Below are 60948 nucleotides of genomic sequence, written 5' to 3' on the forward strand. Positions count from 1 at the left end.
TTCTAAACTCAACAGGGAATAGGCCAAACAGTTTAATTAGATAATGGGTAAATATATTTTAAAAAAACATTTCACTGAAGAAGATACTGGGATGGCAAATGAACACATGAGAAGATATTCAATATCATTTGCTATTAGAGGAATGCAAATTAAGACTCCATAAGATATCACTGAACACTTATTAAAACAGCTAAAGTAAAAGTAATGACAATACCAAAGATGTGGAGAACCTGAAATTCTAATATGTAGATGATGGAAAGTTTAAATGTACAACCATTCTATAAAGTAGTTTGACAATTTCTTGTTGTTGCTCAGTCACTTAGTTGTGTCCCACTTGGCAACCAGCAAGTGAAGGCTTGTACTTTGCAGCACACCAGGCTTCCCTGTCCATCACCAACTTCCAGAGCTTGCTCAAACTCATGTCCATCAAGTCAGTGATGCCATCCAACCATCTCATCCTCTGTCATCCCCTTCTCCTCCTGCCTTCAATCTTTCCCAGCATCAAAGTTTTTCCAATGAGTCAGTTCTTCACATCAGGTGGCCAAAGTATTGGAGCTTCAGCTTTAGCATCAGTCCTTCCAATGAATATTCAGGACTGATTTCCTTTAGGATTGACTGGTTTGATCTCCTTACTGTCCCAAGGGACTCTCAAGAGTCTTCTCCAGCACCACAGTTTGAAAGCATCAATTCTTTGGGCACTCAGCCTTTTTTATTGTCCAGCTTTCACATCCATACATGACTACTGGAAAAATCATAGCTTTGACTAGATGGACCTTTGTCAGCAAAGTAATGTCTCTGACTTTTAATATGCTGTCTAGGTTAGTCATAATTTTTCTTCCAAGGAACAAGCATCTTAATTTCACAGCTGCAGGCACCATCCACAGTGATTATGGAGCACAAGAATATAAAGTCAGCCACTGTTTCCATCATTTCCCCATCTATTTGCCATGAAGTGATGGGACCAGATGCCATGGTCTTAGTTTTCTGAATGTTGAGTTTTAAGCCAACTTTTTCACTCTCCTCTTTCACTTTTATCAAGAGGCTCTTTAGTTCTTCTTCATTTTCTGCCATAAGGGTGGTGTCATCTGCATATCTGAGGTTATTGATATTTCTCCCGGCAATCTTGATTCCAGCTTGTGTATTCATCCAGCCTGGCATTTCATATGATGTACTCTGCATATAAGTTAAATAAACAGGGTGACAATATACAGCCTTGATGTACTCCTTGGCAATTTCTTAAAAACCTAAATATACAAATCATAGACTGGATAAGCAAAGTGAAGAGAAGTATTAGTCATTCAGTTGTGTGTGACTCTTTGCAACCCCATGGAGTGTAGCCTGCCAGGCTCCTCTGTCCATGGAATTCTCTAGGCCAGAATACTGGAGTGGGTTGCCATTCTCTTCTCCAGGTGATCTTCCTGACCCAGGGATCGAACCTGGGTCTCCTGCATTGCATGCTAATTCTTTATCATTTGAACCACCAGGAAAGCCCAGACTGGACAAGCAAACTTTTTGTCATTTATTCACACAAAAATCTGCACCTGGCTCATCCTAGCAGCTTTATTCGTAATAGCCCCAAACTAGAAACAACCAAAATATCTTATTATGGGTGACTGGTTAAACTGTGATATATCCTCAGCAGTAAAAATGCAACTACCCATACACCTAACAACTTGGATGAATCTTAACAACATTATGCTGAGTGGGGGGAAAAATCAGTATCAAAAGATTACATACTGCATGATCCTGTTTATACAACCTGCCAAAACACAGAGCCGGAGAATAATTAGTGATCAGCAGGGGCTAGAGGTAGGGGGAGTACTGGGTGTGGCTATAACGGAATAGCTTTATGGGAATCTTTGTGGTGAGAGAAGAGTTTTCTATCTTGGTTTTGGTGGTGGTTACAGGCATCTACACTTGGTATAAAATGACACAGGCCTACACACACAATATATCACACACATATCAAATTCCTGGTTTTGTATTGTACTATAGTTAAACAAGATGTAATCAATTGGAGAAACCAGGTGCAGGTTACAGGAGACCTCTCTGGACTATCTGTGTGATTTCTTAGGAGCTGTAATTATTTTTTAACACAGGAGAATAATTAAAAATAAACCTCATTTTGTCTTGGCTGGCTGTAACCCTATTATCTCATAAGAGGAGAAACCGTGAGACTGTGGAAAACCACGGTACTCAATTTTACACAGACGCAGGACCTGGGGCACCAAACAGGGTCTGTGCGCCAGCGACTGGGAAGCCCTTAGGAGTTTCCCACACCCGTCGGGAGGGTGCGGAGGCGGGGTCCCGGAGCTGAAGCCGCGAGTGAGGGGCGCGCAGCCGAACTCCCGCCCCGCCCTCCGCCGCTCCCGGGAGCCGGTGCCGCGTCCTCACCGCGGGGACTGTCGCCCCAGCATTCCGGACAGCCACAGCGCCTGGCCTCAGAGAAGAGCAAACGAACTTTGAACTAGGAACGTTTTTGGTCAATGGGCTAATCTGCCTTGCTTTGGCTCTTGATTATGAGTTAAAGCCCTGCACTGTTTTCCCTCCCCCCGAACCTCCCGAGGTGCCTGAGCGCGGAGCGGAGGCTGCCGAGGCCTCCAGGGGCGGGAGGCGGCCGCCGGGCCGGTCCTCCGGGAGCCCGCGCCCCGCCGCGCGGGAGTCCGTGCCCCCGGAGGTGGAGGGCGCTCGGGGCGCACGCAGCATGCAATCGCTCAACATCACTCCGGAGCAGTTCTCCCGGCTGCTGCGGGACCACAACCTAACGCGGCAGCAGTTCATCTCGCTCTACGGGCTGCGGCCGCTCGTCTACACCCCAGAGCTGCCCGCGCGCGCCAAGCTGGCCTTCGTGCTCACCGGCGTGCTCATCTTCGCCCTGGCACTCTTTGGCAACGCGCTGGTGGTCTACGTGGTGACCCGCAGCAAGGCCATGCGCACCGTCACCAACATCTTCATCTGCTCCTTGGCGCTCAGCGACCTGCTCATCGCCTTCTTCTGCATCCCGGTCACTATGCTCCAGAACATCTCCGACAACTGGCTGGGGGGTGAGTTCGCGCCCTTTCCTTCGCCCCTAATCCCCAGCCTTCCCCCCACCGCAACACACACTCTGCGCTTTTGACTTTACTTTTTTTTTCTCTCTACCAAATGAATCCAGCGCCCTTTCTCAGAACTTCCTTACCTGCTCTCACTTGGAAATAAGTTTTTGCTGCTTTTGTTTCCGTTCCACCGTTTTTCTTCCTGTCGCTTAGAAACTCAAGTTAGGAAGCACTTAGGAGAGGCTCAGGGCAGTGGGGTGGAAAGTCACATCAGTTATTTCAGCTTCCTTTTCCATAGTTCCCTGGGTGGGGAAGAGCCCCTGGAGAAGGGAATGGCAGGCAACCCACTTCAATATTCTTGCCTGGAGAATTCCATGGGAGGGGAGCCACGAGGTCTTAAAGAGTCGGACACAACTGATCGCCAAACACACACTTTCCATAATTATCAGAACTTTTTCCCATTTTTTGAATAAAAGTGAGATAAAATTTCAAATAATAAAAGCCCCAACAACTCATTCCTCTTATCTCCAGCCTCACTCCCCAGGTTGCCTATACAGGTGTTTGTAGTGCACGTATATTTATGGACTTAAAACTTTAAAACAAACCTAATGTGTTAGCAGGAAAAAAAAAAAAATCTAGTCCATCTTAAAAACAAACAAAAATACATAAACCGACTCATACTTGGAGAAGGAATACAGAAAACATAGTGCCCCTGGAAGAGAAGAGATTAATTTCTCTTCCTTAGAAGGAGAGCAGAAATGGAAGAGAACCATTTGGAACCATTGTTGAGTGGGGAAAATAGACACCAAACTCTTCCCAAATGATCCAGTCTTTCCAAAGACACACGGCTAGAGCATGTGTTTTGTAATCCTAAATAGTAGTGGGTTGTATTCTTACCAATGCTTATGGAGTGCCCTGAGGAGGAAGCATTGGTTGTACCTGTATTTTCATGGGTGAATGTACTCTTGTGACCACATAAAAATTCTTAGAAAGTAGTTGGAAATATAGGGAGAACAGGGAGAAGCCTTGCTATTTCCACCCATTCCTGAGCTAATCCCTTTTATTCTTATGGTGGGTGTTTATTTCATCCTACTAGTACCAACTTGAGATCCTCAATTTAAGTCTCTGGTGTTGTTTTCTTTTTTTTTTCCATTAATTTGTACTGAATTTATTGTAGTGGATCAGGATGCTAAAATCTTTGATTCCCATCTCATCTACGATGTATGTATTTCCCCAAATGCATCGAACATGAGTACACAGCATTGGCTTAAAAGTAACACATAATGCAGTGTCATAAATTGATTTATGGATTACTGACTTTTTTTTGCACTCTGATTTAAATCATTATACTTGCATATTTTAAAGTTGCCCATTGTAACTAACTCCACAGAATTAATGGAAAAACTTTTGACCATCACATATAGCTTTTTTTTTTTTTTTTTTGAGAAAAAGGCACAGGAGTTTTCATTTCTAAATGTTTGTGAAGACAGATCTGTGAAGCATGTTTGTATTTCTGGATGATGATAGCAGCATTTATAAAGTTAAATGAAATTAAGCAAAGTGGGTTCTTACACTGAGAATCAAAAGACTTGGATTAGTACTTTGGCAATAACACAGGTTAATTCAACATATCTGGACTTCAGTTTTTCAGTTAAGTATTAGGGATTCTAGAAGCTTGGAAGTGGAATGGGGCAAATCTTAAGCCCCTATCATTGGAGAGTGATGCCTAGGGAAGAGTACCTGGTGGACCTTCCTTCCTGAGGATTTAGGTGGGCATTGCAAAGATTTTTTTTGAACTTTCTGTTTTCCTAGTTCATGGTGAACATTTCACTTTAACTTCAAATGCTGAAAGAGCATACTACATTGCTTACATATATTTCAGAGTTAGTATGAAGGTAAAGTGTATTATAAAAAGTGCTTTGAAAAAATTTATCATTCCATGAATATGTAAGGAATTAATTCTATGAAGAAGTGTTTAGAGATGGTCTATGTTCATCTGGAACCAGATTTATAGGATAAAGGTTCTTATAAATTGAATAAGCAACACCAAAATTGAAGTTCAAGGGAAAAGAAAGCTTGTAGGCCAACTGGAGATAGTGGTACAAGGAGAATTAACTTGTACTTCACAGGATAGGATAATAATGGCAAAACTCCCCTGATGAATTACAAAAAGAGAGTTAAAGGGAATGTAACTTAAGAGTTGAAATCAGTTCCCAGTTTTTTAATTTATAAAGCTATTGAGGATCCCCTTTATTGGCAAAGCATTTTACTATGAGAATACAAAAATGACTAAAGCCCACATATGGCTCTATGGGCCTCAGAGAATAGGAAATAACCTAAGCTGGGCAAAAGGTAGGTATGGTAAGAGAGAATTTATTTAGCCCTGCAGCATGGAAAAGTCAGGAAGGTTTCATCAAGGCAGGGATCTTGAAGGGTAATTCAGACTGTTTCCAGAAGAAAAAGAAGAATGGAGTGCATTTTAGGAACAGGGCTTCAAAGTGTGCAGAAAAGAAAGTGATGTAGTCCAAGAATACTATTTAAGGAAGGCATTTCAGAGAATCCAGAAATACAGATTTTTATGCTGTTGGCATTAATTCAGATTTGAAAAATAAAATGCAGTTGGGTGAAAGCAAACCTCCCTGTGGGTTTGGCCACATATCACCTGATGTGAAGAGCCGACTCACTGGAAAAGATCCTGATGCTGGGAAAGATTGAGGGCAGGAGAAGGGGGTGACAGAGGATGAGATGATTGGATGGCATCATTGACTCAATGGGCATGAGTTTGAACAAACTCCAGACAATAGTGAAGAAAAGTGAAGCCTGGCATGATGAAGTCCATGGGATTGCAAAAAGCCTGACACGACTGAGTGACTGAGCGACAACAACATGGACCTCCAGTTTGTGTCTTCTCTACAAAGCCTCTCGGACATTTCTGAGAACAGTAGCGTGGGAATGACTTGTGTTTCTTCTTTTAGTGTACTCTTTCCCTAGCTCAGGACCAAGAGCACCTCCTGAATTAAAGCCTCTGCTTTGATAAGATCAAGTGATTCATGCACATGTGAAAGTTTGAGAGGTACTGCTTTAGGTAATGGTTCTCGGACCTGGCTGCACAAAGAATCTCCTGAGGGAGTTTTAAAACTGCGCTGTGCCAGCCCCAGTGCAGACTGGTTGCATCTGCTGCTCTGGAGTAGTGACTTAGAGCCACTGTATGCCTCTCTCCCCAGCTCCCTGCAGGACATGAGATTGTTGCCTTGAAACTAGTCATAGCAGGAGTATTTGAACCATGGAAATTGTTAGTTATATATTTGTCCTTTAAAAAAACCCAGACACTTGTTTTCCAGCATACCCCTGAGCAGAGGTATTAAGTTTCCTTTTGTCCAGTAATGGCACATCCATGACAGTAAGACAAAGTGTATCCATAAACATTTAGTTTATTTATGAGATACAACTGATCCTCAGCATCTAGGTGTTGCCCAGCATTGTGGCAAGCTGATGTACAATCCTGTTTATATACTGTGTCTTACCATCCTGATATCAACTGTCTTTGACCTGTCAATTGACTTGTTCCCACACTACTCCCCAAAACTTCGTCCCATATGGAGTGAGGATTCTCTTCCCCCCAAAATAATAAATAACATTTGCTCCTAACTTTTCTTTGATCACTGATACAAGGATGGGGTTGTGTTATTACCATAGCAATTAACAGTAAGGCCTTGAAAGTTCTGTCTCCGATCTAGTCTGATTTATTTGGTCAGACTCCAGCAGTGAGCTTGCCCACTGTGTTCTTGGGACCAGGGAATTTACCTCTCCTTATCTGTAGCTTACTCTTCTTCATTTTGTCTCTTTCCTCCTCCTCCTCCTTTTATCTTTCTTTACAATATCTACATGTTGCTCCACATTCACTGACTGAGCATGTTCAAATTTTTTTTCCAGCTAAATTCAGTGTAATAAATTGAGCTTCTGAGTAATGCTATCAGACACTTTGCTCTCTTCTCTAGCTTTCCTGTAAACTTCTCTTTTCCTTCTATCTTTGTTTCCTTTATGTCTCTGTCTCTTTCTTTATGCTTTCCCTTTGAATGATTCTCACTTACCCTTATTTTTTTGCATGTGTATCAACAGAAGCCTAGTATGCAGTCTTTCTTTCCTCATTCATTTCTGCATTGAGGGTACAGCCAGGACTGTTCCTTACTTTCCTGATGACTCTGAAATAAGTATCTAATCATCTTAAGCCATAGTTCCTCACTCAATTTGAAGGCACTCTCAACCTCTAACATTCTCTCACCCTCCTTTGTCCCTCTGCCCAGGGTCTAAGTTATTATTAATAGTACTATGAGTCATTCTTGTATTCTGCATTTCCTAGGTATCCGCTCTGTTTATCAGGATATTGTAAATGGTGAGAAAGCTGTGCCCTGGTGGAATAGCCAGGTTTCAGTTAGAGCAAGAAGGGGAAGGAAGCATTCAAAGAAAAGATGGAGAATGCAGAGGATTTTGTTGATGTCAGGGTTCCAGAGTGCATAGTGGAAAAAGCACAGTGGAAGTGTTGGGCAGCAGAGGCTTGAGTCAAGTTGGGATGAGCCTGGATTGGGACCAGGAGCGAGGGATGGTCAAAGAGAACAGGCTTCACAGTGACTGAGGTACATGTGAACTTGAGGCCCGAGGGGTTATTTTATTTATTTATTTGGCTGCACCATGCCTTAGTTGAGGCAGGCAGGATCTTTGGTCTTTACTGGAGGCAGAAAATCAGTTCTAATTTTAGGCTTCTTTATGGCTCTCAGCATTAATAAGGTGAGGTGGGGAGTGTTTGGGGAGAGGGTGGAGTGGTCCCTTGCTGGCAGGGCTCTGTGCCCACTTTAATCCTGCTGTAGGTGTAGTCACAGCCAGGGGCAAGGATGGTCTCCCCGGGTATACAGAGTGCTCTGTGGCTCTCCCTGCAATCCTGCTTAGGGCAATGGAAAGGATTTTCTAATGGTTGTTGGCAAATTGAGTAAAAGCTCTTCTAAAAAAAGGAATTCCAAAAATATCCTAGGTGATGGCTGCATCAGTGAGGGAAGCATATATCCTTGTCTACACTTGAGGACTTCCAGCTTGGGTGATAAAATGTAAAACATCAGAATTCCTCTTAGTGCAGTGGCTCTCAGTCTTGGAAAAACATAGGAATCACCTGGGAAGTTTTGAAAATGATGCCGGATTCTTTTCCCCTAGAGATTCTGATTTAATCAGTCCCTGAGTATCAGTGTGATCCCTGGGTATATGATTTTCAAGTGTCCTGATAGAAAATATTGTAATTTATAACCAAGGTTGAGAACCAATGATGTAGGATAAATGCACCAACACTTGGGCTGTTATAAAGGTGAAAAGAAAGAATGTATGTGAAGTGCTTAAATAGCACGATACCAGTCACATGTACCAGTGTAATATACTGTAGCTATTATATTTTTTTAAATAGCAGTTGGAGTCAGAATGTTCAGAAAATACAGAAGTAGGTTGCATAAAATTTACTCCAACATGGAACTCTGAGGCACTTCTTTTATTGTACACAGCCAATTTCATCTATACTGATGCCCTTTTTTTGGAGTCTTTCCCAATGGATTTGAAAAGAAGTAAAAAATGATTAAAAAAAAAATGTTGGGATCTAAGCTATGCAAAGAAAGGTTAGAAGAAGTTTTCTCTCATCTGGAGAATAGAACTCTAATGCTAAACTAGCACACCAGGTTTTCAGTCTGTTTTACCCCGAGCTGGCTGGTGCAGGTGGGTGACTTGTGACAGATGAGGTAAAGCTCTCAAGCTACATCAGAACAACTCCCTTCTTTCTTTTTAATAGATAGGGTTTTGCATAAGATTTCATATGAAAAAGAACAGTTTTACTGCAAGGAGGACCAGAGGGAGGAAGGGAGCAAAAGAAAGAGCCCTCACTGAACACAGCATGCCAAATTTAGGTGGATTTTTAGAGATTTTGAGCTGATGAATTGTGAAGTGGGTTATTAAAAGAAGTTGTGAAAATTTTATTTGATGATAAGATCTTAATTCTTTGGGCCAGTTCAGAACAGAGAGATTAGACTGAACTTCTTCAGGTCTATATTATTGTTTTATTATTGATTGACTAATGGTTAGAAAATATCACTTGTATTTATTATAATAATTTGTTCTAGAACAGCTCAGAAACTTCAGAGTCCCAGGGGAAATTTAAATACGGTGAAATTGATGTAAAATCAGCGGTATTATGGGCCTTTAAAAAATCTTTTCAGAGGGATGATCAAAGCTATTGATGAAGAATAGTCTCATTAAACTATAAAAGAAATAAATCAAAGGGAGGCCCAATAGCAACAGCAGTTTGGAAATAAAATAAAAAAAAATTGTGCCATGGGGCTGGCCTCTGGGTGATCTTCCCTGGAATCAATTATGTGCACTCTTTAAGAAGGAAAGATGCCAGGGGTCAGAAAATCACTAAATTTTCTCAGACGGTGAGATTGGCAGTAACAGCAATGGGATTTGTATAAAATATTCTCTCTACTTAAGACAAAAACATTTTACAGTTAAAATAAGGAAAGGATTTTAAAATGAGAAAGTTTGAAAAACTTTATTGTTCACATAGAATAAAAAGAATCTTCTTTTAATTTGCTTTTCTGGAATATAACTCAGCATGTTCTTTGACAAGTGGTTGGTTTACTAGGATTCCTGTTTGCAAGTAGAGAAACCCAATTTAAACCAAGAAAAGTGGGGAGTATCTCCACAGAACTGAAAAGCTCAGGATTAGGATTAGCTTCAGGCACAGTTGGCCCTAGGTCCTCCGACAATGGCTCCAGGGCATTGGCAATCTCCCTCTGTGCCCAGCTTCACTTTCTTCTATATTGTGGTCTCATTCTTGGGATGTTTTTCGTCAAGTATGTGTAAGATGGTCCCTGGAGCTATAGGCTTTCATTTTTTTTTAATACGCCCTATCTCAAGATAAATGAACAAAGTATAGTACATACATATAATGAGCCAAGTAGCCAAGTTCTGATAATAAGCATTATGCTAAGTGAAATAGGCCATACACAAAAGATAAATCATATGGTTTCATTTATATTTGCCTGGGCTTTCCAGGTGGCCTTAGTGGTAAAGAATCCCACCTGCCAATGCAGGAGACCCGAGACATGGGTTCGATCCCTGGGTCTGGAAGATCCCCTGGAGAAAGAAATGGCAATCCACTCCAGTATCCTTGCCTGGAAAATTCCATGGACAGAGGAGGCTGGTGGGCTACAGTCCGAAGGGTTGCAAAATGTCAGACACTACTGAGTGGCTGAAGCACTATATTCACCTATCTAGAATATGCAAGTTCAAAGAGATAGAAAATACATTAGACATTATTAGGAGCTGAAAGGAAAGGGAAAGAGTTATTGCTTAATAGGTACAGGTTTCTGTTTGAGAGGATGAAAACATTTTGGCAACAGTAGTGACAGTCGCACAACATTGTGAAGTAATTAATGCCACTGAACTGCATACTTTAAAACTGTTAAAACTGCAAATTTTATGTTACAGATATTTTACCACAATAAAAAATTTTCAAAAAAAAAAAAAAAAAAACCTGAGAAAAAAATCCTATCTATATCAGAAGATGAGAGAGAATCCTTCCTGGTAGCTGTAAAATACTCTGAGGTCTTGAGGCAGCTTAGCATCATTCTCTTACCGATAGAATCAATTATCGTGGCCCATTCTTCAAAATCCTCTGCTCAAAGATCAGTCATATACACATGCCAGTGGGGAGACGGAAGGGCGGGGCCTGCCCTACCTGAATGACTTGGCTTGAGTACAACCACTGTGGGGAGATGCAGAGACAGTTACACCCTGGCATCCTGGCGACCTTGCACATAGGTCTTCACAGAGGACACAAAGGCAAGGCTTAACCTCCCCATCTGGGGCTTCCCCGATGGCTCAGCGGTAAAGAATTCGCCTGCACTGCAGGAGACGCAGAAGATATGGGTTTGATCCCTAGATTGGGAAGATCCTGTGGAGGAGGAAATAGCCACCCACTCCAGTATTCTTGGCTTCCCTGATAGCTCAGCTGGTAAAGAATTCGCCTGTAATTCAGGAGACCCTGGTTCGATTCCTGGGTTGGGAAGATCTGCCAGGAGAAGGGAAAGGCCACCCACTCCAGTATTCTGGCCTGGAGAATTCCATGGACTGCATAAGCGTATGGACAGAGGAGCCAGGCGGCTACAGTCCATGGGGTCACAAAGAGTTGGACGTGCCTGAGCAACTGAGCACAGCACAGCAACCCCTGTCTGACTGAGTCTTGGCAGAACGCTGGTGACGGCTCTTGGAGCAGAGAGAAAAGCCCAGTGAGTAGCCACTGTGAGGTGGTTTCATTCGTCCCATGGGAGACTGTCATCTATCCCTCTAGTTTGGTTTTAGTTAAACGCGGGACTTCCTTCCATGTTCCCACTTAAGGTCCAGCTACGGGCTTTTGTGTAAGTCTGTAAAAACTGTTTGGCGGTACTTTAAGTTGTGGCGGGGGGATCCTTCCCTGCAGAGCGCCCGCTGTCTGTGCCGTTGGTCAGTGGCCCTTCGGGTCTGAGGTATTCCTGTGGGGCTAGAGACATAGGGGGCTGACGCCATGTTGATCTCGTGCTGTCGCTTGTTTCTGTGAATTGTCTGACAGAATCTTACTGACGGAATCTGTGAAAGTGTGACAAGCCAACCTAACAACTGTGGTGGGAATACGGGCGGATTCTTAGCCACCACACTGCTGCTTGGGAACACCCAAATCTTGACAGGATGTTGTCCTGAAGGAAGACGTGCGAGGCAGATAAACGCACTTGACAGGGTTGCCTACCTGTGTCTACTGGACTGAGTCCAGCTAATGGGAACTATGAGCTCCCAAACGTAAGGCCTCTGTCTTTGGTTTCTTTGATGCCCTCCCACAGGCATAAACTCTGGACTAGGTACTGTGGGAGCAAGCTCAACCAGAGTTTTGAAGAGCCTCGTTTGCTTACCTCTCACATCCCTGTCCGCTTCCGCCCGCTCACCTCGCACGTCTCTGTCCGCTTCCACCCGCTCGCCTCGCACGTCTCTCTCCACTTCCGCCCGCTCGCCTCGCACGTCTCTCTCCGCTTCCGCCCGCTCGCCTCGCACGTCTCTGTCCGCTTCCGCCCGCTCGCCTCGCACGTCTCTCTCCGCTTCCGCCCGCTCGCCTCGCACGTCTCTGTCCGCTTCCGCCCGCTCGCCTCGCCCGTCTCTCTTCCTGCTGCCATCACATTCACATGCTCACTGATGGACCAGCCTCCACGCAGCTGCTCGCCCCACCCCCAGCCCAGTACTTGAGAGATGCCTTCTCCTGCTAAGGAGTTTCTTACAAGACTCATTTGTTTAATTTTGGCTGCACTGGGTCTTCTTGGCGGCACGTGGGCTTGCTTTTGTTGTGGAGCATGGGCTCTAGAGCACACAGGCTCAGTAGTCCTGGCGCACAGGCTTAGTTGCTCCAGAGCACGTGGGATCTTAGTTCCTTGACGAGGGAGCAAACCCACATCCCCTGCAGTGGAAGGCAGATTCCCAATCACTGGACCACCAGGGAAGTCCTGCTAAGGAATTACTGAAAGGTCAGTGAACAGGTCTTCATCTTGGCCATTCCCCTTCAAACAGTGTCTCAAAAGGATTCCGCAGAAGCTAAACTTATTTCCTTTCCTGTCTTAAAGCTAAAGACTTGTAATGACTGATTCTGAAGTACTTGAGTAAGTGTTTATTATATTTATCTATCTATGCAAAACTAAATTTGTTCTTCTTATGGCTGGGTTTCTGAGAAATACATTACTTTTCATTCTAGAAAGGTTTAACTTTATTAAGGACTAATAGAAGTCTCCTTAAAAGATAACATGTTCTCATATCCTGGGAGAAATAGATGAGGTAGTTTGGTGCAGTGAAAATGAGCGTGTAGTTTAGAGCCACACTACCTTGTTTCTAATTCTGTTCCACTGTTTATCCTGTATTAACTAGGTTATAAGTTGCATTTCTTTGCATTCTATCTGGTCCTGTTAGTAGACCAAGTGAATAAGTTAAAAATGGATGATGCTGCGCCACAGTGATCAATGTGGCCTCCAAAACTACAACAAAGGTAAAGTTTTTACATCATGCTATATTTTAACAAAAATATTAATGTATATCCAGTTCTTGTGATTTCCCATTGGATTTCAGTATGAAGCAGCTAGTATTTACATGTTTCCACCTATAAAACTTCAAAATGCCTTCTAATACATTTATTAGTGTGTTTATTTTAAAGTGTTTATTTTAAAAAAAAAAATTTTCTTTATGAAATTGAGCTATTTGAAAACATTATAGGTTGGCAAACACAGTATTTAATGTTAGAAGATTTCTTTAATTTCTCTTTGCTGTAGTTTCCTCGTCTATAGGCTTGGGAAAACCTAGGCCCACCTTACAGGGCTGCTGCGAGAATAAATGACCTCACGTTAAAGAACCTGACACTTCCTGGCTACCTGATGAAAGGAAGCAGACTATTATTCACAGCTGCAAACAAAAAACAAACACATAGATATATAGGAGAGATAGTGGTTACCAGAGCAGAAGGGAGGAGGGTGAAGTGGGTCAACTACATGGTGATGGGTGGCAACTAAGCTTTTGGTGGTGAGCACACTGCTGTGTGGGCTTCCCAGGTGGCTCAGTGGGAAGGAGTCCAGCTGCCAGTGCAGAAGATGCAAGAGACATGGTTTCCATCCCTGGGTCAGGAACACCCCTGGAGAAGGAAATGGCAACCCACTCCAGTATTCTTGCCTGGAAAATTCCATGAACAGAGGAGTCTGGCAGGCTACAGTCCATGGGGCCGCAAAGAGTCAGACACGACTGAGTGACTGAGTGCAACACCAACAGACACTGTAATGTACACAGAGGTCAAAATATAGTGTACACATGAAATTTATATAATGATATAAACCAGTGTCCTCAATAAATTCTTTAAAATGTTAGGTGCATTCTACATTGTGTGTAGGATGGTTTTATAACCAATAAGGATGATAGAATTAAAAGGCTGTGTGTACCATGTTTGTTACTAATATCTCAGATACATATGATAATGTATTTATACAAAACAGGATACAAATAATCTGGCCCATTGATGTTTTTTGTTATTAAAATCTTGAAGATATTCACTTCTACATGCAGACTATTATAAAAATTCAAACTAATCATTTGTATTCAGAAAATAAAAGAGTGCTTGATTTCTTTTGTCTCAGAAGCAATAATATTTAATATATCCCTAGAGGAGAATTAAGTGGTAAAAAATTTGTTGGGGCTGATACAGATTTTTGTAATTCCATGCAAGACTCATGCGTCTTTCCAGGCCACTCCAGGCTGCAGGCACAGTGTTGCCATGCCCGTGTCAGTGCCAAGCTGTCCCACTGAATCGTGCCCCCTCTTATAATACAGAGTCTTAAGGTCCCTCAGCTCCTCTGTGCCACCCTCCCCATCCCACCCCAACTGAACCTCCCTTGATTATAATCTGTGCTGCTGATTACCTTGTGAACATCCCTGCTGCCCAGCTGATGGCATGACAAGGCACATCAGGCACCTCAACTTGATAGGAACATGACCAGAGTCATGGTCATGGTGAAGCAATGACATCAGTTTCATGACTGCTGTCCTTTACTCTCTCTTGCTGGCATGTGAGATTTGCTGGGATCTGGGCAGTTCTGGGGCTTCCCAGGTAACACTAGTGGTAAAGAACCCACCTGCCAATGCAGGAGATGTAAGAGACGCAGGTTTGATCCCTGGGTCAGGAAGATCCTCTGGAGGAGGGCATGGCAGCCCACTCCAATATTCTTTTTTTTTTTTTTTTCGCTTTCCAACTGCTTTTATTTTCACAAGTGCTACAAGCTCAAAGCAAACCTTCCCCTCTACCACCCCTGAAGTCCAGTATTCTTGCCTAGAGCATCCCATGGTCAGAGAAGCCTGGCGGGCTACAGTCCCCAGGGTCGCAAAGTGTCAGGCACGAGTGAAGCAACTTAGCACGGGGAATTCTGGATGCTAGAATCTCATCGGCTCTGTAGAGAAGAGAGAATATTCCTGAAATGAATACCAAACTCTTAATATAGAGCTTTCTATGTGGCAGGTCTATTATTATCCCCATTTTACGTGGGAGAAAATGAAGGGACAAAGAGATGGTGCTATGTATCAGTTATCTGTTCTGCATAACTACTCACACTGGTGGATTAACAAACACTCTGATTGTTTGCTCATGATTCAGTGGGTTGGTAGTTTTAGCTTGGCTCAGCTGGGCAGTTGTTTGCTAGTCTCACCTGGGCTTTCCAGGTAGCATTAGTGGTAAATAATCCTCCTGCCAATGCAGGAGATACAAGAGACTTGGGTTTGATCCCTGGGTGGGGAAGATCCCCTGGACTAGGAAATGGCAACCCACTCCAGTATTCTTGCCTGGGAAATCCCATGGACAGAGGACCCTGGTGGGCTGCAGTCCACGGGGTCATAGTGTCAGATGTGACTGAGTGAGCACACAGCTCACACCTGGGGTCACTCATGAGACCCCAGTCCTCTAGGAGCCTAATGGAGGCTCACTGTTGAGATGACCTCAGTGGAGACAGGTCATCTCTGGTCATGAAGTTTCCTTATCCAGTAGGATAACCCAGAATTCCTTGTGTGGAAGCATCACGTTCTAGGACAGTGAGAGCAGAAGCTTGAAGACTCCTTGAGACCAGGACTGGAAGTTGTGAAGATGTCACTTCTATGATAAAGCGTGTCACAGCACCAGCCCAGATTCAAAGAATGGAGAAATAGAGATCTCGTGACTTGATGAGAGAAGTGGCATAGTCACGTTGCTACGGGTGGGTGCAGGGAGTTGCAGACTCATGGAAGAAATGTGTAGCTTTTTTTTTTTTTTTTACAGTTTATCATCATCACATTAAATAAATTGCCCAAACTCATACAGGTAGGAACTGATGGTTCCAGGATCTGAAGGTATCTGTTTCAGTGTTGGGGTTTTAGCATAGTGGCTCTGCTGGAAAGAGGCACTGTTTCTACAATGCATTATGCTTCATCATCTACTTCTGCTACATTTACCTATGGTACCTGCCACACAGTTTGACCCCTAGATGTCAGATACTGTTTTGTTGTTGTTGTTGTTCAGTTGCTCAGTCATGTCCAACTCTTTGCGACCCCATGGACTGCAGCATGCCAGGCTTCCCTGTCCTTCACCATCTCCTGGAGCTTGCTCAAACTCTGGTTCATGAAAACTCATGTTCAGACTCCTGCAAAATGACTCTCAGTAGCTCTTCCCCCCAGTCCACTAACAATTGGACTACTAATACACACACAGAGCCCATCCTGATTGAGATACGGAAGGACCTGTCAGGTTAATCTACAGATGAAATCCCATGCTTGGCTTTTTAAAACTTTTGCTTTCCTGTAATATCCACAGATAATAAAGGACTTCTTTTTTTTTTTTTTTAATTTTTATTAGTTGGAGGCTAATTACTTTACATCATTACAGTAGTTTTTGTTATACATTGATATGAATCAGCCATGGATTTACATGTATTCCCCATCCCAGTCCCCCCTCCCACCTCCCTCTCCACCCGATCCCTCTGGGTCTTCCCAGTGCACCAGGTCAGAGCACTTGTCTCATGTACCCAACCTGAGCTGGTTATCCGTTTCACCCTAGATAATATACATGTTTCAATGCTGAACAGACTTGTGGACTCTGGGAAAAGGAGAGGGTGGGATGTTTCAGGAGGACTTCTTTTTAAGAGGAGGAATTTTATTGGATCAAACTGTAGTCTTAGTATCAATATGAAGCTGGTCCAAGCAAGGATTGTCTTAAGTGGACTCTGTGAAAGAAATAGTAGTAAATTCATTTTAAGAGAACAGTTTTACTTTCTTTGCAAGAACAGTGATGGAGGCTTAGAAATTAGCCCTGATGTAGCACTTAAAGCAAAATAAGTGACACTTAATGAAATAAAATAACACTTTGAGTAAGACGTAGATTCTGTTGAAAATTTCACATTACCTATAGATAGAATCATTAGGTTTAAAATGTATATCTTCACACTGTGTCTGCAGGATGCTAAAACAGTTCATAGATTCAGCCAGTACATTATTCAAGTTAGATTTTCAGTGTTGGAGAAATAACATATCTAAACTTTATGACTTTGAAGACACAATTTATTTACGTATATATATACTCACATATATGGGCTTCCCAGGTGGTGCTAGTGGTAAAGAACCCACCCACCAATGCAGGAGACATAAGAGACACAGGTTCAATCCCTGGCATCAGGAAGATCCCCTGGAGGAGGGCATGGCAACCCACTCCAGTATTCTTGCCTGGAATCCCATGGACAGAGGAGCCTGGTGGGCTACAGTCCATAGGGTTGTAAAGAGCCAGACACGACTGAAGCGACTTAGCAGGCAAGCATACATACGTGTGTGTGTGTGTGTGTGTGTGTGTGTATTTGGTGTCTTTCACTAGAATGGGCTCCCCTGGTGACTCAGACAGTGAGGAATCCACCTGCAATACAGGAGACCTGAGTTCTATCCCTGGATCCAGAAGATCCCCTGGAGAAGGGCATGACAACCCACTCCAGTATTCTTTCCTAGAGAATTCTGTGCACAGTGGAACCTGGAAGGCTACAGTCCATGGGGTCTCAAAGAGTCAGACACTACTGAGCGACTAATGCTTTCACTAGAATGTAAGTTCCATAAGATCAAAGATTTCATCTGTCTTGTTTATCCAGCACTTAGTTAGTTGCCCAGCAATAGAAAGTTCTTAATATCATGTAAGAGGTTATCAATAAATATTTTTAATGAATTAATGTATATCATCTATCTATCATTGCACTGATGTTTGAGGCTTTTAAGGAATAAGTTGTATTTATTTTTGTGATGTGCAGAAGAATGAGATTGCATTGACTTTTGCTTTTTTGGTCGCAATGAGCAAAGATTCAGTTTACCTCGAATAATTGGAGTCTTGGTGAGGCTGTTTTGCAGCAATAAAGGAAAAGGGCTTCTGTGTTGAATTTAAGGATGGTGACAGATAGATTTCATGGAAACTGAAGTGGGTCCTAAAGAGGCAGCCATGTGGAACGCACCATGAGAAGTCATGAATCTCCAGAGCTTAGCCACAAATGTGACTTTGCTTCCCTTCAGCAATTGAAAGGCCTGCTGTTTAAATCTGATTGCTTTTTACTATCACAGTGTTTAATCTTTTGGTTTATTAAGTCTTTCTACTGTCTTGTATCTTCTGCCTTCTGCTTTACTCTTGGTAGCCTGAATAAATCCTAGTGTTCTAGGTAGCCCAGGCTAGGTACAGCATCAAATTCTAAGAAACTTAGTCCAGTAACCCAACACTCATGTAAAATAATTTAAAATTTTACTTGCATACTTCAAAAAACTTTGAAGGTTTTAACTCACTTTTCGCAAGGTTATTTACCCCTTTCTTCTCTGCCACTCAGGTGTTTTCTGTCACAATTTGTCATGTCCCACAAGACTCTCCTCAGCTTGCAAGTCTCAGTTGTCTTTTTCAGGCCATTTGTACTGCAGACACAGCGTTGCTGTCTTGTATTAATGCAACGTCCTCCCACAGACTCTTGCCCTCCCCCTTGGTAATCCTGGACCTCTTGACTCCTCAACTCTTTTGTGCTACACTCCCCATCCTTCCCCAAGAGACGCTCCCTTGATTACGTTCCAGTTACCTTGAGTATGTTCCACTTATATCGTGGACGTTCCTGCTGTTTAGGTCCTTTCCTTTCTCCAGCCTGGCCAGTCTTTTCCCTTTTTGTCTTTCTTCACTGTTCTCCTGTTCCTGTTTGTTTTTTCTTTTCTTCTCTCTCTCCACCTGTTCCCTTTCCTCTGTCCCTTTCCTTCTCCCATTTCCTCTCTCTCTCCTTTAAATCTCAGTCTTATTCATGCAAATACCCCATCTTAATATCTACCCCCCCCCCGCACTTATCCCACACAATCTGGTTAATAAAATGGCCCCTAGAGGGAAATATCTAGCAAATATTTTCCTTAGTTAAGGAGTGAAGTGTTGAAGAGAGAACCAAGCTAGGAAAACTCATCCTATTCTATTTATTCATCTTTAGGTTTTCTGTTTTCTCAAAATCCTGTGGTCTCCATTGTTGCTTATGTCTTTTCTGTGTATCCTCTGGCTTCATTTGATACTGTATCTTCATTTAATTTACTAGGTCTTAGCCCAAAGAGAAGCTTTGATTTTGGGCACAGTATGCTTTGACTTTGACCTTGACTTTGACTTTGGGCCCAATATCCAGTCAGCAAAGGGCTGTGGGGGAAGGGGCAGGGTCGCGAGACCCAGGCAGGGCCTCTCCTTCTGCAGACTCGGAGAGAAGGGCAGGGCCATGCTGTGGCCAGATTGACATGTGAAGCAGGATGTAGTGTGGGCTCCTTCCTTGGAAAATTCCTGGATGCTGCAAAATACACCAGGCTTGTGTGGACTTCAAAGAGGTTAATTGACTAATTTGTTTCCTTTAAATTTATCTATGAAATTCTCAAGTCTTTGGAAGAACTCTTCTCTGTGATAATTTGCAGAGTTAATTCAATAATTATGATGGGAATTTCATGTCAGATAAGTATAAACCTTGGTGAGTTATCTAAATTGGATTTGCTTTTTATCCTTGACAGACTTCACTTTAAATAGTCTTTATTGTAGTAAACGTTCCAGAGAAAGACTTTCTCTTTAGTTAAAACATCTGTATATATATTCCCCATTTTTTCTCTCCTTGGAAAAAGGTATATAGCAAAAACAAAACAAAACAAAAAAAACCTTAATCAAGGAAAGGAACTGGGGGAAAACTACACCCGCTTTTTTCTATTATTGTCAAAAATTCTTGACTTATAGATGTTACTGACACATCGGAAGCTGACTCTATGAGACTGGGATTTGATTATCTTCCATTAAAAACTTGAAGGAAATCTAGCAGAAATAAATAAATAAATAAAAGTTAAGCTAGAGGAATATGAGCCAAAATAGTATAGTGAGCTGTTTGGGTTCCATGTGACTTTTATATATCTTTTTAAGATGCTTCAGTTCTAGGTGGTAGCAATATAGAGAATTGATGACAACTGAAGTTCCTGATGTAAATGAAAAATGGCTACATCACTGGTAACTGGAAGATATCTTATTCTGGGAAGAATAGTACTGGTTCCTTTTAATTTGAAATTCTCTGGAGGGAGGAAGGGCTGCTGTTTGGCTGAAACAGTTCCTCCAGCACAAGTCATTAGGTCAAGTGGTCATAGGACCCGCTTGTGGCCCAGTTACCTTGGTAACACAAATATTTGAAATGGGAAGTAATGCTGCCTGGGATCAAAAGAGAACATCGTCAATAAACTGTGTACTTTTCATGAATGCTTCATACGTGATGATCCCATAGTCTTACAAAAACTATTAGAAACACTAGTATTTCAGGTCAGTAATGCCAGTGTGAGGCTTTTGTAGTTGTAATTTTGTTTCTCAAACTTTCCACTTTTAAAATGTAGACATTAAATATAGATGTCTGCAAAAAATAATAAAATAAAAATTGTGTGCTTTTCTTGCTATTTGGCCTTAAATAATGCTTTTCTTGTTTGTTTGGCTTAAAGCTCAACATTCAGAAAACTAAGATCATGGCATCTTGTCCCATCACTTCATGACAAATAGATGGGGAAACAGTGGAAACAGTGACAGACTTTATTTTGGGGGGCTCCAAAATCACTGCAGATGGTGACTGCAGCCATGAAATTAAAAGGCTGTTACTCCTTGGAGGGAAAGTTATGATCAACCTTGACGACATACTAAAAAGCAGAGACATTACTTTGCCAACAAAGGTCCGTCTAGTCAAGGCTATGGTTTTTCCAGTAGTCATATATGGATATGAGAGTTGGACCATAAAGAAAGCTGAGTGCCGAAGGATTGATGCTTTTGAACTGTGGTGTTGGAGAAGACTCTTGAGAGTCTCTTGGACTTCAAGGAGATCCAGCCAGTCCATCCTAAAGGAAATCAGTCCTGAATATTCATTGGAAGGACTGATGCTGAAGCTGAAGCTCCAGTACTTTGGCCACCTGATGTGAAGAACTGACTCATTTGAAAAGACCCTGGTGCTGGGAAAGACTGAGGGCAGGAGAAAGGAACAACAGAGGATGAGATGGTTCGGTGGCATCACCAACTCAGTGGACATGAGTTTGGGTAAACTCCAGGAGTTGGTGATGGACAGGGAGGCCCAGTGTGCTGCAGTCCATGGGGTCACAAAGAGTTGGACATGACTGAGTGACTGAACTGACCTGAACTTGCTAATTAGAGTCTGGGCAATAGACCTGTAGCGTCATATCACCTGGAACCTTGTTAGAAATGCAGTCTCAGATTCTGTTCCAGACCTAGTGAATCAGAATGTGCATTTTAACAAAATTGCCCATGTGATCCAAATTCACAAGGAAGTTTGAGACCCATAGGTCTCAAATACATTGATCTCTAATACACCATTGATCTCTAATGCACCATTCCTGTGTTCCACTTTGGGACAGATTATTTTCACTGATGGTAATAGGCATTTTAACTAAGCATTTTTTGTTAGCAAATAAACAGGCTAAATATTTCTCTTTGATTGTCTATTATACCACAGAAGCAGTTACTACAGTAACCAGGACTTATGCTATTACAGCTTATTTTTCCAAGTCATCATTATACCAAGGAGGTATGGAATTTAATACACAATCAACTTTATTTGTCTGTCTGATTTGTTGATGGCCCAAATCCAACTGAACCAAATTAAATGGGGGAACATTTCCTCAAAGTAAATAAGCTTTTATGAAACTGTTCACTCTAGTTTCCAGAAATTATAATTTTCCTTAGTAAATCTCTAGGTTATTGAGTGCTTTTTTGCCTTTCTGTAGCCTAAACCTACATTTGCAGAGTGAAATCTGTGGAATGTTATTGTCAAAGTACGTTCTTTGAATAGATTTTTATATAATTTTTCCTTGGTTCATTTATTCATTTACTTACTGATTCACCTAATATTTTTTGAATCCCTAGTTTATGCTAATCATTATACTGAACTCAAATACAAGGGTGAACAGTACACAATTTATGTTGTGTAAGATTTTAAGGAAAGAGCAGTTTTCCTGGAAAATATGAGTAGCTCTGTATTCCTAAAGGTTAGCATGCAAAGAGAAAGTGGTGAGAGATGAAGCTGGAGAGGAAAAGAGAATCATGAAGAGCCTTCTAGTGCTATACAAAGGAGTTTGAACTTTATTCTGAAGCAGAGATATTACTATTCTGGAGCAGTGAATTTCAAACTAGAAGTTGCAACCTGTTAATTAGTCATTTGTGCGTCAGGATTAGCAATTCTTGAAAAAAGCTGAAATAGAGAATTTCAAAGAGCATTTACATAGTAAAATTTTGGTTGTGTGTGTATGTATAAGTGTAATCATATATGTATACACACGTGTAGTAAGAAATTAAATTTCATGTGTGTGTGAGTAATGAAAAGATATTTCCTACTGTAGGTCATGGTCAAAACCGCTATTGTAAAGGAGATCAAGTTAAAGCAAGTACAGTTGCCCACAAGCAAACCAAACCCATCCGAACTCAGCAGCGTCATGGTTATGTTCCGTCACTACACGTGACAATACTCTGTGTCAGCCACCTCTCAGGACTGGATTATTAAACTGGAGGAATTGATGATTCAATTTCTGTGAAACACAGTTAATTTTTAAAAAAAATTGATTTGGGTTGCTAGTAAAGTAGAAGTTTGTATTCATCTTGGAACGTGTGAGTGTGGAATTATTGTTCAGTTGATCGGTCGGGCCCAATTCTCAGCAACCCCATGGACTGCAGCACACCAGGCTTCCCTGTCCTTCACTGTCTCCCAGAGCTTACTCAAACTCATGTCCATCAAGTCGGTGATGCCATCCAACCATCTCATCCTCTGTTGTCCCCTTCTCCTCCCGCCTTCAATCTTTCCCAGCATCAAGGTCTTTTCCAATGAGTCAGTTCTTTGCATCAGGTGGCCAAAGTATTGGAGCTTCAGCTTCAGCATCAGTCCTTCCAATGAATATTCAGGGACTGATTTCCTTTAGGATTGACTGGTTTTGATCTCCTTGCAGTCCAAGGAGATAAAGACTCTCAAGAATCTTCTCCAACAGCACAGTTCAAAAGTGTCAATTCTTCGGTGCTCAGTCTTCTTTATGGTCCAACTCTCACATCCATACGTGACTACTGGAGAAACCAGAGCTTAGACTATACGGACCTTTGTTGGCAAAGTGATGTATCTGCTTTTTAGTACACTGTCTAAGTTTGTCATAGCTTTTCTTCTAAAGAGCAAGCATCTTTTGAGTGTGGAATAGACCGTGACAAAGGCAAAGAGATGAGATTGAGATGAGATTTGTTGAGATGAGATTATGCCAAAAGACACAAGTGGTGGCTGCATGGAAAAATGGCTATCTTACATGGTTTTTTGCCTCAGGCCACATAGCTCTCTGACTATTTTTATCATTGCAGTAAAAAGAAAAATATGATGTGTGCGTATGTGTGTGTGTGTTTGTGTGTGCTCAGTTGCTCAGTTGTGTCCATCTCTTTGTGACCCCATGGACTGTAGCCTGACAGGCTCCTCTGTCCATGGAATTTACCAGGCAGGAATACTGGAGTGGGTTGCCATGCCCTCCTCCACAGGATCATCCTGACCCAGGGATCAAACCTGTGTCTCCTGCACTGACAGGCATGTTCTTTACCACTCGCATCACCTGGGAAGCCCACAAGGCACAAACAGGGGTGAAGGAAAGAGAGCAGAGGCCGGCAGAGATAGACTTCCACGATGTTGCAGAAGCGCAGCAGTCAGTGAGGGCCGTGCGGGTAAAGCGTTGAAAGACAAGCATGTTAGTCAGGGTTCTGCTGGGAAACAGAACCCATAGTATGTGTGTGTATGTATGATCTATTGTGAAGAATCGACACGCACATGATTATGGAGGCTGAGAAGTCCCACAGTCTGTTGTCTGTAAGTCAGAGACCAAGAAAGCATGTGGTACTGGTGGTTCAAAAGCCGGAGAGCCCCAGAACCAACATTGCAGATTTCAGTCTGAATCTGAAGGCCTGAGAACCAGGGGTCTTGAGGACAGAAGAGAAGTTTCTTAGCTTAAGCAGTCAGACAGAGAAAAAATTCAACCTTCCTCCAGCCTTTTGTCTGTTTAGGCCCTCAACAGACAGATGATGCCCAGCCACACTGGAAAGGGCCATCTGCTTTACTCAGTTCATCAATTCAAATACTAATCACCTCTGGAAACACCCTCAAGTAATGTTTAACACACCCAGACACACCCAGAAGTAATGTTTAACCAGACATCTGGGCATCCCATGGTCCATTCAAGTTGACACATAAAGTATCACAGAGTATTGAATAGAGTTCTGTGTGCTATACAGTAGGTCCTTGTGAGGTGATAGATGTTAACTATATTGATTGTGGTAATTATTTTGTAATATATACTTGTTTCAAGTCATGTCTTACACCTTAAACTAATGCAAGGTTATATGTCCATTTTATCTCAATGAAACTGGAGGGAAAACAGAAAAATTATAAATCCACTTCCCATTTTCTTTTCTTTCTATTTTGAAACATTGTTTAGTGTCTAAGCCCACACCAGCGCTATAGTGTTTATTGAAAAGACTTTTTAGGATATCTAAATATTGTATTTGGAAAGCCCCTCATTTCTTTGACCTTCTCTTTCAGAGTTGATTTAGCTGTGTAGGAACCTTTATTTCTCCATAAGCATTTAAAAATAAGTTTGTGCATACTAAGTTGCTTCAGTTGTATCCAACTCTTTGCGACCCTATGGACCATAGCTCACCAGGCTCCTCTGTCCATAGGATTCTCCAGGCAAGAATACTGGAGTAGGTGGCTGTGCCCTCCTCCAAAGGATCTTCCTGACCCAGGGATCAAACCTGCGTCTCTTATGTCTCTGCATTAGTAGGCAGATTCTTTACCACTAGTGCCACCTGGGAAGCCCCCCAAAAATGTTCATTCCCCTGAAATTTTGATTGGTATTGTATTCAATTTACGTGTTGTGTTGGAGATAATTGGCATTTTTATGATAAGTCACTGTGCAATATTAAGTCGTGTTAATTCTATGTGAAAAAACAGAATAGTGGTCCTTCAAAGATGTCTATATCCTAACCCTTACGAACTGTGATTATGTTACTTTACTTGGCAAAAGGGATTTTGCTGATGTGACCAAGTTGAGGATCCAGAGCTGGGGAGATGATCCTCTATTATCTGGCTGGATTTTCTTAATCACAAGTATATGTATAGTCAGGAGTGTCAGAAGCAGAGCAGGAGATGTGGCAACTGTGTCACAGGTCAGAATGATGCAGGACTTTGAGCCGAGGAATGTAGGCAATCTCTAGAAACTGGAAAAGGAGAGAAAACAAATTCTTTTCTAGAGCCTTCAGAAGGAATGGAGCCCTGCAGACCCATTTAAACACCTGACTTCCAGAACTGTAAGGTATAAATGTGTGTTCTTTTAAACCACTAAGATTGTGGTAATTTGTTGTACCAGCAGTAGAGAACTAATAAATCACCCTTTGCATATAGAATAATTCTGTTTATTTTGATATTACTGGGTGTTATTCCTTCCAAGCAGAAACCTGGTATGTTAGGTATTGGATGGACATGTTCTTCAGGGATGTTTAGGATCCTTCTCAGCTCTAGGATTGGATTTCATTAATTTAGGTCAGTATTTTAAATTTCATTCCCCTTGTCCATGATGAGTTATAAAATGGTCATACAACCCATTTTGGCCACGGAGCGGCGGGGGGGTGGGGGGGGTGGTCTAAGATTTTCCTCACTTTCATAAAGGGTTTGAGAAAAGTATTTATTTTCCTTTCCTCTCTTGGCTTTTGAATATTGTTTGAGTTGCAGTGCTTAGAGATAGTGTAGTCATCTTATTTGCACAAAGGTACCATGCTAAGAACAAAAGCAGAGCCATGCTGAGGAGGATGAAGTAATCCAAAGGAGAGAATGCCAGTCCATGGTGAAATCATTCAACTATAGAATTTACTGCCCATTATTGCTCTTCCTCTGGACTCGCTTTCATGTGAAGTAGTACATCTCCCTTATTGTTCAGCAAGTTGAGATGAATTTTCTTTTATTTGCAGTCCAAAACATCCTGATTATCATATAGAACAAATAGACATGCAGAAATATAAAGAAAATAAAATTTATGTATTTATCCGGAGGTAATTATAATGAGAATTTTAGTGTGTTACACTTTAGTTTTCTCCTGAATATATTTTTAGCAAAATAGAAACTCCAGTGTTTGAGTGTATGTGTGTGTGTTTCTAAATGTATATATCACTTGTTTACTGCTTGATTTCCGTTAGTTTTCATTTTAAATCATCCATTGAAAGATGGTTTAATAATTTACATTATATTGACACATAAATTATTTACTCATACAGCTATTTTTTGCATTACTTTAGACTAATTTGGCATTGTTTTATGTTTGGTGAGCAACTGAGTATCTAAATTACATGAATGTTTAATATTTTTATTAAGCTTTTCTGGGAAGAACACTTTATAATGCACCTTTTTTGCATGATAGCCTTTACATTCAAGAATTTTTTCCTAATGCCTAACCTGGGTTTCTCTATTTCTTTCCTTGTATACAAAAAAAAAAAAAAAAAAGGAAAGCAAAGAAAGAAAAATCCCTGCTTCATTGTTTGATAGTAAGTTATTTTAACATTTTAGCATAATGAAGCCACATTGTTTCTGCTTTCTGTTTATTACTCTGATGTTTAACCTAGGCTTATTCTATTCTATTATTTGAAAATCTGACTATTGCCATTAATGGAAAGTAAAAAGTCAATTCAGTTACTTTTTAAAAATAGTATTTGTACCTATTAGAGTAATGCAAATAAAAATACCAGAAGAGATATAATTTTACTTCGGTCTACTTGTTTTTTCTAGCACAAATATACATGCAGAAGGTTCTTCTTCTAGAATAATTGAAGGAAGCACTATGAGCAGGACTACAGAACTAGTACCAACTTGGCTCCACAAGGGAAAAGCCTCAGAGTCTTGCAATTTGTATGACCCCTAGAGGAAGCCCATTCATCCTAAATCAAAGTATTTCTGAGGACAACTCCAGCTCATGCACACAGAGAAGCCAGAAATCTTTCATGTTGCTCCATTCTTAAATGTGTAAAGGCAACCAAGGATTGTTAGGCAGTTGAAGAAAGTTTGCAGAATAAAAGGGAATAAGACAAACAGATAAATGTAACTAGAATAAATGGGTGACTTATAGATTAGAAAAATTCTAAGTAGTATGTTTATACCTACATATTCTGAAGAATGTCTCCTCATTTGATATTTTCCTAGTGGAATTCCTATTGGTTTTTAAGTCTCAAACTTCTACAATAAATACAACACCTTTTTTTTTTTTTAGCTGATTTTACACAAGAAAAAACTTATGTCCCAAAACTTAATAAAAAAGTTTAAACAAAATGATTTATCTAGAAAATAAAAATTATCAAGCTATATTCCAAATACACTTGGTAGAACATCAAAATCATGGATATTTTGAACAGCATGCCTAGTGTCCACAAAGGGATGTGTGTACAGAATGTTGCTGACACTAATAAAAGAAACCACTCCATTTCACACATTCTCATGACTTCCTAGGTATCTCAGCTGGTAAAGAATCTGCCTGCAATACAAAAGACCCCAGTTCGATTCCTGGATCGGTAAATTCCCCTGGAGAAGGGATAGGCTACCCATTTCAGTATTCTTGGGCTTCCCTGGTGGCTCAGATGGTAAAGGATCTGCCTGCAATGCAGGAGACCTGGGTTCAATCCCTGAGTTGGGAAGATTCCCTGAAGGAGGGCATGGCAGCCCACTCCAGTATTCTTGCCTAGAGAATCCCCATGGACAGAGAAGCCTGGCAAGCTACAGTCCATGGGGTCGCAAAGAGTCAGACATGACAGAGCAACTAAGGACATCACACATTCTTTGTGACAGAGCCATTCTTTCAATCATTAGTCTTGAAAAGGAGACTTGCTTTGCAAAGAGGTCACTGGAAAAGATATTGAATTCTTTAATTGCATGAAGAGAAATTAACAAGTACTGAAGTTGTTCAGAATATTAGTCTGAAAAATTTAATCACAGTTGTAACCAGAAGGTATTCAATTAAACCACTAGATACTGCTTGCTAAAAACTATTTGTGAATTCTGCAAATACAATGATAATCATTATGTTTGAACTTGGTGGAGATATTACTGCCAGATATTTCTTATAGCACCATGAAATAAGACTAGAGGAGAGTAAGTAAAGCTTTATTCTGAAATTTTTCATCCTAAAATATCAACTATCTTCCCTGAAGATTCATTCAGGAGTCTTTACCTGAGCACAGAGGTAATATTAAAAAAAAGAAAAAAACAACTGACAGCTTCTGAATTTTATAGTTTGCTTGAAATTGCACCTTTGTACCCCAGCTTACCCATGATAGCACTCTCCACAACCAATGACAGTGATTACACTGCAGCCCTCCTCGATTCTCAACTTTCTTCAAATTTCCAGTCTGTCCCTTTCTTCATGGGTAACAGGTCATCCAAGGTGATTGTCCTGTTTTTGTTACAAATTATACCTTAATTTTTCTCACATATTCATTAATTTCTGTGTGCTGGTTGCTATGACTTGTTGGAAAAAAATATTCATGATGTACCATGAAAATGCTGCAAACAGAACAACATGTACAGAAGCCATTTGATAAAGACATTCTAATTGCTTTTGCAGTTGGGAACAATATATTAAGCACTTTTGCATGCTAAATGATGACTTATGTTTTAGTTTTATGCTTTAAACAGTCTCTATGTTTTAGTGACACTTAAGGAATTCTGTTGGAAGTTTAATTTGGAATTCTAAATAATAGGGAGTAGGCTCCGAGTGCACATTTTCACACAGAATGTCTCATTTTCATGAATGAGTTACTGATGATAACTGGGAAGTGTCTTGATTTAAGAAGATATTGACTTCATAATTCAAGAGAAAGCATTTCTGAAAAGAAACAATTTGAGACTAAGAAAATTCTTAAAAGTGAAAATATGATTACTGAATTTACTTGGAAGATAAAGACAAGATAAATTTTATAATGTGGACCCAAAGGACAAAGAATTTATACGGTAAAAAATATGTATAAACAAAAGACATTCAACAAGGGAGATACACCAGGAACTCCAAAATGTGATTAATAAGAGTTTTACTCTGCCCCCCAAAAACACAGATAAAACACAGAGATAAAGGAGTCAGAAGTCTCCAAATTCAAAAAGCACACAAACAGCAGAAGAATAAATGGACCAAGCTTCAACACGTGTCCCCATAACATTTCAGAATCCAAATACAAAGAGATCAATAAAAGCTTCCAGATACTAACCAGGGCACTCATAAGGGAGGAAGCATCAGTCTGATGGTATAAATATGTTAACACCAAAAGTGGATGCTAGAGATCAATAAAGCAAGATTTTCAAGATTCCAAAGGAAGATGATATTGAATTTAAGTCAAATTATAGCCACTTTCTGATACGCAAGAACTTACTTTAAACTCATTATTTTGAAGAAATTATGTGAAAAAGATTCATGCAAAATGAGGATGATATGCAAGAATTAAGTAGCCATGAAATTTTCCAGGCAAGAATACTGGAGTGGGTTGCCATTTCCTTCTCAAGGGAATCTTCCCAACTCAGGGATTGAACCTGGGTCTCCCACATTGCAGGCAGATTCTTTACTCTCTGAGCCACCAGGGAAGTGACAGACACACAATTAACTACTGATGAACTCAAGATTCAAACCCAGGCAGTCTAATTCCAGAAGGTGAAGTGAAAGTGAAAGTGAAAAGTGAAAGAGTCAAGTCCGACTCTTTGCGACCCCGTGGACTATAGAGTCCATGGAGTTCTTCAGGCCAGAATACTGGAGAGGGTAGCCTTTCTCTTCTCCAGGGGATCTTCCCAACCCAGGGATTGAACCCAGAAGGAAATGGCAACCCACTCCAGTACTCTTGCCTGGAAAATTCCATGGAATGGAGGCGCCTGGTGGGCTACAGTCCATGGGGTTGCAGAGTCAAACATGACTGAATGACTTTACTTTTTCTCCCACACTGCAGGCAGATTCTTCACCAGCTGGGCCACAAGGGAAGCCCCTAATTCCAGAGCTCATACTCTATAAACTGCTATACCGTGCTGAAGAAGGTGCATGTTTCTTCTTCAAACTAGGAAAAAAAAAAAAAGAAATGCAATCTAAAACTCTAGGAAAAATGAAATAAATGAAAATACAAAAGAGCATAGCCCTGATCAAAAACACATTAAATTATGGCATACTTTACAGCAGTAAGTAAATTCACAAGGATCATGACTATAAAATCAGAGAAAGAGAAATGTATTTAGAAATGTATTTGTACTGGCTTTGTACTTAAAATATCTAAATAGTCATAGTCATACTAATGAAAATGCTGTTTATAGTTTTAATCTTTCATAATTAAAATGCAGGCCAAGTGCAGAAGACTTAACATGGATATGAAACAGAATGAAAAGCTATTAGTCTTGATAAAAGTACATGTAAAGGCATAGGGCAGAAGAGAGGAAGAAAAGGAGGGAGGAGGTGAAGTATTATCATCTTACAAAGTGAGGGACAAGATAAACTCTTGGAAGCTGAGAGACCAAGGAATAGCATGTTAAGTATATTACTTTGAGTCAAAGATAGGGGGAAACACATACTTGAATTTAGGAAGCACACTTCTCAAAATCTTTTCAAAGAAATTATTGAAGAAAGTATTATAACTATAAGAAAACTAAAAGGAGAAGCAGGCGTAGGAGGTGATTAAAGTGAACTAAAAGCCCATCTTTTCTAGAAGTCAATACAGACCATCTAAAATCAGTAAATCAAGAACCAAAAGCAGTTTGATTAGAGATGTAAAGGTGCCTGACAGAAAAATGCAACACAATTGTTGAAAGTAAGACAGCAGGTGAGAGGGGGTGGGAGAGACCCATTCTTTTTTTACTGTAGCCCTTTTGATTTTGAAACATTTGCTCATAATTCTTTGACTAAAAAGATATTCTTAAAAAGAAGAGACACAATTAGTTTGCACCCACAAAGCTGCCCCTACCCCCGAAAAAATCTCCCAGCCCAGATGGTTTCACTGGAGAATCCTGCCAAATATACAAAGAAGAATTACTACTTTTACACAAACTCTTCCTGAAAATAGAAGAGGAAAGAGCACTTCCTAAACCATTTTCTGAGGCATTTTTTCCTCTGGTAAATAAACTAGACAAAGACAGTACAATGAAAAGAAAACTGCAAACCAACGTCTCTTATGAACTTAGACATAAAAATGCTCAGTATATCAGCAGACAGAATCCAACAGTGTATAATAAGGATTATACACATGATCAAGTGGAATTTATCCCAGGTCTGAAAGTGTGACTCAGCATTCAAAAATCAGTGTAACCCACCAGATCAACAAGCTAAAGAAAAGTCATAGAAGCATAGCAAATGACACACCAAAAACATTTGACAAAATCCAACATCCATTTAAATAAAAGTTCTCAGCAAGTTAGTAATAGACTATCTGCTTTATAAAGAACAGCTACGAAAACCTACGGCTAACATCACATGTAATGGTGAAAGACTTATTTTTTTCCTTAGACTTGGAACAGAGGAGGGATGTCTATACTCACCACTCTTATGTAATATAGTGCTTGAAGTTTAAGCCACTGCAGGGAGGCAAAAAAAAAAAAAAAAGAAATACATTTTTAAGTTTGGAAAGGAAATATATATTTACAGATGACATTACTTTCGGCATAGAAAATCCCAGGGAATCTACCAAAATCTCTGAGAATTAAGTGAATTCATCATTGTCAAAGTATACAAGATCAACACACAAAACTCGATGGTATTTCTATATTAACAAGTAACATGCAGGAAATGAAATGAAAAATACCATACTACTTCCAACTACTCCAAGAAAATGAAATACTTAGGTATACAGTAAACACAATACAGTTTTCCATTCTATGTGCTTGAAAATAACAAAATGCAGATGAAGAAAATCAAAGAGTACATAAATAAATGGTGAGACATACTGTGTTAATGGTTTAGAATACTCAACATATTAATGATGTCAGTTTTCCCAAAAGTGATCAATAATTTTACAGTAATTCCTATCAAAATCTTAGCAAGGATTTTTTAAAACATAGATGAGTTTGTTTAAAAATTTATAGTAGGCACAGAGACTAGAAGAGCTAAAATAATCTTGACAAAGAAGAATGAAGTGGGAGGACTTCCTCTGCCTGTTGTCAAAATTTCTTATGTAGATAAAATAATCAAAACAGTGTGGTATTGGCAGAGGGATAAGCACACATGAATGGAACAGAATGGAGAACTTAGAAATAGACCTTCACAAATATGCTCAGTGATTTTTAACAAAGGTGTGACTCAATGGAGGAAGGATGCCTATTTCACAAACAGTGCTGGAGCAGTTGACATTTGTAGGCAAAAGTAAACAAGTGAAACAAACAAAAACACTCATCTTAAATCTGACACTATACAAAAATTTACTCAGAATGTGTTATAGACCTAAAAGTAAATGTAAGACTATGAAACTTTGGGGAGAACCATAGAAAATGAACACAGCTAAGCACAGAATTCTTAGGATTCTTAACTGACACCAAAAGCTCAGTGCATAAAAGGAAAAACTGATAATTTGAACCTCATCAAAACTAAATACTTGATCTGTTAAAGTCCATGTGGGAAAATGAAAGCATAAGCTACAGATGGAGAAAAAATATATACAAAATGTATATCTTACAAAATACTTGTATCTAGAATATATAAAGAACTCTTAAAATTCAGCAGTGAAAAGACAGTGTAATCAGAAAATGGGCAAAACACAGGAAGAGAAATTTAATCAGAGAGGATATATAGATGGCAAATGAATACATGAAAAGATGTTCAGCATTATAGAAATCAGGGAATTGAAAATTGAAACCACAATATCAATACACATAAATCAGAATGGCTAAAATAAAAAATAGTGGCAACATTGAATGTTGGCAATGATATGGAGAAACTGAATCACTTATACATTGCCAGTAGGAATGTCAAATGACACAGCCATTCCGGAAAATAATTTTGCAACTTATTATAAAATTAAATATGCAATTACCATGCAGTCAGAGAATTAAGCTCTTGAGTATTTATCCCAGAAAAATGAAAAGTTTTGTTCATACCAAAACTTTTGCATGAATATTCATAACTGGTTTTTTTGTAATAGTCAAAAACTGGAATGCCCCAGATGGTCCTCAGTGGATGAATTAAGCAAACTGTGGAACATACATTCTGTGGAGTATTAGCATACAAAGGAACAAGCTATCGATAAATGCAACAACTTGGATGTGTTCAGGGGTTTGTGCTAAAAGAAAAAAGCCAATCCCAAAATGTTATTTACTATGTTACTCTATTTACATAATATTTTTGAAATGAAAAATTTTTGGAATGGAAAGCAGACTAATGGTTGCCAGTGGTTAGGGACAAGGAGGGGCAGAGGCAGGAGGGACATGGGTGTGATTATAAAAGGGCAGCGGGAGGAGCTATTCAGTATCTTAACTGTGGTGGCAGATACATGAACCTATTAATAGAAACCCATAGAACACAAACGAGTACAAGCAAAATCTGAATGACATCAGTGGGTTATATTAATGTCAATGTCTTGGTTGTGATATTTGTGTAGTTTTACAAAATGTTACCAGCGGGGAAAACTGGGCACAGTATACAAGTGGTCTATCTGTATTACTTCTTAGAACTGCATGTGACTCTTCATGACGTTTTCAATTAATAAAAAGAAAGAAAAAATGATAGGTCAGGAGAGCAGAGCCCTCATGAATGGGATTTGTGCTCTTGTAAGAGAGAGCCCATGAAGCTCTCTGGCCCTTTCTGCCAGGTGAGGACGCTGTGAGAGGTCTGCAACCCTGAAGGTCCTCCCTGAGCCATGAGGTTCACTTTGACCTCAGGCTTCCAACCTCAACAGCTGTGAGAAGTAAATTTCTGCCTTTATAAGTCACCCCATCTATGAGCTGTTGTTATAGCATCCCAAATGGACATCGTTGCTCTCCGAGCCAGGGGGGGGCCTTCTGTCTCCTTCTCTAAGTATATCAAAAATTCTGAAAAAAAAAGTGGCTTATCTCCCTTGCTGTCAGTCTCCTCCCACCATCTCTTAATAGAGACTGTCTCTTTTTGGCACCTGGGAACTGTAAGATTTTTCTCCTTGCCCTTCTACTCTGCAGGATCGAGGTGGCTTCTGCCTCCTCTGAGCCTCCCCTTCACTGGGACCAGGCTTTCCTTTCCCTGGGCCCAGCTCCTCCGTCTTCTCTGCTGCACAGATGCAGCATTATTGGAAAGTTCGTAAATCAGAGGATGATTACTAGATCGCTTTGTAAAGGTCTTACACTAATTGGGATACAGTTGACCCTTGAACAACACCGATTTGAACTTCAAGGGTCCACTTAAATGCAAAAGTTTCAAATAATGAACACAGCAGTACTGCACAATCCAAGGTTGACTGAATCCTTGGATGTGGAAGGCTGACTGTGAAGTTATTCTCTGATAATCAGCTGTGCCCTGAGCAGTGCTCTAACCCCCATGTTGTTCAAGCGTCAACTGTAATTATCAGGAGGGCTGAAATTCTAGGAGAGATTTGTCACATATCTGTTTTAAAATGTAGTCTGTTATGGTTTAAATTGGCAGAATCTCCCAGTCCACTTTGGAGTTCTCTTAACTTCTTTTTTGAAATCGCCGGTGACTTATGTGGCTGGAACCACCTTAAATTAATCTGGGTGCAGTTGGAGCTGATCCAGCTGCAGCAGGAACGGAGCTCAGAACCACCCCCCACCCCACCCCCCCCCCGCCTTCCTTGGCAGGTCCTAGAGCCTGCGTGCAGTAGCACAGAGCTCCGTGGAACACTGATGGAAACGCTCAGCCTGGATCCTTGCTGGGAGGGCCTTCCTGCCAAGGAATTCCATAGTTCTGTTCCATTGTGGTTCTCAGCCACAGGTTGTATAGCAATTCTGACTCTGACTGTATTTAGATTGTTCCCGACCAATGGATGTGGTTGAGGGAAATGCAGTTAGGATTCAGGATTTGGTAAATTTGTTTATTAGCAGCTAGCTGCTTAAGAAATGCTGTAGAACAAAACTAGAAACTTAACAGCCATAATGAGACAGGATGCATCAATCGTTTGAATATGGCTTAATTTTTTGTACAGGAAATTAAATGCCAGATTGTTTTGTAGTTTGTTAGACTATTGTTTCAAATAGTGGTTGTGTAAAGTAATCTTTTCTTTAAAACTGCAAATGACTATTCATTTTGTTTATTACCAACCTTGGAACAAATTATTCACAAACATCATCATAGTTATCATCATTTCATGCAGTCATAGCTCATTCTACCATTTTCTAAATTGATAAAGGAATGTTTTTAATCTTTTCTAAGTATGAAAACTCTGGTTGTTTTTCACTCTGTCCTTTCCACTTGGATCCTTTTTAAAGTCACTATTACCCAAGCATGAAAACAAATATTAGCCAAGTTGTTTTCAATTTCCAAGTATCATTTTTAGATATAATGAGATCTTGTTTCAATTTGAATCATTGAGACCTACATTGCATATGGTAGGAGGTGAGGACAGGTGTGGGTAAGTAAAAGAGTGGATATCATTCATATCCAGAGCAAAGAGTTTATTTTCTGGAAAATTAAGTTGTATAAAAAGGTGGTAAAAAGAAGGCTTTCTGTGCTTAGTCACTCAGTCGTGTCCAACTCTTGCGGCCCCATGGACTGTAGCCCGCCAGGCTCCTCTGTCCATGGGATTCTCCAGGCAAGAATACTGGAGTGAGTTGCCATGCCCTCCTCCAGGGGGTCTTCCCAACCCAGGGATTGAACCCAGGTCTCCCACATTGCAGGTGGGATCCACCAGGAAAGAAGGCAGTAAATAAAAAAGGAAATAAATATTTAATCAAAAAATTTGTTCCTAGTCCAATAGGCAAAGGAGAATTATTGTAAATTCTTGGGCAAGAATTTGATGTAGTAGAAATGGAACAACAATGGAAGCAAACTGTAAGAGTAGGATTTGGACTCTATCTAAGCCTTAACAATACACCCAGAAGGAATGCTGACCTTCTACATTTTAGGAGCTCTACCTTCCAGAGAAAAAGTGATGAAAGGGAAGTAGCCAAATAAGTTTACTTGGTCTACAGTTGATAGCAAAGTAGCTTAAGAGAAGGGGATATACCAGAAAGATGTTGGAGGCTCATGGGATCAGTGAATCTGTAGGAAGGACCTGCAACAGGCAGGGTGCACAGAGGTGAGCAGCCATAATTAAACAGTGTTCTGTTAATGCTCATGATCTGGTGAGCACAGGGCCCACCACCTCAAATCTCCCTTCCATCTTCACTGCATTCTCTCAGCAAGTTAAAAGAACTGAGATAAATGTGGCATGTTTGGAGCCGATAGATTCTTTGAGAGAATGCATCCTGCGTTTGCCTTGTCTTCTCTCATAGGGCCTCTTCTGTAACCTTCCCACGTAGAAAAGACTTCATGCACCAGCAAAAATTGTACTTCTATTAGGAAATGAAGGTGGATGGTAAACAATCAAAATGCGAGAAATAGGGAATTTCTTGGCAGTCTAGAGGTTTGGACTCAGAACTTTCACTGCCAGGACCCAGGTTTGATCCCTGGTCAGAAAACTGACCCACAAGCCACGGGGCTCACTAAATAAACAAATATAAATAATCATAATTCACATTTTAAAAATAAGAGAAATAGCCATTCAGGCAGGCTCTAAGAAACACAGCTCTTATATTAAGATCAGATAATCCCTTAAGAACAAAAGGGAAGGATATCCCATGAAAACAATGCCCTCTATAGGAAATTCTAGGGTTATTATCCCAGTTTAAAATTGCCATTGGTGGAAAGAAGTGTCATAAGGGACACATTCTCACAAAATAACAGACCTATTCAGTTCACACTGGGAAGGCTGAGGTGTAGAACAGGCCAACTGTAGAGTCATCAGAAACACTCGTCATTAGAACTAGGAGCTGAAAACAAAAGGGAAGGCCATTGATGAAATTCAATGAAAGGCAGAGGGAGAAAGCAAAGCTCTCAAAGTCTTCCTGATCTTGGAAAGCGACCTCCAAATTAAAAAGGGCAAAACAAAAATGGCTAGAATGAAAATAAAGATCTGGTATAAGTGAGTAAATAGCAAAAGAGCATCTACCTATTTTTAAAACAACTCATATCTTCCAGGCAGATAAATTATATGCCACAACACTGAAGACAGTTGGAGGTGTGAGCAAAAAAACTTCTCAGTAGTTTCTTAGAAAGGTGATTGGAGAAATGTCAGAAGTAATGAGTTGGGAAAATGCTGTCTAGGTTCATAAAAAGTTTACAGGGACAGATTACAGAACTCATCTTGGTACAAAATTTTCAAATGGATCATTAAACAGATGAATTTTGAGCATGTAGACAAGAAAACAGCCACATAGCATGGATGTGTTCAGATAAGTGAAGGTGACGTAGTGGAAAGAGCTGGAGTCAGACGACCTGGATTCATGCCTTCGTTTTGTCACTAAACAGCTCTCTGGACATGAGCAAATCACATCTCCTTTGAGCTGCAATATATTTATCTGCAAAATATGCTATTGAAATATATGTTCTTTAATGGGACATTTAGCCACAAAGAATCTATCAGTTCCACATGTACTGAATTTACCACAAGTTCTTTTAATCGGGCTGCCATTTATTCTTGTACTGGATGTTTATGTCATTTTATGAAGTACAAACTTTGGTCCTGTAACAGATGGGTATTATTAGTTCTTTTTTACAAAAGTGATGAAATGGAAGTTTAGAGTAACTAACTAATAAGTTAGATGAATCAAGATTAGAGTGTATCCTAGTATCAGGCAATCAGCTGACCACTTTTCCATACCATTGTGATGGACATGTTGAGTAGATTTAGGATGGATAGCATTACAATGAGATAACACTACAACAATCATTTTTGTTTGGGTAGTTAGATCTAAAATGTGTTGATAATGGATCCATGTCCATTTCATGGGAAGTCTCTTCTGGTATTTCTTTAGCATTAGCCTGTCCAACTTTTGTTCTGAAAGAATCAAGGAAATTCTGATCAAATTCTCAAAAAAAAAAAAAAAAGGAGAAATACCCAGATGAATAATTTTGTCATATATTCATTTATTCAAATGTCACATCCAAAACAGGATTTGAGGTAAGCTGTTTCATTCACAATATGGTCAGTGTTCAAGTAGTGAAATATATGGGTACTGAAAGTATTGATAAATTACTGCATTTAGCTCAAAACTGTCTTGCTGGAAAGGATGGTCCTTAACTTTGAACAGGGTCAGAATTTGAGGGGCTGGAACAGAGACTGGGAGTGTGTGGGATAGGCTCTTAGGTTGCCATGTGGAGCTTCCAAGAAGGATTAGAATGGAAGTATCTCTAGCAATATTAGGTCTTTTTTTTTTTTTTTTTACCTAAATCACAGGATGGAAATTAAGGAAATGAGTTAACAGAAATTTTCTGTTAAATGGAGCCAATTCATTTCAAATTGACTTCAAGTTCATTCAACAGACACCAACTATTTGAAAATTCTAGCATAAAGGGCTGATGTGTATTTCAGTTATTCTCACAGAAGAGGATGTTCAGACCCAAGGGAGCAGTACAGCTCTATTTCTGCCTTGTCCAGGCCACATCCTGAGCATGGTGGTTCCCTTCTAGGCCACATAGTCACAAACTGGAGAAAGTTCAATGGGAGGTGTCCAGGGAGTTGAAAGATCTGAAGAGCATGTCATGAGGAATAACTGGGGCAACTGGAGAAGACTTAAGAGTGACATAAAAGTATCTTTTAAATATAGGAAGAGTTGCTATTTGGGAAATATAGTTGGTTAATTCTAGGACTCTCAGAAAGAAAAATTAGAAGAAGTGGATGGAATTAGTGAAAGATCCTTTTCCCAGCGAGAGCCTCTCCAAAGTTGAATGATGTCAGTTTAACAAGGTTAAGAGCTTGCTAGTCACTCATCCTCTTCAGAGTGAATGCCAGTTGAGAGCCTTCCGTGTGCCATTCTCAGTGCTTGGAACACGTCAGTGCGAAAAGAGACAAAAACCTGTACTCTCAGAGTGTTTGCATCCTAGTAGGGGTGGGGAAGGGCTTCCCAGGTGCCGCTAGCAGTAAAGAACCCACTTGCCAATGCGGGAGACACAGGAGAAGAAGAAGACACAGGGTCAGGAAGGTCCCCTGCAGGAGGGCATGGCAACCCACTCCGGGATTCTTGCCTGGAGAATCCCATGGACAGAGGAGCTGGCGGGCTAAGGTCCATAGGGTCACAAAGAGTCAGACGTGAACTGAAGCGACCAAGCATGCATGCACAGGGGTGGGGAAACTTTCAATAAACAGCAAAACAAGTCAGTAAATTGCATAGCATGTTGGGATTGGAAGAATTAAGGGAAAAGATAGAATAAGAGAGGAGGAATGAGAGGAGGTGGCAAGGGACATGCTGTAGTGGCAACAGGGTTGTTCTGGTAGGTCAGCCTCATTGAGAGGTTGACATCCGAGCAAAGACTTCGCTGAAGGGTGTGAGCACTATTCTGGGGAAGAACATTCCAAGCAGAAGGAAAAGCCATGTGAAGACCCGAAGTGAGGATGTGCCAACAAGGAGGCCTTCCTTAGGTCTCTAAGCAGAGCCAGGCAGAGCATTTGGGAGAGGAGGAGAAGAGATCTCTGGTTAGAGCAAGTGAACTGAAGTCTCTTCCAACTTTTTATACTCCCTGAGCTTATGCTTTTCAGATAGTTCAAAGTAATTAATTTGGTATTGGTGAGCAGGGTGGATTCAAGAGAAGAGATGTCAGACCATATCTCACAAATACCACTGGTGAGGGGGCTGGACACACAGTGTAAGAAATTTTTAAATGCGGGCAATGCATTCAGATATTTTTATTTGAAATATTATGTATATCAAATGAAGTATGCTCACAGACTTTGAGACCTTTGCATCAGAGAATGTGAAATCAGTTAAGAGCATAATGGTATAATCTGCATATTAAGTCTTGGACAGGAAGTCAAAGGACAATAAGAGATAAAAGAAGAAATTAGAGAGTCTTTGGTGAAAAAATCAAGAAAGAATCAAGAACCACTTTGTGGTTTAGACCCCAGGAAACTGGCCAGTACGGACTTCGCTTTTTCTCAAAGAAGGGTCACACTGATTTTCTTCTGCTTATTGTCAATGGCCAGATACTTACTTGTCCTCTCATCATCCTACATAATTACACATCATTTAGGAACTTGAAGTCCACTTAAAAAAATATCAGCCAGTGCCAACTTTCTCAATTATTTTGTGTCCACTGTGTACTTCTAGTCATAAAACTTTTAAACAGAGGCTCAGAACTAATTCACTGTGATGATGACGGAGACAGATAATCCTCCGATTCCCGTTGCTGCTTAACTTGTCCTGGTTCCTTGCTGCAGGTGCCTTCATCTGCAAGATGGTGCCATTTGTCCAGTCCACCGCTGTGGTGACAGAAACGCTCACGATGACCTGCATTGCTGTGGAGAGACACCAGGGCCTCGTGCATCCTTTTAAAATGAAGTGGCAGTACACCAACCGCAGGGCCTTCACCATGCTGGGTGAGAACATGCCCCCCAGTATTAAAGCTGTGCTTCATTTCGGAGCACAGAAAATCTCTGTAACGTGAGCCATGTTTATGAACTAGAGGAGGAACCTCCCGTCTGTCTTGTAGGCATTGATGCATCATTTCAGGGTTTCAGTCATCTCCGAACTTACTGCTCCCTCCCCTCCCCTCTTTCCTTGAGACCTAGCCTAGCACTAAAAACCTCTCCTCTCTGATTTCCCTGAGTTGCTGTTCTTAACGTTTTAAGCTGGCGCTAGTGGTAAAGAACCCGCCTACCAGTGCAGGTAGCCATAAGAGATGTGGGTTCAATCCCTGGGTCAGGAAGATCCCCTGGAGGAGGGCACAGCAACCCACTCCAGTATTCTTGCCTGGAGAATCCCATGGACAGAGGAGCCTGGTGGGCGACCATCCACAGCGTGCAAAAAGTCAGATATGACTGAAACTTAACGTGCAGAGGCACACAGCTGATCTAAGATCATCTATCAGTGGCATCTCCATATTAATATTCATTAGATTAGTCAGCTGTCATCCTGAGGTAAGGAGCAAGTAGATTTCAACAGGTAGGTTTTGACAGAGGCCAGGCAGGTATGTTTAGAAGAGTGGGGAATGTGGGTGCTGCCTAGACGGGTCTCAGTGCAGAGTGCACAACAGCAGAAGATGGCAGGACCTGTGAGGACCCTGGGTCCCGAGTGCCGGAGATGCCTGGCAAAGGTGGATTTCATTCACATCCTAATTGTGCTTCAGGCACTCCTGGACCCCCAGCTTGCTGTAACCATTTCTGAATCACCGTGTGTCCTGTGATGTGTGTAAACCGAAAGCAATGTCCTAAAGCCTAGTGCAGTGAAATGGAAAAATGTCTTTATTTGGTAATGATAATTGAGCCATTTAAAGCTTCAATGTGGTTCTCAGTGATTTGAATGCATTACAGTTGAATAACCAGAGGTTTCGGAACAACTAATATGATAATCAAAGAGAGCAATTTTTACTAATACGTCACTTGAGAGGAATGAGTCAACATTTATTTCTGCTGTAAGAATTTAGCCAGTATGGGATAGTAGAGTTACAGAAAGAACTCCTGAAGGTTTTGCTACACTAAACTCTTTGAAATAGTTTGAACTGAATAGATAAGCCCATAGAGAGAAAAATTGTTAGTTATTTTCAAATTTATGTCACGTTCTCCCTGAGAAAGAATTCAAAGACCTCTTGGCTCTTAATAATTGACATGTTTCCACCATCAGAACATCTGAAAACAGCATGTGGGTGTGCAAAGAGGGTTAGGAAAGAAATACATGGAGGGCGGAAGTTATTTAAAAAAGACAGAGAAGGAAAGAGAGTTTTGACATTTAAAGGCAAAGTTGATAATAGGCAACCAAGGCAGTTCCTACTCAAAAAAGCCATAGAAGACAGAAAGGCGTTTAAATCAAGAAGATTCATCTCCCCAGGAGGCTCTCCTGCAGCGCTGAGTGACGTGTCCCTCCGTCTCTGTCACTTCCGCCCTCTAGATGAACTCCCTCACGCCTCAGCCGGCAGAACCTGCTAGGCTTCCTTGCCCAGGTTATACCAGTTATAGCCCTTCTATCACTGAGCAGGCAGTGCAGTCAAGAGAACTGGCAACGACCCGAGCCAGGTAGGCTCAGTTCCTCCAGAATTCCTACTAAAGACTGGAAAAATGATTGGATATGAGATAACATAATAAAATAATGATTAGACTAGGAGAGAATGGATGTGTGCAGCAATGCGGGGGGAGAGGGGACAGAAACAGAGACAATGATCTGTGAGCCTGAGGACAACCTTGAATCACTGATTCATGGTAACTTTCTATGGGTGGTGTCAGTCCGTGTGTATCTTTATAATAAATTCCAATCACAGTTTAAGCGGGTCTCAGTTCCTTGAGATCTACAGCAATGCAGTGTTCTGTTTTGTTTTGTTTTGTTTTTTAATGCTCCCACTTAATACAGAAAGAGCAAGCAGAGTTTGAGCTGGGAAATTTTCTTCAAAAACAGGGCTCTTGGTTCTAGCCCTGCCCTGGTATGTTAAGATTCTCTTCTGTTCTTTGCTAAGGAATGCATCGTTAAAGTAATCTCCTCAACAAACTCATGGAAAACGAGAAATTTGGAAAAAGTACTCGAGTTTTGATGTTATACATGTTTGTTTTGTAAACAAGAAAATAATGCTCATATAATTATCCTTAAATATAATTTAAGGAGATATATATAAATATATATATTTTAAGGATATAATTTTATAAATTTTATAAATTTATAATTTAAAATATAAGTATAATTTCAACTTTAAGAAGCTTATAGAGGATTCACTGTATCATATTTAGGTTATCCATCCATTCAACAAGCAAACAGTAGGTGTCTGATCTGTTCCTGCTGAGGGAAATGAAAACTGAAACCAATTCTGTAAGTTCCTCATGAGAGGACTCGGGCGTGAAGAATGTGAACAGAAGTGTCACAAGAGATAGAGAGGCAAGCGATGTTGTAGAGAACCCCCGGGACCCTTTTAAGGAATTTGCGCTTTATCCAGCAGCAGCTTTTTATTCTTTAAATGAGTTACTTAATTACTTTAATTGGAGGATAATTATGTTGTGGTGGTTTTGCGGCACATCAGCGTGGATCGGCCTTAGGCATACAGGCGTCCCCTCCCTCCGGACCCCCCCTCACCTCGCTCCCCACCCCTTCCCTCCAGGTTGGGTTCCCTGTGTCAGGCATATATCAGACTCCCACTGGCTCCCTGTTTTACATATGTAATGTGTATGTTTCAGCGCTATTCTCGAAAATCATCCCTCCCTCTCCTCCCATTGTGTCCAAAAGTCTGCTCTTTATGTTCCAGTGACAATTTTGAGGGTAGAGTGGAAAATGTGAGGAGACCCTTGCACTGCACCAGGGAACAAGTGATGCGGTCCCTTGAACATAAGGGGTCTTTATGGTTAGAGAATTAAGCGCAGGTGGCTTTCGCTTTGCTGAGTTGCATTCTAATGATCTTAACGTTTTGCAGGGCTGGTCTGGCTGGTGGCCGTCATCGTAGGAGCTCCCATGTGGCGTGTGCAGCGACTTGAGGTAGACTGGGGCTGGGCTTGGTAATCCCTCTGTTGAAATGTTTTCCCACCCCTCTCACTTGTAATCATTTTCCTCCCTGCAAGCACATTACAGCAAATTTGTGTGATCTCAGTTTTTTCACTGGAGGTTTTTCAAGCGGAATAAAATAATTTGCTTTAAGATAGTTTTCTCTGCTTTATTCAGCTCTTCCTTGAACTTATATTGTTAAGACCTTAATGCTTAAAATGTTACAGGGTCACTTTCTGCATTTGCCTGCCAGCAGAAACATGCCTTTCCTAGTGTTATTCAGTGTCTTGTTACATCCTAAGAGTTTGATGCTAGCTCTAGATTTTTCTTTTGTTTTTAAGTCACAAAAAAATGTTAACCACTTATCTACTTACTGGTTAATTTTCCTTCTAAGCACTTCCCCTGCCTCTTCAGTTCAGTTCAGTTGCTCAGTCGTGTCTGACTCTTTGCGACCCCATGAATCGCAGCACACCAGGCCTCCCTGTCCATCACCAACTCCCGGAGTTTACTCAAACTCATGTCCATCGAGTCGGTGATGCCATCCAGCCATCTCATCCTCTGTCGTCTCCTTCTCCTCCTGCCCCCGATCCCTCCCAGCATCAGGGTCTTTTCCAATGAGTCAACTCTTTGCATGAGGTGGCCAAAGTATTGGAGTTTCAGCTTCAGCATCAGTCCTTCCAATGAACACCCAGGACTGATCTCCTTTAGGATGGACTGGTTGGATCTCCTTGCAGTCCAAGGGGCTCTCAAGAGTCTTCTCCAACACCACGGTTCCTGCCTCTTCAGTTCAGTTCAGTTGCTCAGTCGTGTCCAACTCTTTGCGACCCCATGAATCACAGCACGCCAGGCCTCCCTGTCCATCACCAACTCCTGGAGTTTACTCAAACTCATGCCCATCGAGTCGGTGATGCCATCCAACCATCTCATCCTCTGTCGTCCCCTTCTCCTCCTGCCCCCAATCCCTCCCAGCATCAGGGTCTTTTCCAGTGAGTCAACTCTTCGCATGAGGTGGCCAAAGTATTGGAGTTTCAGCTTAAGCATGAGTCCCTCCAATGAACACCCATTCCTGCCTCTTAGTCACTGACAAATATCTGATGGAACATGTAAGCCATTGATTTGTGAACCTAAAAATGATCTTAAATCATTGATTCATAATAACTTTCTATAGGTGGTGTTAGTCTGTGTGTATCTTTATAATAAAGATAAACCTCTCTGTTCCCCCCACACCTGTCAGCTGGGCTCAGCCTGCACTGGTGATTCACAGTGAAGAAAACACTGTACCATTTTTGGTGACCTGGTCTCTTTACTGGGGCCTACTTAAATGTGTCCTGTCTGGGAGATCTAGTGTAGACAGTAGTCTTCAAGGACAGTAGGGGGTTGCTCAGATGCCCTCTAAGATAATTTTTAAAATTACTTATCTTTTGTACCTTTTTCAATGAATGTAGGCAAACATGAAACTGCTGGACACTCAGTGTTCCACTGGCAAGGATATCAAATGAGCCTTCAGGCAAGAGTGCATTTTAAAAAGTGACTTAGGGCTTCCCTGGCGGCTCAGATGGTAAAGAATCTGCCTGCAGTGCAGGAGACCCGGATTTGATCCCTGTATTGGGAAGATCCCATGGAGAAGGGAATGGCTACCCACTCTAGTACTCTTGCCTGGAGAATTCCATGGACAGAGGAACCTGGCAGGCTGCAGTCCATGGGGTTGCAAAGAGTCAGACATGACTGAGCGACCAACACTTTCACTTTTCACTTTGATGTTCGATGCAACTGTATAAATGAGCTGGACGGCACAGGTAACAACAGAAGGCAGTTTTATTCTGCCGCTTACCACCTCTAAAAATGCAATCAGAGGATCTCCCAGTCCTCTGATGAGATGTGATGGATGAAGCCTTGAGTGGGTCCTGTAACTCTTGTGGTCATTCAGAGAATAACATTCCTCTGGTCGCTTTCAGTCACAAGAACAGTAACCGTTCACTGAATGTTGTTAGTTCCCTTATCAAAATATCCAGTGCAGTGTCACAATCCCTCAAGTCCATACTTTCAATCAATTTAAGATGTCTCCCTTTCCCCAAGTTGAGCCACTTTAGGTCTAGAATCCTAGGACATGGAGAGAGCTTTGATGCCCTTATTCTGCATATTGCTGTTTCTCATGACTGATTATTTCATGGGTTCTTCACAAATACCATCCCTGGGGCTTCCAATGGCTGCTCCCTTCTTTAAGCTTCCACACACAGCTGGACGTGGCCAACTCCTTTCTCTGAGACTGCCCTTATCTCCAGCAGGAAACCCATACCTTTAAAAGTAACCCAACCCAGTTCCCATATGTAGTCTAATTCTGGCTCATAGAACACAAGGAGATGTGTCCATTCTTAAAAATAAAATTATTTTATCATATGCCCTAAATATATTTTAAAATATAGCTCATTTAGTTTGTAGAAAATTAATTAAATATAACTGGCAAAACCAGTTATCTCTGTCAGACAGATCAGTCAAATCAGATTTGCTTTCTGTCAAGAAAAAGTATGAATTCATCTTTCAAGTCAAATAAATGTATTAATATGCTCTCCCACGGCCACCTTCTCACTCGTAAATTCTATTAGCAAGAGTGCAAGCATGCAAGACGCTTTAATTCCTCCGTTGGCTGAAAGGAAGCGCCAGTGATGTTACCATTTGCACTGATGTTCTCTTTGCTTTGCTCCTACTGCTCTCTCTCCCAGGAGTGATGTATCTGACAGCTTTCAGGAGCTGGAAGCAACAAGGTGGTTAAGTTAAAGTTGTCATCACTCTGCCCTTTACTACGCGAAATGGGAATTCACCACATCTATGTGAATGGGAATTCACAACATCTCATCACCTGTCAAAACACCTTTTTTTTCTTTTCTAATGTCAAGTTTCCCCTGAATAGAAATACATTTAATACCAGGAAAGGCACAAAGCCCTGTCCTGGATTTATGGTGCCTTGATCAAGGGGGCTTCCCTGACATCCATAGTTCAGACCACCTCTTATTTTGGTGGTCCGTAGTGAGATTGCAGTTGAGTGAGAGATAGGACTTGTGAAGATTGAAAGAAGGGTGATGATGAAGGAGGAACTGGGAATGTAGACCCAGCAGGACACTGCAACCCCGCCCCACACCCTCTCTTAGGCAGTGAGATTTTGGAGAACTGTGAGTTTGGACATAGAAGGTCTGAAACTGGTTCCCATGAATCCATCTGCGCACACCCTCAGAAGGTCTCTGCTTGTGCCCAGGGGAACGTACACCAGTTCAGAGGCCGTCAGCCTCTCCTTGTGCTTTAGAACGCATCAGTATGTGACCCCCATGGTTTGGGGCTCTGCTTACATGAGTCAGAATGAGTTTCACCTTCATATCCTCTTCCCAGGGAGTACAGACCTTGAAGTTATTGCTTAATACTTTCATTCCTAGTTGCATTTGAAAAATAATACCTAGATCAGAACTTGAATTGTCATACTTTTGATAACAATACCAGAAAGCTTCCCGCCCCGCCTCCCATTCAATTGAGTTTGAAGATTGGTGATAATACTCTGGAAATGGAGGCAGAAATATGTCTTAAGACTTAAATATTCCTCATCTGTAAAGCTCCAGAGTGACTCAGATGACAAGAATTTTGATCAATTCTCTAACTTTAATTCCTATTATCCAGATGTATGACTTTTGAATGTACTTTAAATGTTTAGTTTGTCTCATATTAGCATTTTCTATGGTTTTCCTGGTGGCTTGATTGTAAACAATCCATTTGCCAATGCAGAAAACACAGGTTTGATCTCTGGATCAGGAAAATCCCCTGGAGAAGGAAATGGCAACCCATTCCAGTATTCTTGCCTGGGAAATCCCATGAACAGAGGAGCCTGGCAGGCTACAGTCCATGGGGTCGCAAAAGAGTTGGACATGACTGAGCAACTAAACAACAGCAACAAATTCTAATTGTTATTATTAATTTTTGAACTCAAAAGTCAGTCTCTTAGAAATAGTATTTATAAATAGAAGTTACCTTTCTGTATAATATATACCTCAAAGGCTTATAATTGGGTCTGAATATTAGTACACTGGCAATAGTTCAAATCCTAACTTATCATTCATCTCAAAATCAAAAAGCTACAGGTTTGCTCTCTAAAATCTTTGCAAACAGCATGATCACTGCAATCTGAAACAGCAGTAGCAAAATACAGATTTTCAGTTCAGAAACAAAATGCAGGCTTTCGGTACTTATTCAACTGGAAGAAGTCTGATGCCTTGTCAAAACTGATCTCCTCAACAATTGAGGAAGCAAAATCATGGAACAGCAAACTAGCCGGTTGCCGCCCCATGTGGCACAGTGGTAAAGAATCTGCCTGGCAATGCAGGAGATGCAAGAGACAGGGTTTGATGCCTGGGTTGGAAAGATTCCCTAGAGAAGGAAACGGCAACCCACTCAAAGATTCTTGTCTGGGAAATCCCATGACCACAGGAGCCTGGTGGGCTACAGTGCAGGGGGTCGCAAAGAGTCAGCTGTGACTAAGTGATGGAGCATGCATGCAAACTAGCTGGCATGCTAGAATAAAATTTTTTTCATACATACTTTGGTCATTTTAGTGTTCTTTCTTTCATTCAACTGAAAATTTAGTGACTATCAGGTAAAAAGGCGGAAAAGATGTTTTTATTTTTTATTTTTTCCTGAGGAAATAACTCTTGTCTCCGAAACCCCCAGTTCTACAATCATGCCTCACATTCTGGGGGCACACAGCAAACCACCCTCTCCATTTCTCTGTAATACATTTTGACACTGACATTTCACCACTTAAGTATCTTTTCCGGAAAAGATGTTTTTAAAACGTGAACAGGCTATGGACCTCGATTCCATTTAAAATAGAAAAGAAAACATGAAACTCTCAAGAATCTAAACAGTGAGGTGAGAGGGCAGACTTCACAACAAAAGAACAGGCAAAAGTGTGTCTCATTTGCAATCTGCCCCCACAGTAAGCGCGGGAGGCTCTGAGAAGTGCTGCCTGACAGTAGTCTCGGTGGCTTTGGGTGCTTTGATGCTGCCTCTGGCTCGTCTAACTGAATTATACTTATCTTAAAGATTAAGTATGACTTCTTATATGAGAAGGAACACGTCTGCTGCTTGGAAGAGTGGAGCAGCCCTGTGCACCAGAAAATCTACACCACCTTCATCCTTGTCATCCTCTTCCTCCTGCCGCTCATGGTGATGCTTATCCTGTACAGTAAAATTGGCTATGAACTCTGGATAAAGAAAAGAGTTGGGGATGGCTCGGTGCTTCGATCTATTCATGGAAAAGAAATGTCAAAAATAGCCAGGTGTGTTGCATGGAACATTCACCTGTTTAAAATGTTTTAGAGACAGTAGCCAGAGATCTCAGATGCCTGGGTAATGTAATCAAGTGTCATTGGTAATTTATGTTGAGCACATGGGCTGACTTTGAACTTTTGGTTTTACATATGGCAGAAAGAAAGAGCAAAATCACCAGCTCCCAAGCCAGAGGGGGAGGTCACTGTTACAGATAGTTGCCTAAAATTTTTTTAATTGTTATATTTTCATCTGCATGTTGATACAAATTGCTGCGACTCCCTCCTCTTTCTGCTACTCCCCAGCCACTTGATGTAGATAGATCTCCTTACTCCCAAGCTCCCGACTTTCCTCATATGTACTAGAAAGCATCAAAATATACATCCATACTTCCACCTACACAAGGAATGATGCTCAAAGATGTGAGGTGATATGTATAAAAATACTCTGAAAACCAGAGTACATTACTTATTTTAAATTGTTATTTTATATTTTATTTTTGGGCTTCCCTGATGACTGGCTCAGTTGGTAAAGAATCTGCCTGCAATGAGGGAGACTTGGGTTCAATCCCTGGGTTGGGAAGATCCCTAGAGAAGGGAATGGCAACCCACTCCAGTATTCTTGCCTGGAGAATCTCATGGACAGAAGAGCCTGGTGGGCTACAGTCCATGGGGTCGCAAAGAGTCAACACGACTGAGCGACTAACACACACATACACACCCAAAGAATGATGCTAAACAAGCATGAGATGATACGTATGAAAGTGCTTTGGAAATGAGAGTATGTTATTTATTTTAAATTATTATATTTTATTTTTACCTAAGAGCTTTACTTTCTGATCATATGGACTAACAGAAATTTAAAAACACAATTATTGCTATAGTACTTGTGGGCCATTTGGTTTATTTTATAACCTACACTGCGTGGCTAACAAAACCAAAACACCAGTTTAGAAGTCTAGTGGGTTGACGAAGTTTATCATTTCTTCAAGTGTGCAGCGACCTCTAGTGCCCAATTTGTATAAAGACGTACTCCGGCTCCATGTATTGGGTGCTAGATGGTTCAGCATCTTGGGACTTACTGCTGATTTAGCTCTCTCTTTTCTTCCCAAAAAAAGGCTAACACGTTGAGATAATAATGAATGCGACTCGGTAAAATTTGAAAATGTGCAGATCCCTTGCAGACGTTAATCTTCTTTACATGGCTAATAGAGAAAACTGAATCCCTGGTTAATCATATTACTTAATTATATAATAGAAGATTACATTTTAATTCTGCCCTGAGGACTTCCCATATTTTTCTATCACAGGCATGAGTTTTCTTCGATATAAAATGAATAAGAGCTTTGGCACAGAAGTTAGACTGCCTACATTTAAATCCAGACTAAACTTTATAGTTTAAATTCTCAACTTTCTGATCTGCAAAGCCATCTGACTTTACAAGTTACTTAACCTTCTCTGTGCCTTAGTACCTGCATCTGTCCAATGGCTTGTCAGGAAAATTAACCTGTGCCAAGCATCTAGCATGCTGCTAGACTCGTAATGAGTGCATATCTTAAGGATATTCATAATATGAGAAATATAGGGATGAGGGTAATAACAATGGGGAAAGATGATAAACAGTTCACAGTGAGCCTGTCATGAGCTTCATTAGAGGCTTCCCTCGTGGCTCAGTGGTAGAGAATTCACCTGCAATGCAGAAGATGCAAGAGACAGAGGTTCGATCCCTGGGTCGGGAAGATCCCCTGAAGAAGGGCATGACAACCCACTCCAGTATTCTTGCCTGGAGAATCCCATGGACAGAGGAGCCTGGCGAGCTACAGTCCTTAGGGTCACAAAGAGTCAGACACGAGTGAAGAGACTGAGCTTGCACAAGCTTCATTTACATTTGAAAATTATCACTGAGAGGTCTAGACTTGACACATCTGCCAAGGAAAAGTTAACTGATACAGTGTATCCTTGTGGACCCAGGAAGAAGAAGCGAGCTGTGGTTATGATGGTGACAGTGGTGGCTCTCTTTGCTATGTGCTGGGCGCCTTTCCACATTGTTCACATGATGATCGAATACAGTGAGTGACTGTCTTTCTCGTTTGATGGAAGTTCTGGTTCATTTCCTGCTAGAATGCACAGTGAATCATTGAAATGTTTAGCCATTCACTTAGGCAATCAAATCTCAAACATTTACTAGGTTTCTTTCAAGTTTTCAAGATAACCAGATCATTATGTGATGGGTAATTATATACGAGTATGATCAAAGCTTTAATAATTATAGAAGATAAAGAAAAATGTTTGAGATGCATCTCCCATGCTACGCCTTCTGGTCTCCCTAAACCCTTTAAACCCTGGAAGAGGTGTCACATCCTGTGAGTGTTCCCTGTTTGGAACCCTCACTTGAACCATATGAATTTAATAACACCTAGGATTTCAACTAGACCCTTAATATATTCTCTCTGATAATCTGAGCCTTAACATGGTTCTCAGATGATTGTGTTTCTGTAACACAAGTGGACATTTGAAGGGTGACTGCATCTTCCAGTTTACGTGAAACTTGAAATCATGTTGAAGTGCAATAAGCCCTCTAACACGTTCAGGGCTTGTAAGCCTAGATTCTCTAAGAAGGAGGACTCATCACAAAGGTGGGTTTTCTTCAGACATCAGATGGCTCTCCCCAAAATCTTGAGAATTTTTCACAGAGAATTTTACACAGTTGTACAAGTGTAACTGTTTCATAAAGATAGAAGATAAACAAAAATGTTGTTTTGTGTTCATTCAAACAAATATCCATTCTAAAGCATTGCTTTTCATTTCAGGCAACTTTGAGAAGGAATATGACGATGTTACAATCAAGATGATTTTTGCTATAGTGCAAATAATTGGGTTCTCCAATTCCATCTGTAATCCAATTGTTTATGCATTTATGAATGAAAACTTCAAAAAGAATTTTTTATCTGCAGTTTGTTATTGCATTGTAAAAGAAACCGTATCCCCAGCACGAAGGCATGGAAATTCAGGGATTACAATGATGCCGAAGAAAGCGGTGTTTTTCCGGAAAGAGAATCCAGTTGAGGAGACCAAAGGAGAAGCCTTCAGTGATGGCAACATTGAAGTCAAGTTGTGTGAACAACCTGAAGAGAAGAAACATCTCAAACGACACCTTACCCTCTTTAATTCTGAACTTTCTGAGAATTCTGGTTTAGGCAGTGGGCATTAATTATAACTGTCTTCATAATTCATGCTATTCATAGCTGAATCTGAAAATCATTTTGAGCAAAAGTTAAAGACTTGCTTTTTATCTAAAGTCTTCTCCATGTGCACTCAGTGTAATGTGGCTTTCTATTTATTGCTAAGTTGGATGAGATAGCTTAACACTTGTATTTTTTTTCTTGACTAAGTTTAATAGTTGAACACTATAATTTTTAGTGCACCATTGAAGGTTGGTGATAGTCTCTTGCAAATGAAGTCTGTCCAATAATCATAAAGCCAAAGACAGTGAAGAACTAGCAAAGTGGCAGCTTAGATTTAGAGGCAGATGCCTGGGTTTCAGCTTCTTACCTGTCACCATGGTTTGTAGTGACTGACCAGTCACTCAACCTCTTGAATTCTCCTTTCCTTCGTCTGTAAACTGGGGTGGTTCCTCCTACACCAGGAAGTTGCTAGCAGAACAAAATGAGATAGCAGTGGGAATGCACTTTGCATTCTGAAGCACCCAAGTTCTGAAGCATTATTATAGTTCTTCATGTCTCGGTGCAGCCCCATCCCATATCTGTTCTCTTTTCCTTTCTGAGACTTGACCTCAACCCTATTCAACTTTTCACATGTGCCTGTTTTGTAGCTAGTTTCTTTCATCAAAAGAGGAATACTCCTGGGATCCTCATTCATAAGTTGACTATAATATATTTTGGAGAAGGAAAAGGCAACCCACTCCAGTATTCTTGCCAGGAAAATCCCATGGACAGAGAAGCCTGATGGACTCCAGTTCATGGGGTCACAAAGAATTGGACACAACTGAGTGTGACTAAGCACATAATATATTTAGGCCAATCTAGCTATATCAAATATTTATATTTTTTAAACTTTTATTTTCTATAGTGGGATGAAAGACTTTTTGTCATGTTAAAGGGCTTTTAGGCATAGTTAGTGAGAATCAGCTGCAAGTCCATGACATTTTATCATGCCCCAAACTGACCCCCAAGAGAGCTAGGTCAGGAAGAACAACAGAGTTCCTCACCTGTATTCCTGACCCAATTCTCCCCTGAACTCAGCCCGTCTCCTTCTTACTTTTTCCTCTTGCTCCCAAACGTCATGGTCCCAGTGGTCACCCTCACCACACCCTGTTGCTCCCTCTGCATTGTCTGCGCTTCCCAGAGTCCATTCATCACAGCCACGTGGCCAAAGAGCTTCTTCTGCTCCAACGCTGCCTCTTCCAGCCAGGTATTAGAAAGGAAGGGGAGCTCAAAAATCCTTAAGGTATTTCACTTGTAGAGCGTTCAGGTTTGGGAACCAATGAATTCAGGCCACTGATATCTTTCAAGATATAGACATTTAATTTTATATGTATGTTAATGTGAGCATGGTTTTTAAAAAAAAAAACAGATGAAACTGTGTGATACTGAGGGAAATGTTAATATGACAGAAGAAAATTAATAGTCAAGAGGGAAAACTGATTATTTGGTTGTGTTAAAATAGCCTCACTGTGGGTTATTTATGTATGCTGTTCTCCTGTTTTCCCTAGTTACCCTGTAGCAAAACAGTGATTATCATTATGCCATTAAAAATAAATCATATTCACTGACTTTTGGTTATAGTTATTTAGCCAATATCCATATGACTTTTCCTAAATTTGATGTTACACATGCCCCTAATATGTCAATGAAGAACGAATAATACTATTCCTGACCGTTTAATTATTAAGACTGTTGTTATTTAATTGCTAAGTCATGTCAATTCCTTTGGACCCCAAGGACAGAGGCCTGCCAGGCTCCTCTGTCCATGCGATTTCCTAGGCAAGAATACTGGAGTGGGTTGCCATTCCCATCTCCAGGGAATCTTCTTGACCCAGGGATTGAACCCATGTCTCCTGTATTGGCAGGCTGATTCTTTACCGTCTGGGCCAGCAGGGAAGCCCAATTCCCAAAGGTTGGCAATTAATCAGCATGATGAAGAGATAGCTGGTAAGTAAGAGAGAAACGGCAGTCACACATTCTGGTTGCCCAGTGATTCTTTACCACTGAGCCACGTGGGAAGCCCATGGTTAAGGAGGGGTGAAGAAAACTGTTCTTCCATTTACTAGCCTTTGGGTACAATGTCTATGAAATCAGTGGGAAGATCTGTACCCCTGTTCAGATGTTTAAGTCTTTTGTTTCACTCTAGAACACTGTGCCAAAAGAGCTCTGTGTATTGACCAATGTGGCAACATAATTAAAAAGGGAGAGGAAAATCTTTCAAACAAATGTTTCCAGACCAACTGAATACCCAAGTGCCAAAAATAGGACCTTGATCTTTACATTGTACATAAAAATTAAATCATAGTGCACCATAGACTTAAATATAGAAGCTAAGTCTATAATACTAGAATAAAATATACAAGATAATCTTTACAACCTAGATTAGGAAAGGTCAAAATTTCATAAGTAGAGACTAAAAGGAGAAAGGCTAAAAGAAAGAACTGATAATATGAACTCCATCAGAAACAAAATTCTGAGAACTGGTCCTAAGATGGCAGAGGAATAGGATGGGGAGACCACTTTCTTCCCCACAAATTCATCAAAAGATCATTTGAATGCTGAGCAACTTCCACAAAACAACTTCTGAATGCTGGTGGAGGACACCAGGCACCCAGAAAGGCAGCCCATTCTCTTCAAAAGGAGGTAGGACAAAATATAAAAGACAAAAAGAGAGACAAAAGAGTTAGGGATGGAGACCCGTCCTGGGGAGGGAGTCGTGAAGGAGGAGAAGTTTCCACAACACCAGGAAACCCTCTCACCGGCAGGTCTGTGGGGAGTTTTGGAATCTCAGGGGGCAACATAACCAGGAGGAAAAAAATAAAAACAACCCACAGAATATGCGCCTAACCACAACTCCAAGTGGAGAAGTAGCCCAGACACTCTTGTCCGCCACCAGCAAGCAAGGGCTGGACAGGGCGGTGCGGGCTATGTTGCTTAGGGTAAGGACCGGGCCTGAGTGCCCTGAGGACAATCTGAGGGAGCTAACAGGAGCTACCAACCCAAACTGTGGGATAGCCAGAGAGAAAAGAAAAAAAGAGAGGACTTTCTTGCAAAAGGCTCTAACCTAAGGTGCAGCCTGGCCCACTCACAGAACAAAGGATTGAGCAAACACCGAAGGAGAGCTGGCTGGCTGTGGACCGGCCCCTCCCCCCACCAGAGGCAGAGAGGCAGGCGGGCGGCAGCCAGAGCCAGAAGGCAAGGGGCAATTTTGACCCCAGAGACTGGCATCCTCCACCAAACTGGGAGCAGGCATGCAGTTGCTAACCATGTCTTCCTGGAATCCTAGACGGCTGACATCTGCTAGGAGGGTTGCCACCTGAGATCAGCTCCCCAGAGGAGACACATAGCACACCTGAGACGGTGCTCTCACGGCCCACCTGGGAAACCAAGCGGCCAGGACGGAGACGTGGTTAAGACGCACGGCCCACCCAGGCTGACTGCGCGCGCCAAGCACCTGGTCGCCTGAGCTGCTCGGACCTGGGAAGGGCACAAAACGCAGGCCCAACAGAGTCTGCACCTTTGTGGAGTACCCGAGAACCTGAACCTGAGCAGCTTAGACCTGGGAAGTGCACGAAATGCACAGCCCTACTTGGACAGCACACCCCTGCAGAGCAACCTGGAGCCTGAGCAGTGTAGACTGGGAAAGCACACACCCCCGTGAGCGGGGCAAACCCAGTGTGGCCCAGACACTGCGAGCACTCCCCACACACGCCAGTGATATTTGTTTGCAGTGCTCCTCCCTCCCCACAGCACGACTGAACAAGTGAGCCTAAATAAGTGACCACCTTTGCCCCCTTGTGTCAGGGTGGAAATTAGACACTGAAGAGACTTGCAAACAGAGGAAGCCAAAATAAACAAAAAAGAGGGAACTGCTCTGGAAGTGACAGGTGCAACAGATTAAAACCCTGTAGTTAGCATTGACTAAGCATTGGAAGGGGCCTATAGACCTTGAGAAGAAGTATAAGCTGGAACAAGGAACTATCTGAAACTGAACTGACCCCACACTGCCCTCAACAGCTCCAGAGAAATTCCTAGATATATTTTTACTATTATCATTTTTAATTTTTAAGTTCTTTATTACTCCTTTAATTTTCATTTTTATAAACTTCTATTCAAAAGATTATTTTCTAAAGGTTATATTTTAAAAGATTATTTTTCAAAAGGTCTATTTTATCTTGTAAAAAAAAAAAGAGACCCTATTCTTAAACCAAATTTCATACTTTTTTATGATTTTTGTGATTGATTTCATTTTGTAGTCTTAATATTGTATTTTTGAGAGTCTAACCTCTACTCTAGATTTTTAATTTTTACTTTTTGGTATTTGTTATCAACTTTGTACCTTTAAGAATCTAATCTTCAGTACCCATTTTCTCTTAGGGGTGTGATTACTGCTTGATGTCTCTCTTCCCTTTTGACTCCCCCTTTTCTCCCCAGGTCACCTCAATCTCCTCTATCCCCCTGCTCTTCTCTGCATACCTCTGTGACTCTCTGGTTGTTCTGGCCTGTGGAGAACACTTAGGGACTGATTACTGGCTAGGCTGCTCTCTCCCCTTTTGATTCCCCTCTTCTCCTCCTGCTCACCTCTACCTCCCTCCTCTCTCTGTAACACTGAACCTCTCTGGGTGTCCCTCACTGTGGAGAATCTTTTCACCATTAACCTAGATGTTTTATCATCTGTGCTGTATGGATGGAGAAGTCTTGAGGCTACTGTAAGAATAAGACTGAAAGCCAGAGGCAGGAGGCTTAAATCCAAAACTTGAGAACATCAGAGAACTCCTGACTCCAGGGAACATTAATCAACAAGAGCTCATCCAAAAGCCTCCATACCTACACTGAAACCAAGCTCCACCCAAAGAGCCAACAAGTTCCAGAGCAAGACATACTACACTAATTCTCCAGCAAAGCAGGAACACAGCCCTGAGCATTAAAATACAGGCTACCCAAAGTTGTGCCAAACCCACAGACATCCCAAAACCCACTACTGGACACTTCACTGCACTCCAGAGAAAAGAGATCCAGCTCCACCCACCAGAACACAGATACAAGCTTCCCTAACCAGAAAACCTTGACAAGTCATTAATCCAACCCCACCCACAGGGAGCAATCTCCACAAAAAAAGAGGGACTAGAAACTTTCAGCCTACAGAAAGCCACCCCAAACACAGCAATCTAAACAAAATTAAAAGGCGTAGAAATATTCAGCAGGAAAAGGAACATGATAAATGCCCACCAAACCAAACAAAAGAAGAGGAGATAGGGAGTCTACCTGAAAAAGAATTCAGAATAATGATAGTAAAGATGATCCAAAATCTTGAAAACAAAATGGAGTTACAGATAAATAGACTAGAGACAAGGACTGAGAAGATGCAAGAAATGTTTAACAAGGACATAGAAGAAATAAAAGAGTCAATCAATAATGAATAATGCAATATCTGAGATCAAAGCACTCTGGAGGGAACCAACAGTAAAATAACTGAGGCAGAAGATAGGATAAGTGAGGTGGAAGATAGAATGGTGGAAATAAATGAAGCAGAGAGGAAAAAAGAATTAAAAGAAATGAGGACAACCTCAGAGACCTCTGGGACAATGTTAAATGCCCCAACATTCGAATCATAGGAGTCCCAGAAGAAGAAGACAAAAAGAAAGGCCATGAGAAAATACTTGAGGAGATAATAGTTGAAAACTTCCCTAAAATGGGGAAGGAAATAGCCACCAAGTCCAAGAAAACCAGAGAGTCCCAAACAGGATAAATCAAGGGGAAACACCCCAAGACACATATTAATCAAATTAACAAAGATCAAACACAAAGAGCAAATATTAAAAGCAGCAAGGGAAAAGCAACAAATAACACACAAGGGGATCCCCATAAGGATAACAGCTGATCTTTCAACAGAAACTCTTCAGGCCAGAAGGGAATGGCAGGACATACTTAAAGTGATGAAAGAGAAAAACCTACAACCCAGATTACTATACCCAGCAAGGATCTCATTCAAATATGAAGGAGAAATCAAAAGCTTTACAGACAAGCAAAAGCTGAGAGAATTCAGCACCACCAAACCAGCTCTTCAACAAATGCTAAAGGATCTTCTCTAGACAGGAAACACAGAAAGGGTGTATAAATGTGAACCTAAAACAACAAAGTAAATGGCAACAGGATCATGCTTATCAATAATTACCTTAAATGTAAATGGGTTGAATGCCCCAACCAAAAGACAAAGACTGGCTGAATGGATACAAAAGCAAGACCCCTATATATGCTGTCTACAAGAGACTCACCTCAAAACAAGGGACTGAAAGTCAAAGGGCTGGAAAAAGATATTTCATGCAAATGGAGACCAAAAGAAAGCAGGAGTAGCAATACTCATATCAGATAAAATAGACTTTGAAATAAAGGCTGTGAAAAGAGACAAAGAAGGACACTACATAATGATCAAAGGATCAATCCAAGAAGAAGATATAACCATTGTAATTATATATGCACCCAACATAGGAGCACCACAATATGTAAGGCAAATGCTAATAAGTGTGAAAGGGGAAATTAACAGTAACATAATAATTGTGGGAGATTTTAACACCCCACTCATACCTATGGATAGATCAACCAAACAGAAAATTAGCAAGGAAACACAAACTTTAAATGATACAATGGACCAGTTAGACCTAATTGATATCTATAGGACATTTCACCCCAAAACAATGAATTTCACCTTTTTCTCAAGTGCACATCAGGAACATTCTCCAGGATAGATCACATCCTGGGCCATAAATCTAGCCTTGGTAAATTCAAAAAAATTGAAATCATTTCAAGCATCTTTTCTGATCACAGTGTGGTAAGATTAGATGTCAACTACAGGGAAAAAAACTATTAAAAATACAAACATATGGAGGCTAAACAACACGCTTCTGAATAACCAACAAATCACAGAAGAAATAAAAAAAGAAATCAAAATATGCATAGAAACAAATGAAAATGAAAACACAACAACCCAAAACCTATGGGATTCAGTAAAAACAGTGCTAAGGGGAAGGTTCATAGCAATACAAGCTTACCTCAAGAAACAAGAGAAAAATCAAATAAATAACCTAACTTTACACCTAAAGCAACTAGAAAAAGAAGAAATGAAGAACCTCAGGGTTAGTAGAAGGAAAGAAATCATAAAAATTAGGGCAGAAATAAAGGAAAAAAAAAACAAAGGAGACTATAGCAAAAATCAACAAAAGTAAAAGCTGGTTCTTTGAGAAGATAAATTTATTTTAGACAAACCACTAGCCAGACTCATCAAGGAAAAAAGTGAAAAGAATCAAATCAAGAAAATTAGAAATGAAAATGGAGAAATCACAACAGGCAACACAGAAATTCAAAGGATCATAAGAGACTACTATAAGCAACTACCATAAGCTGCTGCTGCTAAGTCACTTCAGTCATGTCTGACTCTGTGCAACCCCATAGATGGCAGCCCACCAGGCTCCACCGTCCCTGGGATTCTCCAGGCAAGAACACTGGAGTGGGTTGCCATTTCCTTCTCCAATGCATGAAAGTGAAAAGTGAAAGTAAAGTCACTCAGTTGTGTCCAACTCTTCATGACCCCATGGACTGCAGCCTACCAGGCTCCCCTATCCATGGGATTTTCCAGGCAAGAATACTGGAGTGGGTCACCATTGCCTTCTCCCTATAAGCAACTATATGACGATAAAATGGACAACTTGGAAGAAATTGATGAATTATTAGAAAAGTATAACCTTCCAAAACTGAACCAGGAAGAAACAGAAAATCATAACAGACTCATCACAAGCATGGAAATCAAAGCTGTAATCAAAAATCTTCCAACAAACAAAAGCCCAGGACCAGATGGCTTCACAGGTGAATTCTACCAAAAATTTAGAGAAGACCTCTCCTACTAGCCTACCTATCCTACTCAAAGCCTTTCAGAATATTACAGAGGATGGTAAAACTGCCAAACTCATTCTCTGAGGCCACCGTCACCCTAACACCAAAACCAGACAAAGATGCCACAAAAAAAGAAAACTACAGGCCAATATCACTAATGAACATAGATGCAAAAATCCTCAACAAAATTCTAGCAAACAGAATCCAACAACATGTTAAAAAGATCATATATCATGACCAAGTGGGCTTTATCCCAGGGATGCAAGGATTCTTCAATATTTGCAAATCAATCAATATGATACACCACATTAACAAATTGAAAGATAAAAACCATATGATTATCTTCAATAGATGCAGAGAAAGCCTTTGACAAAATTCAACATCCATTTATGATTAAAAAAAAAAAAAAACCCTCCAGAAAGCAGGCATAGAAGGAACATACCTCAACATAATAAAAGCCATATATGATAAACCCACAGCAGTCATTTTCCTCAAGGGTGAAAAATTTAAAGCATTTCCCCTAAAATCAGGAACAAGACAAGTGTGCCCACTCTTACCACTACTATTCAACATAGGTTTGGAAGTTTTAGCCACAGGAATCAGAGAAGAAAAATAAATAAAAGGAATCCAGATTGGGGAAAAGAAGAAGTAAAACTCTCACTGTTTGCAGATGACATGATCCTCTACATAGAAAACCCTAAAGACACCACCAGAA

At 40.9% G+C, this 60948-nt stretch overlaps 1 protein-coding gene across 1 annotated transcript; it reads left to right on the forward strand.

Annotated features, from left to right (window-relative positions):
- Nucleotides 1-2365: 2365 nt before the first annotated feature.
- On the forward strand, nt 2366-53724 carry QRFPR (pyroglutamylated RFamide peptide receptor). Its single transcript, XM_020916551.2, has 6 exons — nt 2366-3044; nt 40582-40740; nt 43749-43810; nt 48899-49134; nt 51094-51191; nt 51933-53724. Exons 1-6 carry the CDS (start codon nt 2705-2707, stop codon nt 52331-52333), a joined length of 1296 nt encoding a protein of 431 aa, XP_020772210.1. The 5' UTR covers nt 2366-2704; the 3' UTR covers nt 52334-53724.
- The last annotated feature ends 7224 nt before the right edge of the window (nt 53725-60948 follow it).

This window comes from Odocoileus virginianus, unplaced genomic scaffold, assembly GCF_023699985.2.
Source record: "Odocoileus virginianus isolate 20LAN1187 ecotype Illinois unplaced genomic scaffold, Ovbor_1.2 Unplaced_Contig_7, whole genome shotgun sequence".
NCBI classification, from domain to species: domain Eukaryota; kingdom Metazoa; phylum Chordata; class Mammalia; order Artiodactyla; family Cervidae; genus Odocoileus; species Odocoileus virginianus.

Coding starts and splice junctions, on each gene's coding strand:
- QRFPR (XM_020916551.2), top strand. CDS start 2,705: ATGCAATCGCTCAACATCACTCCGGAGCAGTTCTCCCGGCTGCTGCGG. Junction 40,741..43,748: donor CAGGGCCTTCACCATGCTGG/GTGAGAACATGC, acceptor AACGTTTTGCAG/GGCTGGTCTGGCTGGTGGCC. Junction 43,811..48,898: donor GGCGTGTGCAGCGACTTGAG/GTAGACTGGGGC, acceptor CTTATCTTAAAG/ATTAAGTATGACTTCTTATA.